Source organism: Toxotes jaculatrix, chromosome 7, assembly GCF_017976425.1.
Source record: "Toxotes jaculatrix isolate fToxJac2 chromosome 7, fToxJac2.pri, whole genome shotgun sequence".
NCBI classification, from domain to species: Eukaryota; Metazoa; Chordata; class Actinopteri; family Toxotidae; genus Toxotes; species Toxotes jaculatrix.
This window is the reverse complement of record NC_054400.1, coordinates 25,294,629-25,366,717: the sequence shown is the minus strand read 5'-3', so window position 1 is coordinate 25,366,717 and position 72,089 is coordinate 25,294,629. Positions and strand designations below refer to the sequence as shown.

General features: G+C 40.2%; 3 protein-coding genes across 8 annotated transcripts in view; all 3 read left to right on the top strand.

The window, feature by feature from the left end:
- hdr (hematopoietic death receptor) overlaps positions 1-4,959 on the top strand; it is a 9,197-nt gene extending 4,238 nt beyond the window's left edge. The window contains exons 7-11 of one of the 5 annotated variants that reach the window (XM_041042676.1): positions 606-644; positions 1,551-1,591; positions 1,735-1,791; positions 2,780-2,813; positions 3,211-4,959. In XM_041042676.1, the coding sequence (XP_040898610.1) occupies positions 606-644; positions 1,551-1,591; positions 1,735-1,791; positions 2,780-2,813; positions 3,211-3,500 (461 nt within the window). In that variant the 3' untranslated portion in view covers positions 3,501-4,959. Of the gene's footprint in view, positions 1-605; positions 645-1,550; positions 1,592-1,734; positions 1,954-2,779; positions 2,814-3,210 lie in introns of all 5 variants that reach the window. The other 4 variants (XM_041042675.1, XM_041042677.1, XM_041042678.1 and 1 more) reach the window with 4 other exon arrangements.
- A 10,028-nt stretch (positions 4,960-14,987) lies between these two features.
- On the top strand, positions 14,988-21,632 carry LOC121185086 (cytochrome b ascorbate-dependent protein 3). Of its 2 annotated transcripts, XM_041043071.1 has the most exons (7): positions 14,988-15,105; positions 15,685-15,829; positions 16,587-16,791; positions 18,930-19,138; positions 19,266-19,420; positions 19,508-19,676; positions 19,774-21,629. In XM_041043071.1, the coding sequence occupies exons 1-7, from the start codon at positions 15,101-15,103 to the stop codon at positions 19,798-19,800; spliced, it is 915 nt and encodes a 304-aa protein (XP_040899005.1). In that variant the 5' UTR covers positions 14,988-15,100; the 3' UTR covers positions 19,801-21,629. The 2 variants fall into 2 exon arrangements, with proteins under 2 accessions (XP_040899005.1, XP_040899006.1); XM_041043072.1 differs by lacking the exons at positions 14,988-15,105; positions 15,685-15,829 and adding an exon at positions 15,839-15,957 and having other exon boundaries at positions 19,774-21,632.
- Positions 21,633-25,460: 3,828 nt separating this feature from the next.
- loxl2b (lysyl oxidase-like 2b) lies at positions 25,461-64,105 on the top strand. Its single transcript, XM_041042815.1, has 15 exons — positions 25,461-25,504; positions 25,958-26,282; positions 28,747-29,106; positions 29,535-29,710; positions 42,964-43,175; positions 47,447-47,663; positions 50,695-50,878; positions 52,968-53,119; positions 53,222-53,389; positions 56,413-56,578; positions 57,123-57,363; positions 58,342-58,457; positions 59,393-59,529; positions 59,655-59,766; positions 60,558-64,105. Exons 3-15 carry the CDS (start codon positions 28,758-28,760, stop codon positions 60,626-60,628), a joined length of 2,301 nt encoding a protein of 766 aa, XP_040898749.1. The 5' UTR covers positions 25,461-25,504; positions 25,958-26,282; positions 28,747-28,757; the 3' UTR covers positions 60,629-64,105.
- Positions 64,106-72,089: the final 7,984 nt, after the last annotated feature.

Here is a 72,089-nt window from a genome sequence, read left to right as displayed (position 1 = left end):
TTTTGTTAATAGATAAAAAGCATGAGGAGAAAGTGTTGTTTCTGTTGGTTAAATATTTTTTTAGGTTTTAAAAACTTTTGAAATAAATAATCATTTAAAGATTTATATATCTTTAAGAATAGGCTGTAGCTGACTTTCTGCCCTGGCATATCAGCAGACACTGAGTCAAACAGTGACAACATCAAAAGATGCAGACAGGAAACGAAGACCTGCCACAATTTCTTCCTTTGAATAAAGGAAGTGATAGATTGCACTATGATGCAGCACGTTTTCATTTCCGACAGTCCACACAGAGTTGTTTGACTTGCTAAAGATTTCAGAAACTTATGTTCCTTTATAGGGAGAAATTAATGTGTCATTATGAAGCCTTATCTTGAACTAAAATGGTATTCTTAAAGTGTAAAATCTAAAGACACTGGGATATACAGGTACATCTTTCTGAGTTCTCAGAGAAGCCTCAGGACACTTCAGAGATTTAAACCTCAGGAAACAAATGATTGACATCTGATTCTTGTTAAAATAAAACTGAATTTCATAAGACAGGAAACTAAAATGTTTTTCATTTCTTTAAACGTCAAATCATGTTGCTTATGTTTTCTGTCCAGAAACAAATACTCTGCACACAAGCCATTATTTGTGCTTTGGTAAGTTTAATAGGTCTAAACCTGCAACTGACAGTTATATACATCATTTACTGACCAGTAGAGAAATGTCATCAAACTGCTTGTTTTCCCCAAACAACAGCCCAAAAGCCAGTTTACTTTGCTAGATTACTCCAGTGATCGATGCACTCAGGTGATATTGTTGCAAATCACTCAGGTTTGTTTTATGTAGCTGTTGTTTCCAGAGACAAAACAGTAAGGTAAGGATTTGGTTGAACAATTAGATCTATCTGTGTGCTCATTGGTTCAGATTTTAAAGTGATGAAGGCTGACTTTGCCTGACAGGCTGTGGCTTTGACTCACATGGGCTGTGGTCCAGGCGTGTTGGCACAGAAACCAGCTTAACTGGTCTGCATGTGGTAATGTGTGATGACGATAGCTGGTGATCTCACAGCAGCATGTGGCACAGCAGATGTGTTAATGCTTCTCGTTGACGTTGTTGGAATAAGGTGTAGTGGGCTAAAATGTAAATAACATAAACCACTGGGTCTATGTCATCATCATTCAGACTGAATGTAAACCAGACTGCTCTCAGTTGTTGGCAAGTCGAGTAAAATGCCTCTCCATTTCATTTCACCCATGGTAAGCCATGTGAGGATGTTCCTCCCAGTCTCTGCTGTTTACCATGCTGTTGGTAAACTGTAGCCAATCCAGTACAAATGTGCACTGTATCTGCCAGGTCAGCTCTGACACCACTGGCTGTTGTGGCCAGAGGTGCTGCAGTTGATGTTAAACCCCCTCAGAGAGCAGTGCAGCGGCACATTTCTGCCCTGTGTTATTCAGTGTTGATTTACCCATTAAGGTAAATTCAGATCACACATAAGTCAAACAACTTTGTGTTTGGTTGAATTCCTTAAACTAACTCATCTCTGCACGTTCTTTCTTCAGACTGTTTGAGAAATCTGCTCAGTGGCCAGAAATCTGAACAGGTGAGTCCAAGTTTCCTCAGATTTAATGGATGGATTTTATTCAGAGATTAAAGAGGACTGCAGCGGCTTGTGCATAGTGCGGCCTGGGCCAAATAAAGCTCTGTTAAAATGATTTGTTTGAACATGTTCCTCACCCTGTCCAGCATGAGGAAAGGAGAAGCGAACAAACCCAGTGGCCAAGCTGCTCAAATATACAACGGGTGAGAACCATATCCTCATCCGGTACGGAGGATGAGCGTAGAGAGCTGTGTGAAAGCCTCAACAGCTCAGCCAGTAACTCACAGCACAGTCTAACCGGCCTGCCCTCCTCTGCCTCCGCTGCATTCGCTCCCCAAGTGGTCCCCATCCAGCCCAACAGGAGGGTGAGAGCAACAGCTCATCTCCATCCTTGCTTTCATGCTTGCTTCTTCCCTTCTCACCTGCTGACTCTTTGTTTGTTTCTAATGAGTAATGCTTTGCCATCTTAACTCAGCTGTCTCGTTTGACTGGTCTGTCCTGCTCTTCTTTCCCACTTTGATACATAATGACATGACATACTGTGTTCAGCATCTCATATGATATTCACTCCAGCAATGAGATTATCTTCAAACTCCAATTGAATTGATTGAAAAAAAATTTTTTTCCACAGAACTGCACCATACGTTTTATTATCTTTATTACTTTCTGCACTATGGCCAGTTTGAGATTCACAGAGGGAGTCTTTTTCCGGTCTGTGACAGACAACCTTAGAGAGAAAAAACTACCTGACAATTGACTTTAGTGTATTTAGTATTGTGAAACATCATCTTCCGGTGCATTGCTCATCTGACATGGCCGTGGTCATAGTTTTGTTCTGTGTTGTTTGTATAGTTTGAGACAGAAGTGGATGAGTCACTTGCTCTGACTGTTTCTCCTGTTAAAGATTAACATCAATAGAGAATGTCTTTGCATTCAGCACTCGCATGAGAAAATCTATCTGGCCAAAACACACACACACACACACACACACACACACACACACACACACACACACACACACACACACACACATATATATATATATATATATATATATATATATATATATATATATATATATATATAAGCTGCCTGTTCAGCACAAGCATGTGGCTTTTGAACATGTGAAGTGACTGAATTAAAGAGTTGTATTCTCCAAGATTAATGAATGTTTTATCTTTTGTCATACAGGAAGAGGAGTTTGTCAGACTTGTTCCTGTGAATGGTAACGTGTTTTTATTTTCATTGCTTCTCTTTAAAATTCACACCTCTCTTTATGATACTGAGTGGGACACTTTTGTTAAAAATGACAGAAGATATTCAAGATTCTTTACTTGTTCCTCAAGGGGCAACTTGAGGTAGCAATTGTCAAACAAAACACACATGGACAACTCACCTGCACACACACACAAAAAAAAAAACAATACAAAAATTAGAAAGTGGCTGTTGCAGCCTTACTTTGTGGTTCAGTCCAGATAGTGGTTTAAATCAGGTGATTAAGTCAGATGTACTTACTTATGTATGTAAGTTTCAGTAGTTCATAAAACAGCTTCTTACAGTGATGAGTGCATGCCAGATTGTGGTCCAGGTGCTTGAATGAAGGTCTTTATCTTTGTTTGCAGGTGAAGAGTCTCTGAAAAGATGCTTTCATTATTTTGAAGACATAGACATCAGTCACTACAAGAGATTCTTCCGTCACCTTGGGATTAACGACAATGAGATCAGAAGCAGACCCATGGATTCCTATGAGGACAATATCCATGACTTGCTGAATATTTGGGTGGAGAGAGAGGGCAGAGAAGCTAGCTTAAATGACCTGCTAAAAGCATTACTTGATTTGAATCAGAGGCGAACAGCTGAGACTATCATGGAGAAAGCTGTTCAAGATGGTCATTACGTCCGTGAGAGTTAGAGAGAGGTGAACTTCTTTTATAAAACACTTCTGAAAATATCTAGCCTTGAGACTTGTGAGATCCTTGTTGCTGAAAGCCTATGTGCCATCAAGTACTGGTTGGAGTAGCATTACAACAAGGCTGCCGTCCATGGTGGTGTTTCTGCGAGTAGTAAATCTGTTCTGCAAAAAAAAGTTCCCTCTCCAAAGAAAGTATGAGTTATACAGGCTCATGAATGTCACTTATGGTGAGTCAAAGTTATAGCTCAGTGTAAGAACTGAGTAATTATTTGATTTAATAAAAGGCGGTGAGAAGCCGACAGGTCTTCAGCCTTGGATTATAAGAAGTGAGAGTTGCAGCAGACCTGCAGTTCTCTGGGAGTTTGAGATATGTGAAGCATAAAAACTGAATGCTAACGAGAAAGCATAAGTTATCTCATGAACCTCATGAATATCATTTATGGTGTGAGGTCCTTGGTGCTTCTTGTCCAGTGCTGTCCAGTGGAGCAGCAGTGCACTGGGATACCAGCGGTAGTGGTGTTTCCTTTAGAAGTAAATCTGTTCCACCCCAAATAAATAATAAATAATAGTAATAATAAAGTCATGCACGCCTAAAATGTGCGTATTTTATTGACAGGGCTGGTTATGCCATTTCAATAAAGGCAAGTTAGTATGCAAGTTACACCCTGATGGGGGATTGCAGGATCTGAAACCTGGCTGAAATATAAGCCTGTTTGATATGGAGATAGATAATAAGTTATTTAACCTCTAAAAGTATTTATCTGGAGACAGGTTGATTGTTTCTCCTTTTGTTGTACAGGAGAAGGAATTTCTCAAACTTGTTCCTGTGAATTTTGTACTTGTATATTTATTCAGATCTTTGCGATCGTCCTGGTTGATGCATATTTAATGAGCAAAGCAGTTATTATTATTATTTTTATTATTTATTTACGTTGTCATCTCCCAGGCTTGTTACGCTTTTGTGATAAAACTAATCACAACAGCAACATCAAAACCACAAAAGGTTCTTCTGCATACTAAACATGCTATATCATCAAGAACCTTGGCCAAAAAGCACCTGGTTAAGCCTGCGAGAGAATGTACTTCCTGACATTTATGTGCTCTTTAGGAATTGCATTCCTCGATTACATTCTTACATGCAGGTGCTGTGTCACACATCTGTATGGCTGTCAGGGAAGTCATGTATATACTTGTCTGCTTTATAGAAGGGTAATCACAGTGTTACATAATACTTATGTTTACATGTTTCGCCTGTTGCTTCCTGTCATATCCTGTTGTTTTTGTCATTTCTTTCATTCTGCTATTTTCATTTTATTTAAGTTGACTTTTATATCTTTTGCTGACCTACTCATAGGTTTTCTTTTACAAAATAATCGCAGCTTGAAAAGCTCTGAAATATCAGATTCAAAATTCAAGCTTCTAAAAACTGAAAAGAATAAAAACTGTGAGTTGGCTGTGACTTTTTTGATGGAAATTATGTGTTTTTATGTTACAAGTATCCTCTTCAGAGGGATCCAGGTTCAAACCCCGGTCTGGGTTCTTCTTGCATGTTCTCCCTGTGCCTTCGTGGGTTCTCTCCAGGTACTCCGGCTTCCTCCCACAATCCCAAAAACACAGTACATACATACATTAGGTTAGACTCAACACCAATTCCTCACATATTTTTTATGTGGGGAATTTACTGTGCACTGATACAAAGTCCCACAGTTGATTCCAATGTGGTTTAAATTAGCTGTCATACTGTACACTCATAACTGAGTAATTGAGTTGAGCCAGTGTGCTAGTCACAGACCTGTGGATGGGGGTATTATCATCCTGTTTCTCTGCTCAGTTTTCACATCTTCCCTTTAATGTGTCACCCATCTGTAGATAACTGGACCTCACCCTTGTTAGTGGAGTAGGAACCGGATGTTTACGTCTGTGACAGTTCACTTAAGATAACTGAGCAAAACAGGGGATGAAGAACAGATGCTCAACAGTATTGTGATGACATACGGTTTAAAAACAATTATGAGTTTATCTGATTACTGATCAGCTGCCTTTATCTCTGTGGAGAATATGACAAAGTGTCATGGCACATACAGATACGCAGAGTATGTGTTATTGAAAAGACGTAGTTAGCGTATTGAACATCACTACCACCGTAGCTCATGCAAAGTATTTGAAACAAATCTGTGCCAGGTGCTTTCCCACAAGATTAGCAATGGTGATACTGAAAAAATCGTGGCTTGGGGTTACCCAGAAAAGCTCAATTTCTTTACCTTAAATGAAGGCTCTGTGTCATTTAACAATCCCAGTGAGCCATGACAGTGCACCAGCATGCACTGTGCCACATCATGCTGGTAAAATTAAATAGAGCGTAGCCCCAGCTGGTGTTATTAATTACACCTGTGGTTTTTCCTGCAATGACATCAAAATGTCTGCACTAATAAAAGCCTGTGGTCCAGGGTTGAGCTGCAACTTAGGATGATTATTTTCTAGATCAAACAATGAATTATTGGTCTATAAAATGTAAGAAAATTGTCAGTTTCCAGAGGCCAAGGTGAAGTTTTATAAATGTTTTGTCCAACCAACAGTCCAAACCCCAAAATACTCTGTTTACCAAGAAAATATTTACATGAGTAGCTAAAATCAGTAACCATTTTTTTCTTGAAAAATGACTTTAATGATTTTTATCAAAGCTGTTGCAGATTAATTTTCTTTGATGAGCCAATCAACAAATCATTACAGCTGTAATCCAGAGATACTGATGAATAAAAGTGTCAATGCAGGACATGGCAGAAGTTGACAAAATGATCTGACCTGATTTTGGATCACAGACTTGGCTTGGGGTCATGGAATTGTTGATGATAACAGTTTCTAGCACTGCTTGACCAGTTAAAACTAAAACTGGACAAAAATTAGAACAATACCAAAGTGGAAGTGATATCTCTCCTTACATCTCAGATCAGCTATCTGCCACACAAAGTGGTCAGATAGCTGTTGTCTATTTGCATCAATCCTGTAATTTACTGCCCTTTTGTGGCCTCTGGTCTCCAGAAACTCGGTTGACTAGCGGCCATTGAATCTATCATTTCTGTGGGCGTGGTCGCTTCCTGTTGAACAAGGCCTGGGCTTGTCAAGGGAGGTGGGGGGGGCTATAGCTAGTTACAGATAAGTGTTGCTTGCCAAGCTGCCCTTGACTCGAGCTCGAAAATTCTCCCCTAAGAAACAACCCTGTGTCATCTGTTCAAACAGCTTTTGATGAGTCATAGTTCTGTATTATTGTTAGGCAAGAGCAAAAAAATCCACATAGGGAGGGGCTGCTATTTGTTTCCTGTGTGAAACCAACAGTTACCATAACAGTTTGTCCATGACAATTCCACAACCTTAACCACAAGCTCCTATATGATGTTAATGAAGTAAACAGCTTAAGCGTTCAGATGGGGGTTGGGTGGGGTGGGGGTGGGGGGTTGGTTGTGGTATTCTTAACCTGGAAAACATCTGTTTCCTCGTCTGCTGATGAAGGTCAAGTGTTCTGAGAAAAAAGACAAATGCTGCATTTACAGTACATCATGTTTATAGGAACTCAAGGAGGTTGTGTTATAGAATAGGTTTCATAAGAGTTTAAAATACTCTGCACTGAGAACATAAGACCATATACATTCAGATTTATTACATTTAAATAAATTGAGTGGTAGACTTTGGCTGACTGACATGTTTGGCTTGCAGGCACGTCTGTATTGTGAAGATCCAACTCAAACTGGTTTGGATTTTTAAAATTTGAAAAGTCTTGAGTTTCTGCGTAGAAACACAGTAGAATAGAGTTCAACTAAAACAAGCTTCAGGTGAGATTTTATCATATATAGCACGTTCTTCATCGCTCTGACTCCTGCTGTCCTCTAGTTGTGTGCCTGAGTTTATCTCATGGTGACCACAGTGTCATTTACCAGCAGGAGCTCAGTAGGCCATAAGATCACTACAGAGCAATACTCTGTGTGCTGCAACAAAAGAAACCTCTGTTCAGTACTGTGCACCTCTGGCCCTGATAGCAGCTGCGACATGTTGTGACAGTGACTCAGCAGGGGACACGCAGCGTCCTGCTGAGCTCGCAGACATTAGCACTTCTGCTACTCGCCAAGGTTGATGGGTGGATGCTCCTTTCTCTGTGTTTGAGTTCACCCCAGAGGTGCTGTGAGGGATTGTTATCAGAGGATCCTCATTAAATCTTTCACTGGCATCCATTTCTTAGCTCTCATCAGTTCTGTAGCTAGTTAAAGCGACACACATAAGTTTTACATCCACATATTAATCTGTGTCCACGAGTTACACAGACTTCCCTTCACTCGCCAGTCATTTCTGCAATTTGCTGCCTCATTTTTTCCTCCATTCCTCTTTCAGAGAGTTGAATGGCTTTCACTGTTCATTGGCTCTTATCACAAGGGTGTTTTTCTTACATTACCATTATGAATGTTGATGGGATTACTGTGTCTGTCAATTCAGATACTACCCCTGCTGTGTGTACTCAAAGCCAGAGCGGTTAATAGAGGTGTCACGGAAACATTCAGCTAAATGATACCTCTGCTGTAACAAATCAGCTTTCTGACTCTCATGCATCAAACTAATGCTTGCTGAGAACATTCTGTCGCAGCCGTGTAGTGTACCGGCCAAATTACCACTCAGGAGAAGTGATGTGAGGAACAGATCTATTAAAGATCTGAGAGCGTGGCTGCTCAGTGGCCGTATTATACTTTGTTACATGAAATACAAATGTGTTTGACTTTGAAAATTGAAATCACTCTTTTGCTGTAACAGAGCTCTGCCTTTGTCATCCAAAGTTTTATTTTCAAGCACAAAATAGATCTGTATCCAAAAAGAAATCTATACACCACCTTATCACCAAATATAAATATTACTGGAACAGAATTTAGTGTGACTTTTTTAAAAATGTAAGTCTATTACCACAGTCAGGAAACATACAGTATTTTTGCAAGTTCTGTTCACACTGAGTGGTCATGTACGGTGGCCTACAAGGGCAAACATGCTGCCCAAAACATTTCCAGACATTGGCTGCAAAATTCAGAAACTATGCCAACTCAAAAACACATACAAATGGAAACGTGCAGCAATTTAAAACAATGTGGTGCTGGAAGCCAAAACAAATTAACAGTAAACATGCTGCAAATAAAGAATGCATTTTGAATCTTTGATTTAATCAGTATTTTCATATTACCAATGGCTGAAAAGACTGTAAGGAAGAGGTCGCTGGTTATGACAAAGCCACACAGACTTATCACCCGACTCTGCAGTTTCTACAGCTTGAAAATGTGGTTTTATCAAGACTTCAACAGGAGTCTGACTCTAACTTCCTAAAAAAAAACGCTGCAACTTTTGACTCCTTTAGCATCTTTTTTTTTCTATTTTACAAATTTGACCGCAGTTTCCTGTGATTATTGGTAAGACCCCCAAAAAGCCCAGCTGCCTCTCTAGAGAATTCATTCCCATTTTGCGATAACAGCTCCAATGGCTCTCCACAGCTGCCAAGGACTTCATGGAGCTGAAGGCAGAGACCCAAAACCTCTAGTGTGTGTGATCATTAACCAAAAGGCCTCTGGGATCACATTGACATCCAGTGGCAAAATTACAATTGGTTCCCTTTGATGAAAGCACTCGCGGGTCGTTCCCCATTGCCGCAGCACAATACCTATAATACAGCAGTGTTCTGTTAGCATCCCTTCAATTTGAAATCACATTTTCACCACTATTGTACCTACATATATGCAAGAATAATAAATTAGATTTCCTCCAAAAATGTCTTACACAATTGCCCTGTAAGTGCTGTTCCAAAAGGATGCTGGGTACTTCTTATGTGCAATTTTGAGTGAATAGTGACTGATTTTGATGAAGGCAATGCTGATCACTTCATTCAGGCCAAGTGAGAAGGAGATAAAACAGCTTGCCAGTCTTCATACCAAGGACTCTGTTAATCAGTGTTGAGAAGGAGATAAAAAGGCATTCAGTCTTACTTTTTTGGCGGTTGGGACTATACTCCGTATGACTTAAAGGACAATAGGAGTGAAATTCTGCTCTAAAATATGAAGCTATATGGGAAAGTGTCAGATTTATTACCTCCTTTGCTGGAAACAAGAGGAGATTTGCCCTGTCCCTTAATCTGAATTTGTTACACTGATGTAAAACTCTGCTGAGAATAAATTGCAAAAGGTAGAAAAGGTCATTGTGACAGAATTCAGGATTACTCTCTCAGAATAAAGGGAGGTAATTTCTGATTCACAAAGTCAGCCTGCTATTCACTGCCAACAGAGTGGCTCCACACTGTAGATCAGTATGACATCACAGATTTGAGTCTTCAATTCGCTCCAGGACAAGATCGTTCATTCCACTTATTCTGCAGCTTAATAACCCAAATGTCAGTTCCAGTGGGATTCCCAGCGGGGATCGTATTTCCTGCACGTTCTTTATGAGGACAGTGAGCTTTCTGACCTGAACTGCTGCAGAATCAGACAGTCTTAACAGAAGGCTGCCAGCGTGCAAGTCAGCGGTTCACATAGGATAGGACAAAACAGCTAAATCTGAGGAGGCGTCAACAAAGGAGCTGAAGAGAACTGGAAACAAGTCATGACAGACAATAAAGCTCAGACATTCGAAGATTTCCATTCCATTTTCCAGTTAACCTTTGCTAATATAAAATGTTCATGTTCAGTCCTTCACAGTATGGAGCAGATGATTTCTTACTTGGCCTCAGGATCTCCAAATGTGTAGTAAGTCACTTGAACAAACGGATGATTAACTGACGATGGCTGATTGATGTGTCAGAGAACAGGGCTTGTATTCCTCCAGTTTTGGATCACTCGTTTTTAGAATAAAAACCTTCTTGACCACACTGCACTCAATGCAAATTGTTTTAGGCAAGTGTTGCTTCCACTGTAGCTTGTGTGGCTGCTAAATTATATTTTGTAATATTGTTACCATGCTGATACGAATGGAGTGGACAGTGAACCTTTGAAACAAACAAACATTGTGGTTGTGACAGTGGCAGGAAAATCTGAAGGTGTTACTCTGCAATTGTATTTTTCTAGTCTCATGACCCTCTATATTTTGTATGGGTGTCTTTGCAGGTGCCACAACAGTGACAAGGCACTCTGTAAGCTATGTTCCTTATGCCCACCATTTGATGATACCTGTTTTTCTCACTCACTGTTGGGAAATTCCCCTATCACTCATCACAGTGCTTATATGCAGATGAGATTTCTTGGCGGTATGCAGCAACTTTCTGAGGTTTCCAGGGGTTAACTGTCAGTGATACTGCAAAAATGATTCATAAGTGAATAGAGTCCCGTCATATCGGGAGTAATGAAAGGTGTAATTTCAACTTGTTCTTTTACAATATAAACAATGTATAATGTTAATTGGTGAGCTTTATAGTTGCTGTGCAGGTGAATTTTCTTACGTCTGGGCAGAGCCATGTGAGCTGTTTTTCCTGTTCTCCAAGCTAAGCTAACCTGTTGTTCCAGCTTCATATTGAAGAGACTGATATATGAAGGGTGGCATTTTTCATTAAAAAAAAAAAAAAAGTCAGAAGGGTGTTTTTCCTGCTCTAAAATGTAGAAATGGGTCAGATTTGACTGGAAGAGTGTGTGGGTGCGGGGTGGGGGTGAAAGTGCTTTCCATTACTGTTTTTACCCATGCTTGCATAATGGCAATGTCAATCTGTCAGTCAGTTGATACAGAGCTTTAGTCCCAATTTATGTATCTCAACAACTACTAGATAGATTGGCACAAAACTTTGGACAGATATTAACGGTCTCCAGGGGATGAACTCTGTCTGGTATGAAAATCAGCCTCCTCTGTAGTGCCACCAGGAGGTTGACAATTTGTGGTTTTGAGTGAAATGTCTCAATGACTATTGACTTTGGTTGGTGACTTTCTTAAATAAATGGTATTCCCTTTAGCATCAGCTGCACTCTCTGTTTAGTGTTACGTAGGAAGTGTTAGTATACTAACCAAACTGTGATGTGAACATGTAAATGTTACTTGTTCAACATGAGCATGTTAGCATTGTTATTGTGAGCACCAAAACACCACTGTGCCGAGGTACAGCTGCTGTTTGTAATCTCTTAGTCTTGTTTTATCTTTTTTTTTTTTTTTTTTTTTTTTTTTGTGACTCATATGAGCTGTTTGAAAAGCTGTCCAGAGACTGGAGACTTCACACCAAGCCTGTGCTCCAGTTTTGCATCTGTGGCTTCAAAAACCATGAAACCACCACACGAATGTAAGGATGAGACAAAGTCCATGCCATGCCTGAATCCAAGGAGAAGTAAAGGAAATATGGAACATTAATTGCTTGCTTTTAAGATGTCCCCTATAAGCCCGAAGCTGTTTCACTTAGTCCACCAGCAAACTGTGCCTGCTCTACACAGGTATCGTCATCCTCAACACTGTGCTGCTGAGGCCAGTCACACTGAGGAGGGACCGGGAGGATCATCTCAAAACATCCCTTCAAGGAGTCTGTCAGAGGACATGAAAGACTTTGATAATACTCTATGAGGCAGGGACTTTCACCCACACCTTTTTTTCTGAAACTCACACCTTTTGTTTCTGAGAAATACTGCATGAAGTTTCCACACCACACAATTAGACATTCAGCCCAATTCAACCTGGTCATGTGATTATGGTTGAAACCAAACTATCATTGATGTTAGGAAAAAACAAAACAAAACAATGCACTCCCTTGCACTCCTTTGCAGCACACTGCGGGAAGATTTGGGGAAAGCTTGCTTTTATTTGAAATTATATAGCTATTTTTATTGGGTCAATACATGGTGTGTGTGTGTGTGTGTGTGTGTGTGTGTGTGTGTGTGTGTTATTTTGTAACTGTAAAGCAGTTTGAACTAAGTATATGTGTAGAAAGTAACAGGAATTCCCCTGTATGCTGACTTTTAACATCACGGTCCCACGGATCAATGATGTCAGCACTGGTGCAGATAAAATCTGAGAAATGGGCCCACATTATTCTTTGGGAGGGGATAAATGCAAAAAAAACAACTTACTTGCTTGTAGATGAAAAGAGAAATGTTTGTAGTGTCCTGCAGTGTAGTGGTTAAAATATACACCAAAAAATGGCCATATCCCCAGTTTGATTCCAGCTCAGGACTTTTGCGACTGTCATCCACCTCTCCCTGAGTTTCCTCTCTCTCTCTCTCTCTCTCTCTCTCTCTCCAAAAATGCCTGCTACAAAAAATAAATGGGACTCCAGTCAGGGAGTACCGACCAAAAAGACCCTCAATATTTAGATTCTCGATTTTTTTTCTTATGTTGTTAAGAATAAATCTCTGTGGTCAAGATTTTGTCCAACAAGGACATGAGGTCCATAAAGTACCCAGCACAGGGAGCCATTTGCTGAAGAGGGCCATAATGGAGGGCTGTAAGCTCCAGAAAAAGCTAGTAGGTGAACCTTGAGTTCATAATGTGTCTGACTGTGCTGTGCGCCTTGCTGCTGCCTGCTGTCACCTATCACTATCTTGCTATCTCCAGTTTGTCCTCATGTACCTGTATGCATGTCTTTTATTGTGGCCTTGCTTTTACTGTGTCTCAGTGAAGTATGTATTTTATGTACTGTATGTGTATGTATGTGTTTTTTATATCTGTGTGCTAAATGCATCATGTTTTAAATAGTACCTGACAATGCAGGATACTGTCATCCTGTATGATGCTTTCACTAACATTAACATTAACATTCTCTTCTTTTATCATTAGTGCTCTGGACGCTTATAAATAACCTCAATAGCTTTGTCATTTTAATCTTATGTTCTTTTTTTAGAGTAACATCTCTTCAGGAACTAAAGATGAGCGATAGCCTCTTGGCTAACTCTGGTGTATTTACAGCAATGTTTATTAATGTGCACTGTCCCCGTTAAATACACCAGTAAATAAAACAAAAAGAACATTTTATCATTAGATATTGTTAATGCAATTTGAAAATGAATGAATGATTCATTTGGAAATAGTTCATGTTATCATCATTGCCAGCTTAACAGTGGGCAAGGGTTCCTGATGGCTCCAAATTCAGTGTGGCAATTAGTTTATTTCAGTTTGATTAACTGCAGTTTGTTTAGTAATACTGTTTGTGCCACTACAGCAAAATATATACTGAAATGACAGCGTCTTTAATGTCACATCTACATTTCTACATAATCTTGAGGGCCCTTCTTGTGGAGGAGTTCAAATCTCGTTTAAATGACTTTATTATTTCACTTTATATTATCCTTAAAAGGTGTATTTTACCACATAGATTTGGCACACATGTAAACACACAATGCACAAATAGTGGTGGCTCACAGCTGATTGCTTCCCTGGGGGCTCCTCAGAGGGTTAATCTGGCTCTGGCTGAGTATACAAGAGCAAATCAACAAAGTTGTAAATAATGCGTGACAAAATAAATAGGCTCTTCATGTTGCAAATAAATAACACTAAGGGGAGCAAGACATCCTTATCAACAGCTGATTAATGTGATGTGTTTAAGTAAAGCAATTATTTGGCTTTTTATCTGAAAACCTTTTGCCATAATTTTCCTTTTTGCATTGGCTTTAGTTTTCCTGCATTATCCATATTCATAAGGTGTCCGCCCGCCATGTGCTGAGAAGATGACAGCTAAAAAAAAGATTTCCATCAAAAGATTATACATTCTGTGCTTAACAACATTACACAAACTAATCTGATTTATGCCATCTGAGTTTTTTCATTCAGCTTTCTGATCCTGCAGTACAGACTACCTCTGTCACTTGTTTTCTAAAGTAGAATTAAATATACAAATTTGTGACAGAGTACATTTTTAATTAGCAAAAATCACTTGGATGTACGAGTTTAGAGCTTCCAGTTTGGCAGGAGCCAGTGAAAGCAGAAGAAAAACACCACTCTAACACATGAGACGGATCACTCTACACAGTGGAGCAAATAAGTTACTGACTAAAACTGCCTCCAGGTGGAGCTGAAAGACAAGTGATCTCTACAGGCCTGCTTTCCTGCAGAGGCACCACTCTTCTTTGGTACTCCAGACAGGAAGGACACTTTCTCCAGACAGATTTGTTTACTGGTCACAGTTCATAGCTTTATTGTTTAGTCATTATATATTTATTTAGTCATTCCCTTTGTTTTTATGGTTTGTTTTAATGTTTGTTTAATCTCATTCCCCCTGCTGAGTCTTATTGCTCTGTGTGTTGCGAAGACCCCTCTTCTCCAAGCAGATCATCAGTAATCTTATTTAATCAATGGAGGCTGATGTTGTTCAGAGCTGAAGAAGATGGCATCAGAAGAACTGGAGGGCATAGATTCAAATTACACAGCGCACGACTTTGGATTACTCTGTTAAATTGTATAATTGTAGAGTCACGATTAGATGTTGGTGATTGTACAGTGCCTAGTGCTGAGGGACACGCAGGTAATGAATAAAACCACATTTCCCACAAGGCCTTGCGCTACCAACGAGGAAATGGGTTAGGTAAATACCTCTGACCGATATGAAAGTGTCCTTCCTGTAAACACAACAATGAATGTAGACATTTTAAGAGTCGCCAGTCGTCTTTATAGATGTGGGATGTTTGAAAATGAGGTACAGCTCTATATGGTTTTCGATCACGTGACATTTCTGACTTAATATGTATGCTCGCATGTGAATTGTCCCTAGCATAACTGAGGACGACACGTTTACGAGACTTCGTTTGAAAAAACATGCAAATTTAAGCTTACGTTGCTCACAGAGAAGACACGCATGGGCCGTAACATGACTAATGACGTTTAAGGAAATTAAAAATGACACTCTTTTATTCGGGATACTTAAAATGGTTTAGGTTTGAAGAGAAATTGTCGAGTAATTGTAAAAGTTGAAACAGTAACCGAGGGCGTCAAAGTTACATGAATGTTTAACTGAAGGTGTTGCCTGCCTGTTCAGAGTAATGAGAGGTGTCAGGTTTTATGACATTAACTTGGTAACTTTATCACATTTGGAAAGAGTATTTAAAAGCTTTGAGTTCACACTCAGCTTTGAGTCCACTTAAATCACTATAAAATCACTATAAAACCTGATATTGTTCTGTACAGGTTGGACAGGAGAACATCATGTTTTTGGTTTCCTAGATTCTTCTAATTACTCTAAACCAAAACTGGTCACTGATTTCCATCTTATTTATAGTCAACAGATGCAGAGGGGTGGCCCTTCATCTCCCAGCTGTTCCTCCACCTCTGACCGCTTCCCTCTGAGCCACCTCAACACAGCTGAATGTGGAAGTGAGACCTCAGCTGAACCGGAGAAACACGAAGTGAGAGCAAATAACGCTGTGAGTATCTGTCAAAGATTGACTGGGGGAAAATCATGAGATAAAGCAATAACTCCTACATGGTATGGAGCTAAGTTCAATGTTGTAGAGTAGGAAGTGCTTTCAGTTTTACAGCAGCTGTGGACAAGGTAAGGTATCCAACACGGGTGCACCTTCCTGACAAATGTAAAGCTTATGATAAAATGGAAGAAATAAGTGGTGGTAGTTCAAGGTTAACAGAAGTTGAACCACTTCTGTAGCAATTTAGTACTTTTTTCAAAGGACAGTTTGTGATTGCTTAAAGGAATTTAGTTAACTTTCACATGTTTCCTGTTTTTATCCTTTCTAGTATGAATTTGATTTAGTAAATGTTCAGTTTTGGTAGTTGGCTGCTGCCTTTACCCGTTGCAGCTGACGAACGGTGAACAAGAAGAGGTTCAGCACTGATATAGTGAATTGGCCCAGGTTAAAACCAGGCTAATAGGGCTAGATTTGGTCTGTTTAGACACCCAGGAGCCATTCAGCCTTTGTTTCAATTCAATGTTGTCATTGAATGGTTGTCGAAACGATAAATGTGTGTAAATGTGTGGCTCTGATGTATACTTTCTAAATTAGCGACATTTAGACTTCTTTTGACTTGCAAATGACCAGATCGGTGCTCACCGGGCAGAGACTAACTCATGTTGGGACTGAATCAGCAACACGACACTCTGTCTTTGCAACCACTGCACTGCCCTGCCGTCCTTTCATTCTGATGTTATGCCTTTTATCTCTTTAGCCTACAGATCTCTCCAGGATGAAGTCCATCATTATGTTCTACGTATGCTACCTGCTGTGCCTATGCCTGGGCCTGGCCTGCGTGGTGTGTGTGTGTTTGTGGAACAGCCGGTGGCGTGGCGGGTTCGCCTGGGACGGCTCGACGTTGCAGTTCAACTGGCACCCCGTCCTGATGGTCACAGGACTGGTGGTGGTGTACGGCATCGGTGAGTGACTTCTCAAATCTGGATGACAGGATTCCATTTCTGTTTCTCACTTCTGTTCTTGCTTCTGACAGCCAGACGGTATTAAGGTAATAACACACTGCAGGTTTCATCGCGACCTAGCGTATAATTTGCTGCATCATTTCAGCAACATAAACGGGAGGTAATGTTTCGAATTAAGTACCACACCTCAGTGACTGCAGTCGCAGTTTTTTTCAGGTGTAAAGCAAAATTTGATGAAATGAAGAAGTTGCCTCTCAGCAAAGAACTATAATGTGTTTCCATCATAGTGCAATGGACTTTATACTGTACTGATGGCTACTGTAAACACCATTCAATACATACAGTAGCAGGAACCTCACACTTCTCCTAAATTCCATCTAGAAGTAGATAATCGTGTTTATTTTTGGAGCAGTTTGCTTCCTAATTTGCAAATGAATAAGTGAAACCTGAGTAAAAAAGTCATTAATGCACCAATGAGCTTAGTTCCTCGCCTCATTAGGTGTTTATGCACCTAATGTGTAAAATGTTTGTAAGTAAGTGAAAAGGAGGCTACAGTGATTTAAAAAAAAAAAAAGCACATTGTACTGTAACATATACTGTACTTCCTCATGTCACAACTTTGCACACGTGATCAACATTCATGAAAGTTTGTGTCCAACAGAGTCATTTGAGGGTTTCATGTTTCATGTTTGTTTTTTTCTTTACAATTTTCTCTGCAAATATAAGATTTGACTTTGATTCTAATTATAAATAACTAACAGAAACACCATTTAGTATTTTCCATTTACACCGTGACATACTGACTTTATCTTTATCACTTAATGAGAGGTGTTATTATTGATTAGACATGAAGTCATTGTTCCTCATTAACCTCTATTAGATTTTTTATTAGCTGTGGTTCTCAGACTGGGGGTCAGGACCTCCACAGAGGGCTGCAGGATGAATCTTACACTGTGTCTTACACAGGCTGTGTAGTGAAAGCAGCACGTTAGCAGAGCAGCAGCAGCAGTAGTTTCACTGCCCCATCTGTGTCTACAGAGGATACATTCAGATACAGTACTGAGTGTAGGTAAAACCGCCCAGCTCAGAGCATAACTAACAATCACTGCAGTTATGCACACACTCAGAAGAAAATAGATTTTAAGCCTGTGTAGACAGCCGGATGGATTAAAATCAAAGCATACCTCCTCTGTCAAAATACAGAAGATTGGGTTTTTCTTTTATTCACATTTTTCTAATGAAAGGCTGCATAGTTTTACCTCCTCTGAAAATTATTCAAACGTAGCAGTCGTAGAAAATCACAGTTCATTTAAAGTCCTCACAAATCACAGACATGCAAATGACCAGGTGTCACGACAGACACTGGTTCATACAATATAAACAACAGAGCAGAGGTTAAACCACTGGTCTAATGTCTGTTTAGCATGTTTCAAATTGTGTATATTTGTGTTTTTACTGTGTTCACACTCATATTGATAACACTCAGAATAATAACACTCAGGCTTTTTTACAAAGTATGTGAAACAGCCATATTCACCTCATTTAGATGGTTAGGTGTTGTTAATATTGAAGTTATATTTGCCATTCTGATCATAAAATATACAGCTGAAATGAAATGTAGTGCCTCTAGTTTCTTAGTTTCTTCAGGACTGGGATATAAAAGCAGAGAGAAACTAGAGTCCATCTTCTGATGGGATCACAGCAGCCACGACAGCCTTCAGCATGCTGGAAATAATGTTTGGAACTTGATGGATAAAAAAATCAGGCATGTTTGTGGTTGAGATCTGAGACTTTGTACAGTTTGGTGCAGATCCTCATAATAATAGAGTTTAATAATAAAGAACAGAGCTGCTTCCTTTTTCCTTTTATTTATCTATTTATCTAGCTTGGCCTTGCTGGTGGTATGTGCTCTACTGACAGTCATTCTAGTTACATGCATGCTCACTACTCATGGGTCGGACAACACCCATCTCTGAGCTTTCGTGACTGTATCTGGCACATTTGTGGCACTGTCACCGTGACAAAATGTCCACACACACACAAATACAGACAGACGAACACCTGACAAAGTGCTCTGAAACGTAATGAAACATCATTTAAAAAGTAGCGTCTTTTCCATTGGTGCCTCTCCCCCGCAGGGGCTGTGTTGTACCGCATCCCCCTGACCTGGGGTCAGAATAAACTCCCCTGGAAGCTCCTTCATGCGTTACTGATGCTCATCGCCTTGGTCCTGTCAATTGTGGGACTTTGTGCTGTGTTTGACTTCCACAATGCCAAAAGCACCCCCAACCTCTACTCCTTGCACAGCTGGATTGGAATTGCTGCTACGGCTCTTTTCGCCATGCAGGTACACGAGTTTAAATGTAGAAACAGAATCACTTTATTAGTCATATGCAGTAAAGTGAGCATCATTGTTGTGCCTTCTCACATTGCCTTTCTGTTGACTGTGGATGTCCTTTCATTTGTCCACCTAGTGGGTGGTAGGAGTGGCTGGCTTCCTCCTGCCCTGCTCCCCTACATCACTACGTAAACTCCTGAAACCTGTTCATGTGTGGCTGGGAGGTAGCATACTGTTGCTTAGTATCGCTGCCTGCATCTCCGGAATCAATGAGAAGCTCTTCTTTGTTCTGTAAGTGCCATTTTCTGTGTTCCTTTTTAATGAATTCTTTTATTTCAGATAAAATTGTAGAAACTCTCCAACTTATTTTTTCCACAGTAAAGGAAACGCTAGTGGTACAGAGCCGTACGGCAGCCTTCCACCTGAGGCTTTGTTGGGGAATTCATTAGGAGTTTTGATTGTAGCCTTTGGTTTGGTCGTCCTAAAGATTTTGTCCAACCATAAATGGCAGCGACCGGACTCTCGGCCTGAGGACTTGGCTTACACGGTACGGCTATCAGTGCAGTTGATATGGAGTAAAAGAGATTAGAGGATTTGATTTAATAAAGTATTTAGTGATAATCCTCATCTGCTCTCTTCCACAGCCGTTGCTTCAAGAAGAAAATGAATGAATGGAGGAAATTTCAAACTTGCTGACCACGTCAAACCCAGCCATGCAAAGTTAGCCACAAGAGGCAGGGAAATGGAAATTTCTTCTCTGAATGTAAAAGCAGCTGCCTGGAGTGCGAATTATCTGTCTGTAAATATTTATTTGAAATTGTATTTAAGATGTGTGACTTTGCTCAAAGAATTAAATTTCCTCTCTTGCCATAGTCGTTTGTGACAGTATACTTTGGTTGGCACAGTTTGTCGATAGCCGGACCATAAAACTCCTTTATCATCTAAAATCTCCAACATCGACTTCAATGTGACAAGGCTTTTCTGTGAAAATGAAAGGTCTTGTAAATTAAAATGTAATGAACGGAGCACTAACAGTGAAAAGAGCATTACAAATTTTTTGGTTTTTGGTTCTGACCGAATATTGTCTACTGCAGAACACACCTGGTGAACAGGTACATGTTAGAATGAACTCTTGCACTGCATCAGCTCTAAGTTTATGTTCATGTTCCATGGATGTGGAGATACATAGCCTTGAATGTTATTGTCTCAGGTGTTGTAATTCTTTTTAGCCATGCTAATGGTGTGGCTCTGAGAATGTCGGCCCATTGCTTTATCCAGACTGGACCCATTCATGGTTCCCTGGCATGTCCCATGCTTTCTAATGATTTTGTTGAGCCCCTGACCTTTACTCGAGTACCACCAGCAGTTTGTCGTTTCTGGTTCAGAATGAAATACCTGGCAAACTACTGGATGGATTACCATATAATTTAGTACAGACAATTATGATCCCCAGAGGATGAACTGTAAAAATGTTGAAACCCTGACCTTTAATCTTGCACCGTCATCAGGTCAACTTTGCCATGACTAAATACCTGCAGCCATTCTCATGAGCCTCAGCTGCATTTGTGTTTAGTGCTAATTAGCAAATGTTAGCACATCAGCATTAAACTTTGCTAAGATGGGAAACATTATACTCTACCTTCTAAACATGAACATGCTAGCATTGTAATAGGCATGTTAGCATGCTGATGTGAACAAGCACTTTTGGATTCATTCTGACACCATCATGAATCAGTAGTAAACCAATATGTGTTGTTGTTATTGGTCTGGTTTGAATTTGCAATTGGACTTAAATGTTAAATGTTACACAGATTTAGAAACTCTAAATTGAGGTTTCCTCACATAATTCTGTATTCTACAAATCGCCCTGTGTTGAACGAACAGCCGCTGAAAAATTCTTACCGTCTTCTTTTCAAAAGGACTCAGGTTATATTTGCACTTTGATTAATAAATCATCTGATGTCCACATAGAAGAATCTGTCAAAATGCCTCTCATCAGATTTGGGGACATCTGCTGAAAGTCAGCTTTTATCTTCTAACTATAATGAAAGCAAATAATCTGATCTCAAAAGCCAACAATCCTGTTTCACTTACTGAGCGCTGTGTGTGAAATGGCTTTTTTACTTTGACATACTATGGAAGGATTTTCAGTTTAAAGCTTTAATGTTTGCTGCAGGCTTCTGTTGACAACTCAAACTATGATACAGCTGATATCCACTCAAGACTCCTTGTAATGTTTCCCTCATCTATGAGAGGTAATCTAGCTCTAAACTCAAAAAATAACAATGCAGAATGTGAACCGAGAGTGTGGCCACAGGTGTGACTGACTGATTCCCTTCTAAGATACTTCTTGGTCCAACGCAGACAGACTGTCCAGCTGTTACATTTGACCATAACAACAAATTATTGCTGAAGTACTTTGTTTGCCAAAACCACAAAACACAGAAGTATAGAAAAACCTAGAGGAAGTCTGCAGTGAAAGCGTACACAGCAGGGCTCAGCATAGCATTGTGAGGGTGAAACCACTGAAACACATCAGATGTCTCACAGGTAGAAGTTGCAGACAGCAGAGGTGTGGACTCGAGTCACATGACTTGGACTCGAGTCAGACTCGAGTCATGAATTTGATGACTTTAGACTCGACTTGACAAAATGTAAAGAGACTTGCAACTCGACTTGGACTTTAACATCAATGACTTGTGACTTCACTTGGACTTGAGCCTTTTGACTCGACAAGACTTGCTACTTTCCTCAAAAACCCAAAGATTAAAAAGGATGTTATTAAGGAACGCTCTGTATCTTTCTTTGTATGTGTGCGTCTGTGTATGTGCTGTCGGCACAACATCCAATCAAATTAGATCAACGTTGTTTTGATCCGACAGCATCCATCCAATCAAATTGCAGGACAACCAATGAAGACGGACTGTCAAACAGCGCGCTAGCTGGAAAAAATGATACCAAAGATAGTTTCGTTCGGGTATAAAAACTACGAGGTGGTCAATAAAAAACGAATTGCAGTATGCAAAACATGTGGCTCGAAGATTACAGATGGAGACGCAACAACTTCGAACTTCGTTCGACATCTGAAGTTGCACAAAGAAAGGTAAGTTCTGAATGAAAGCTTGCATTTATTGGCTAAGTAGCTAATTTTTCTTTGCTGTGTAGCTAAATCATTGCAAACACGGTAATTTGTTGCGTCTACTGCGAGTTCACTCCCTTATTCATACCTTTGTTAAGTATTTTTTTAACAGGGCTATGGTTGAGGTACTTATACATAACATTAGTCAAGGTATCACACAGTAGACGGCGGTTAGCAGCAACGCATATTTTAGCCACCTACAAAGAGGCAAACCTAATAAAATCAAGGTCACTTTAAATGTGCGCTATATTAAGAATATGTGTACCGTTTTAGCTTTCTGTCAGACGGATTTTTCCGACAGGAAAACAAAGTTATACTGCTCGTTGTTCTTACTCTCCAGCAGTCCATTGACGAAAAAACAAGTTAGCTTGCACACGTGAGTTGCTGGTCTACGTGCTGCAACGTAACACACTAAAATACAAAATATATTATCACACAATGTTAAGATTGATATTAATAATATGAGTAATTAAGAGTAGTTTCAATACAGTTCATGTGTGGCTATAAGGGATGTTCTGACATCTGTTTAATATGCTTTCCTCTTACATAATATATTATTGCTGTGTGGTTAAAAGGACTCGAAAGGACTTGCAACTCAAAGTGTAGGACTTTGGACTTGACTTGAGACTTGTCAATCTTGACTTTGGACTTGACTCGGGACTTGCCTGTCTTGACTTGGGACTTGACTCGGGACTTGAGGGCCAAGACTTGAGACTTACTTGGGACTTGCAAAACAATGACTTGGTCCCACCTCTGGCAGACAGACACCAGGGAGGTGTGATTATAGCTCGACATAGGACAGGAGTGTAAATTGCAATTGGACTCGATTAAGGGTCTGAATACTTTTGTCATTGAGTTCAGGTTCAGTTTTTGATTTTTAATTGTAAAAATTTCTAAAAAGAAAAAAACGTTTCACTTTGTCATCATGGCTTACTGAGTGACTTACTTGAGTCAAGACTAAAGACTGTCTGGTGGTTTTATGGAGGGTAACATGCCAGACTACATCATTTTTGGGTTCAGTGACTTGCTGGACTTTTGTTGTCATTGTGAAGTTGCCCAGAAACTAGTGGAGACTTAAGCTCCTGGCCAACAAATAGTTTGGCACATAATCCCTTTCATAACACCACACCTTGGTGTTTTTGTAATGTTTTTTTTTTTTTTTTTGTTTCTTTGTATTTTAAACAAATGAAACGCAACACGTCTCATTTGTGAGCTTTAGATGTAATGCTGGATTTTATTTACATTTGGACAGAGCCAGGCTAGGTGTTTCCCCCTGTTCTCAGTATTTATGCTGAGCTAAACCATTTCCTAGCCATAGGTTCATATTTACCATACAGACACGACAGCGGTATCAATCTTTTCATCTACTTTTGGCAAAAAATATCCCCAAAATTTTATCGAAATGTCTATTTCCTGTGAACCGTGAGAATTATTCTAATGAATGTGATACTTTTTTTTCCCCTCGTTCACACCATGTTTCCTTTCTGAAAGTTCTCCTTGACTGAAACTGTGACAACCAAGGTTGAAAATCTGTCGCTGTTGTGCAGAACATGAAAGAGGGGAAGATCGTGATCGGTCGCTTCTTGATGTATGATCTTTTTCTGAAATTGAAGTCTCCAGTAATGCTTCAATGACTGAGAGTGAAAGCGGTGGAACACATGATCATAAGTTGCCACAGACATCTCAATGAAAGCCGTATATGGCAAGAGACCTGTATTATGAAAGTCAAGTGATGTAACACAATAGAAGCAGCAAAGCAAACCAGACTCCCCTGAATTTCACGTATTTCTCTCTGAAACTTTCATATGAGTGATATGACTTTAAGCCACTTCACTCATGAGTGTTCTGGAAACCAAAAGATCTCAGACAACCACAGCTGTCCTCACAAAACACACACTGCTTTCCTCCTGTTCACAAAAAAAAAAAAAACAATAACGCCCAACGCACACTGCCAAGTCTGCACCACAGTCACTAATGAGCTGTCTGGTTTATGTTGTGAGTAAAAACTCTGGGAAGAAAAGGTAACCAAACACATCTAAGACCTAAACACATGAATTTTAAAACCAACTGCAACATCAGTACTTGTACTTAGCCAAATTATTGAAAGAATAACTGCCCTGTCCTGTTGTACACAAGGTGGCAGCAGAGTCGAGTTCAGTCCAGTGAAGGTTTTTAACACTTAGAGCAGGGCTGCTTATGCTGCACTCATGTCATAGGTCACATACAAATTTGACTGCTAAATGAAGAGGAGCTTGGCAGGCAAACATCCTCCCACCCATGACAGTTCGGAGTTACCTTCATGCACTTTCAGAAATATAACTGAGGACAAAGTAAAGTCAGGAGAGTGTGGAAAGAATGGTGAAAGAAGTGTTGTTAATGTTTACAGTTCTATGCTGCACCACATATAATTCACCGTAAGTTAATTAAAATATCAATTAATTCCACGCCTGATGGACATTTGTTCCACCTCATTTTTGAAACAGAGAGCAGCTCTGTGCCTCTCATTCCTAAAATGAGGCAGAAACCAAAATAAGAACTCACTCCATTTAGCATAATCATCATCTTCCAGCTAATAGCACTTAAAAATGCAACAGAATAGGTTCAGTAAGTCTTACAGTTAATGAGTTCTGAGGGAGTGAAGCTAAATTTTAAGGATTAAGGTTTTCTTTGCATGTTACTCATCACTGTAGACTGATGAAATCTAAATCTATAGTACCTTACCATTAGTACTGCCAAACTGCATTTAATACTAAAGACAGTATGGAAATGTGTATGATTTTTGAGCTAAATGTCCCTGGTGCATCTTCCCATACACACCTCCTACGCAGTCTTTTTGATGTATTTTCAATGAGTGAAAGATATGAATACTAGGTTATAATCTGTGGAAAAACTAAGAGATGATGTCCGTGTCAGTGGAAGGACAGGAGATGGACACCATAAACCGTACTTACAGCAACTGAACTGCTAACTACATTTAGCAGCCTGATTGAAATGAAAGAACAAATGAATAAACCATAATTTATTCATTGCCTATTCTTTTCTATGTAAAAATGCTTGAAGAATTAATATTTTGTTTTTCTGTTTTACTTGAGGCCTAAAGCCTGTCACGCTAAACTCCATCAAACTACCTTCTAATTTTTTTTATTGTTTGAGCTGACAAAGTTTTCGGCAAAGAGCTAATCTTTACACACCCTGCAGACATGGATCAAGATTTGGCCATTTATGATTAATCCTCAGTAAGTCCAATACTTACTCTCCTTTCAGCTCCCCTTTGGTCTCCACCAATTCCTGAGAAAATTTTCTGGCTCTTTAGCTGCTAAATTCATCACTATAATCCCCAGGTAGTCTCTAACTGTTTGTTTGTTTGTTTGTTTTTTGTTTGTTTTTTTGCTGTTTCCTGCTTCAGCAAAAACACTATGCGAACAGTGAGACTGAGCCAAAACAGTGACGTTTTGGGCCCAAGACTAAAAATAATTATCATAAAGATGCTTTACAGCTGTTTTAAAATAACTTAATAAGACTGTATTTTACTCAAATGAGAAACCATCAGAAAAAAATGCACTTGATTAGATTGTACACTGTCACTAGTTCCATTATAAAGTTGTAGACTGGCTTAAAATGAGTGCTGGCAGGATTATTCCTGGAGACATTTGCTTAGTTGTCCGCTTCTTCTTTTTTTTTCTCCCCAGTTTTTCCGACACTCTTTGAAAGCAGCATAGCAGAATTCACATCACTGTGAGCGCTGTGTTCAGGTCGGATCCGCTGTTTCCACATCCCGGGCCATCTCCGGTGAGGTCATCGCAAAAGGTGGGCGGCAGTGGGCGGGGCCACCGCAGCTCGGGTCCAAAGCCTGGCTCCGATTTGCATGAGAGGGAGTGAAAGTTTAGAGAGAAGGAGAAGAAACAGCTGACTTTGGGCTTTGGTCTGAACACGCTGGGCTGCATACAGCTTGTTACTGCAGCCTGCAGGAGCTCTCGGTTTCACAGAGGACTGTCCTGAGCAGCGACAAGAAAAGTAAGTTCAACTAGAGCCTGAAAATATGCGACAGTTACATCAGGAGTTTAACAATCAAAGCTATAACCTTGTTTTATTTTCTAGTGAAACTGTAGAGAAACTGTGTGTGTGTGTGTTGCGCTGTAATGATGTTTTTAATGTGCTGTGATGTCTTAAGCTTTAGTGGCTGCATCATGGTATAAGATACGAGATGGTGTCTTTTTTAATATCTGTTGTAGGATTAGGAAGTTTGTTAGGATTTACAGAAAGTTTGCTACACGGTTCACACCATTTAAACATGTCTGTTGTATTACCACAGTACTAGCATTACATTAAGAGCTTAAACACTTACTTGATTCATCTATTAGTCAATCATCAGAGGATCAATCCTCAGCAGCTTTGATAATTGATTGTCATTTAACAAGCCAAAATGCAAAACATGCTGCTTTTCTTTGTTTTATAGCACTGTAAATAAAACACATGTAGGTTTTGAATTGTTGGTCAGACAAAATAACCCATGTGACAATGTCACCTTGGCCAAGTTTTTTTTTCCCAGGATTTTGTGCAGTGTTATTGAGATGAAGGTGAATAAATTAATCTGAAGAATAATGAAGAGATTAACCGATAATGAAAATAGCCAATAGTTTCAGTCCTCGATGCATTTTCAGAAAAAAAACCATCAGTTGCAGGAAAATAGAATAGAGAAAGTGTCAGTCTAAACTAAATTTCATTCTCAGCCTGTTTTCTGTGAGTACATGCAGTGAAGCAGTGCTGTGAGGGTCTCAGAAAAGAGCAGTTGAGATTCTTATAAACTGACATTTTGACCTTCTCAGCCCAATGCATAGATCCCCTCCAGCAGCAGGTGGGACACATGTCTGACTTCCATGAAGGTGAAAGGAGGATTATATATATAGGCCACAAAAGGCCTCTTCCAACCTTTTTTTTTTAAAGCACAACATGGCTGACATTAAGATGCAGAGTTTAAACAGCCATTCATGTAAATGCTGTAGCTTTCATTTTAAAATATCTTCAAGAACACGATTTTCTTTTGTCCAATAACATCTGTCAGTGTTTCTGAGGCTAAAGGCAGCACATGGTTCAGATTTCAAGGTTTCTGGTTCAGTAACGTTCTTGACATTTTGTTTGGTTCTTAAATGAAAAGGAGCATCCTGTATATGCTGTTCTGATGAATTAGACGTCAGATGCCAGAGAAATCATGAAAGAGAGCGTTTGTTTTCTGAGCTTTACGTGGAAAACGTTCAAGAATGAGCTTCTCTCACTTGTATGAGCAATACCTTAGTTGAACTAGAGTTTTTATGTCCATGCTGACAGTGTTGTTCACTATTTGGACTAACACATTGAACACAGACCCAGAGGCTGTGGGCTTCATTCCATCTGTTCATTCTGTAATGCGTGTGTTGTTTCTAGCTTGTGTAACCACTGCCACGTTACAATGAGGAAAGTAGAAACCCTGCAGTTGAAGGATCATCTGCCAGATGTTTTTTTACACAAAAGCAGAAGGTTTTGAGCTTTTAGCATTTGATTGGTTTGTGGAAACAAAGCTGTTGACGAGTCAGTGGCTGATTTTGGCTGTAAGCATATTTTTGAGTCGTGGTTTGTCCGATCATTAACTCTCGGGTATATCAGTCTTTGACTTGGAATTGTGATGTATTCTTTGTCTTTAAAGGTAGGAAGCAGCGGTGGAATAGCCATATGTGAGTGTTTTTCTGTAGGAGTTTGGCATTACATCACCCGGCAGGTGTCTGTTTCAGGCTTGAGTCCAGCTTTTCTTGGACTCATGACGTGAACAAAACTCAGAGTGAACATTTGATGATCACCTCTCAACTCAGTGATTTGAAAATCTTGGCAACTGTTTCATATAAATGAATGTTTAGCTACTTTATATCATCTATTGATATATCACAGTAATAACTGCTGTAATAACTCCATAGCAAATGGAGACATTACTAATGAAAACATTTTTAATGGCTGTTTGAAATTGCAGGGTCGGGTATTAATTCTCATGTGGTTTCTCACTATGAGCAAACCCTTTCACATCACGTGTCATCCATCCAAAAAAAAAAAAAAAAGTTCCAAAGAAGCTCAAGCACAGATTTGTTGACTTTTAGTCCCTTGTATGGGTCAAGTTCCAAAACACTGAATCCTTTTCCCATTATGCAGCTTGATATTTTATCTATCATAGACCTCCTTGTCTGGTAAATGCCCATTCCCAAATGCCATGTCCTCGTTCTGTAACACAGACTTTCTGTTACACATTCCAAGCCAAAATCAAGACGACATCAATAGGAATCATTTTCTCACACTGTAAAATGACCTCTGTGAAAAATCAATGAAGTAAATTTCCCCCCCTTTTCTTGTTCTTCAGTCTGGTTCATCTGTGATAAACAGAAAGTACCATTGTGAACAACTACCTCACACAGCTGCCAAGGAATTTTAATGACCACTTTTTTCATCTTTTCAACAGTACCAACCAAAATGCTGGCCACCCAGTATCTGCCCTGCTGCACTGTCATTCTGTTACTGCTATTAAAGCAGACCCTTGCCCAGTATGAGCACCTTGGCTACCCACCGGGCTACCCAGACCCAGAGCAGGAACAATACACCCCCCCACAGCTGACACCTGACACGCCCAGGATTCAGCTCCGATTGGCAGGAGATAAGAGGAAACACAACGAGGGCCGCGTCGAGGTTTTCTACAACGGCGAGTGGGGAACTGTCTGTGATGACGACTTCACTATCCACGCCGCTCAGGTGGTGTGTCGGGAGCTGGGCTACCTGGAAGCCATCTCATGGTTTCCATCCTCGAAATATGGGAAAGGACAAGGTACTTTTACCTCCATATTGTTCCTCTTGTCAGGATGGAAACACAGAAACATTCAATATAACAAATATTCACTCAAACATCATCATATTCCTCACAATAAAATATTACATCTGATTTTTACTATTTTTACTACTCCTCTTACTTCCAGTTAAACTGCTACAGCTACTTCTACCACTAATTTTACTAGTACTTTCACTATTACTACTACTGTTACTGGCCAGTACTGATTGAACATGTTATATGCCCCCCTATGTTTGAGGTTTCACTTTATAACTTATTTGCTATATATGTAATTTGAAAATGTTCCTCAGGTTTTGGAGAAACCAGCCTCGGCTTCAACAGAAATGTACTTTTCCTTTGTTTCCACTACTGAAGGGAAAAATTCCTCCCCATGGAAGCACTGATCAATCGCTTTTCTGTCTCGTCAGGACCCATCTGGTTCGACAATCTCCACTGCACCGGCAAAGAAAAGACCTTGGCGCTGTGTCCGTCCAACGGGATTGGTGTTTCAGACTGCAAACACACTGAAGACGTAGGCGTGGTGTGCAGCGACAAGAGGATACCAGGATTTAAATTTGTCAACACCCTGCCCAACCATGTAGAGGTAAACTCTCAGTTCCTGAAATCTTGCACGCTTCAGCCCAAAAGCTTTGCACACCTTTTGTTTTCCATGGCATCTTTTTTACTATGTGCCACAGAGGACATTTGTTTGCCGACACCTTGTCAGCTCGCATGGTGACAGCTGGGCTTTATGATCTGTTTTGCCTTTAGTTATTCTGTGCAAACACAACTTAAGTCTCAAAAGCCCTGCTCAGACAGAGGAATCTGCTCCATTCGTTTCCGTATCTGATTGCAGGCTGTTGGAGGACTCTGCTGTCATCAACATCAGACTTATATGAACATCAGTTAAAAACTCAAATGAACTGAAACAAATTCATCATTTTTAATTAGTTCATCCATTCATCCATATAACGCCAATAATCCAAGTCACACTGAGTTAATATCATTAGGAATTATTCTTATATGCTGCTGGGAAGACAAAAATGAGTTATAATGATAGATCATTCTTGGCCGTATCGTCTCTACTTTCATACTTTGGCCAGTAGGACCATGAACCATGAACATTAAAATTCAATTAAAAGTCATTAAAAGTAAATTTAACTTGGTGAACCCTGTGTCAGTAACGTGAGGGGAAGGAACGATCGCTTCCTCTTCTCACACTGAATGTGCTAAAGATTAGATTAAACAATTATTCTACTTCGATTATTACTCTACTACTGGGACTCTCATTTCATTCCTATTTGCTAGCATTCAGTATGTAAAGTATTTGTTGGATGTTCATGGTGTCATCAATGCAGCTGGTGTCAAAAATATAGGGAGGGACTGTGGATGTGATTATTATTGTGGTTGTAAGGGGTAGTTTTATTTTACCTCTCTTTCCTCGTGGCTTTATGAGTGGAAAACACACAGAAGTGACTCTGGCACCTATTCAGACATGAGACTGAACGACTGAGACTTTAACACTGGTATCACATGGGCTTAAAGAGGTGCATGTCTGAAAAGGTGCATTAGTGTAGGTAATGAGTTAATAATTGATGTTTAAAGGGGTACTCTAGAAATTTAGTGTTGCACCTCTATGAAGCTGGGGTGCTGTGAAAGACAGATTAAAGAAAGAATGGGTGAAATTGAAGTAACAGAGGCCGAGATATGCTGACTTGTAGTCTCCTGGTACAGGTCAAGTTCACCTGGATACTACATTTCCCATGATACAGCTTAATAGCATCTCTTTGTTGGACCCTCCCTGCATTATGAATGCCCATGTCTTTCATACTTCACAGCCCCAATTTTAACACAGACTTTCTAGAAAACATTTGTTCACTGCAAGCTGAAGCGGAGATAACCCTGATGACATCAGACTTGTCAGAGCTCCTCCAGAATCACAGAGCACATCATCCAGTTGTTTCCACAGGCTTAGTTGAACTCAGAGTATCCTTTTAGATAATAAATCTCTCCTGGTCGTTGGCTGGAAACAGCTCTGTACACTTAAAGTCAATAACCCGCCCCAACTCTGTGTTTTAATAATGCTCCTTTTTAAATAGCCTGCAGTAAAAGTGTGTCAGCGAAAGTGAAAGTTAAACCGGTAATTATTAGGTGTTGCACTCGTAACTGTCGAGTCGTCTGGAGCTGGTGGACCTTTAAGAGCCACCAAAAGCAGAATGTTATCTTTCTGCTCACTGTGCAGGCCTCATGAATCCACATTCCAACGTTATGAGCAAACTGCACACCAGAGCTAGCTCTCTGTGCCGCTGTCTGTCTGTCTCTCTCACTGACCAACTCCTCTGCAGAGTTTCAAAACTAAATGAGCATTTTTCATAATGTCAGAGCATGCATGGACAGCTCACAACAGCTTTTTTTTTTTTTTTTTTTTCCAAAAGCAACTTGTATGTTTTAGGGGGTTGCTACGGTTAGCTTAAAATTGAAAAACTATCCACCGAGTCCCTGAGCTTGTCAGATGTACTCCCTCCAACTGTCGAGTTTGTTAAAGTGGCTGTAATTGATATTTTTATGATAATAATATATCAAATGACAAAGTGAAAAAAACTAAATTGTTTCCATCCACAGCTGTTATTAGGAATATTAAGACTCGGTTGGTTGAAATAAACAACTGGTGACGCTAATTCTCCAGTCAGGAGCCATTAAACCATTGCAGATGAAAAGGCTGCGTGAAGATGAGGCAGTTAAAAGCGCACCAGTCAAACCTCAAACAGTGAAGAACAATGTAGAAAACATGATGGAAGGTTACGCTTCCACACAGGTACGATGTTTTTGTCTGCAGCTATTTTTCATCTCCACAGTGTAGAAGCTTGATTAATGATTAAGTGAGCAAGATCTGTTTTCATTGCACTGTGTTGCATTACAGTTTCATCAGTTCACTAACTCTTCCACCTCTGGACCTCTACACCAAGTGTAGAATCTTCTTTTCCAATATTTCAAGAGTCTTTTTTAAAATTTTGCTCTTTTCATTTAGGTTTTCTTTTTATTCACAAATTGAATCTGCACGTGAATGGAAACCCACCTAATGTGAAAGGTGTTGCTCTCAGTGATGAACCTGCAGAGAATGATGGATCTGCAGCTGGGTGGCTTTACAGAGTGTTACAGATGAGTTTCAGTATATTGTTTAGCTGTCCAGCCCAAAACTTTACAGTTCTGGTGCACGCTCTCTGCTCTCTCAGCATTGCTTTCATCTGCAGCATGCAGGTGAACATAGTGGAACATTTAAAAGCTAAAGAGAGATATTTCCCTCAGGAGTTGGTAGAGACCAAAAACAGAACGAAAAGAGAGAAAATACTGGACTTATATTTACTATGATTTCCAGAAACATGGCTCAGAATGAATGCTGATGTTGCTCTGTAACTGCTGGATAAACTTCGTTTTGATAACGAATTCACAATATCAGCTTAAAAGGTAATGATATGTCCATGTAGTCATTACTCACAATCTAACTTCACTGACTGTCAGGTTGGAGTTTGGGGTGTGTTATGCTTGTTGCAGCTAATGTAGCCTCGAGCCTCAAGCAGAGATGAGGAGTGGGCTGCAGAGGTCCAGTAACATCACTGCTTTTCTCCACACCCCCAGATTTTTTTTTTTTTTTTCATTTTCAAAGACGAGAAGTCAAAGAAGTCTTTCTATCCAGAAAACTTTTTCACATATGCAGAAGTACTTTCCAACACATGTAAACAGACTTTGATGTGCAGGACTGGTGGAGTTTCCCTTTTAAAGCTGCATTGTGGGAGCGGATACATTTAGCTGACTTCCTCTTTGGAGGTTTACAGAGACAAAAGGTAAAGATTATGATACTCCAGAGAGCGCGTCTGGAGAGGTCTAGACGTCTGGAGTCAAGCTGGGATAGATGCTGAAAAAAAAGAAAAGAAAATCAGACTCAGCTTTTCCATTCACTAAAAGAAATCACGTGGGCTCCGTGCATGTAAAACGCAGCCAGTCGGTCCCTGCTGCCACACAGCCCAGCCTGGCCTTATCATCTGGAAGTGGTAATCTGGTGACTCACACAAGCACACTTTGGTGAGAAATGGCAGCCATGACGACATGTCGCAGGAGGTTTTTGCGGTGTGGGATGATTAGTAGGCTTTCAGAGTGCTAAGGAGCTTGCATGTAGTGGCACCACTGCCTTCTCAGGTGATGGTAACCTCAGTACAATGGCCGGCAAGTCAACTGCAAAGGAAATACCCAGAGAGTGAGCTAGGAGGGAGGTGAAACGTGAACCCTTGCATGCATGTGTCGCTGACCTTTGACATGAGTGCTCAGGTTCCTCTCTGTGTGTGCGTTGCCTTCTGACATTGTTGAAATTAAAGAAGAGGTGTTGCATTTTGAGCATTGCTAGTTTTTTTTTTTTTTTGACCAACTTGTAAACTTGAGGATAATAAACATCTTGTTCCCCGAATTTGTTCTTATGTGGTCAGGAAAGTTCATGGTTTCGCATGAATTACAGTGACTGCATATTTAGCACTGTGTCTCAGTCAGCTGGACAGTAAACAATGCAGGTTGACACCCAGTGTACAGTTCTGCGTCTCTAGAATATTTAACGTGGCATCTCTCCAGTGTTTATTTATATATTCCTGCCGTGCTTTGAGGAAGTTTGCTCCTCGCCTCAGCATTTCAGTTTATGCAGAATTGACTGCAGAGAATTTCGGAGGTCTGACCTGTGATCACATGCACATGCATTACATTCCATTTTAAACCAGTTTCAACATAAAAAAAAATGCTGGGGTTTATGAAATGTGATGTTTGGCAGAACCCATTTCCACAATGGCCCAACAGGCTGCCTCATTTATCCAAATTATATGAACAGTGATGCAGTCAGGTTTCTCAACCTGATTTATCCAAGTTGGTACACAAACAGCAGTTAGAAACATCTGAGGAGCAGCCTGTGAAAGGGGAATATTCTTAACCATTTGACTGTATGGAGAAATGGGAACTCATGTGGAGACTGGCTACACAAAGGAGCATTATAGAAATGTCTGTCAGCAGTGCAGGGAGTCTGGTGAGATGTAATTAGGGCTGAGTATCGTAATCGTTTTAGCCATTTCTGGTGAAAACATCCTCCAGTTATATAAGTCATCAAAAGCTTTTGAAAAGGCAGAGAAAATGATGGGTGATCATGTTGAATGTTTTCTACATTTTCTCACAGTCCGGTGTGGCCTATGCTACAAAGACATCTGCACACTGAAATATATTCATTTCCACTTTGGAACGTGTCCCAGTCACTTTTGACTGCTTTCTCTAAACAGTGTCATCTTATTGTCCGACTGCTTATTGTCCTGCTGCCGGATGAGTTGATTAATAGATTAGCTATTAGTCAATTTTGCAGTATATTATCTAGTTTCAGCATCTCAGTTGTGAGAATGTGTTTTTTGGCCTTCAGTCACAGTATACTGAGAATATCTATTGGTTCTGAAGTATTGATGGTACAAAACAATCCAATGTGATATCACTGTGGGCTGGAGGAAATTGTGATGAGCATTTTTCATCATTTTGCGGCATTTTATAGTTGAAACGATTCATTGATTAATTTAGAAAATAATCAGCAGATTCATCGATGATGAAAATAATCTTAAAGAAATTTAGATGAGACAAAGCATGAGACAGAAAAACATCAGGTGTTACTGCTAAGTTTTGTTAGCAGCAGCCAGGGCTGACTTTATTTGCCCTGTGTTTTACCTCTCAGGCTACGCAAAGGCTGTTCTGACCTGTGACTCCTCTGTGTTATTTTATCGACAAGAGATAAGATGTTAAAACTGCACGTTAATATTTCAATATGAACAAAGATTTAGAGATCTATTTAAAAAGGGCTGCTCATCGTCATTCATTGTTTTCTGTCCCGCAACTTTACTGTTTTGATTCAGCGTCACTGCTCTCTTCGTCCTTGTTCCCAGAAGCAGCAGAAAAAAACAAAGCTCTGATACAAACAGCTTTGATACACCCACTGTAAACTACATATACAGCATCAAACGACAAACGGACAAAGTTAGTAACTATCTGCTGAACACAGTGGAGCATGAGAGCATGAAGAAGAGACCAAAATGGAGCTAAAAGGAGAGTGAATAATGGCCACGTCAACTTTATAAGGTGATATTATGTCAGTACTGTGTTTACTGATTGTTCAGATGTCCCTCAGTGGCCAGAAAGAATCACTTATTGCAGGTTTAATTATTCAGTACTTTCATTTGGAGGTGACATTTTCAGTCCTGCATGCTTATTTTATGTAACTCCACAATTTGTGATTACAGTACAGTGTTATTTGAATCTCAGTTTTCTGAATGCATTTCTGTACTTTCAAGATTGACATTAGTGTATGTAAATAAATAGAGACAGTACCACTGTACCTTTAAAACAAAACCTCTAATAAAACCTTCTTGGTATTGGTAAATTAAAGGAATTTGTTCACTGAAAGTCAGGACAACATGTGATCACAGCTCATGGTGAAAAATGTGGGCAGTGGAAGAAGATCGTGGTGATAACAGACGCCTACAGGTCACATCCCATGCTGCTTTGCTCAGTTTGTCTCTGATAGTGTGCTCTCCTGTTCTGACACATCTTCTGAGGGTGCTATGTTAGAACAGGTATGGATGAAATCTGACCGCGGGGATTAACAGAACCAAAGCTCTCCTCTTTGTTTCTTCTCTTCATTAACTGCAGCTTTTCTTTTCTTCTCTATTCCCTCCTTCCTGTCTTTCTCCACTGCTCCCTCACAAGAAATAGTATCCCCCCGGCAGAGTTTACAACTCCCATTTTCCGCTCTTTAGTCATTTTTTCCCCTCTGAGGCCTTCAGGTCAAATCTTCCACTTTCCTCACCGTAAACCTCCAGCCATGTTGCGGCAGGGCGCCATAAATGACCGTGTTTGTACTGTGAGGTTGGATTGATACATGGCTGCCCTTTGTGTCACAATCTTAAAATGATTTTAACTGTTTAATTATATTTCACATAGCTGGCAGATGTTTTTGTAGCTGCGTAAAAGTTTTCACCCAGAGGCATCACATTCCCACCGCACAATGCAGGCGGATGTTTAGCCTCTGGAGAATTTAAAATGAAGTGCTCCATCTGACATCAGTGTTAATGGAGGATCTCACACAGGCCAGAGTTCGGGTTTTTTTTTTTTTCAAGAATGGATTTCAATGTCTTAATTGTGTTGAGACAGACAAGTTATCTCTTTATATGACTGTTTTTGTGTTTTACTAGACATGTGCAGAACAGATTTGTCACATTTAATCAGCCGTGTTGTTAAATGATGCCTCTTCACAGAAAAGTACACAAGTAATCAGACCTGAGGTAAGGCTTTGTCACATTTTCAGATACACATTTTAAATCTTATTTAAAATGAAGCATTGGACTAATTAAGTTGGGAAAGTTTTGTCCAACCACTATTTCCTGGCTGGTTAGAGGACTTTGAGTTTTTAGCTGCTTGTGTGATGCTAGGACTGATAATGTCAGTCATGTCTGACTTTGGTCCAGACTGAAATATCTCAACAGCTATGAAATTTCATACAGACATTTATATCCTGTTCAGGAAGAATTTTAATAACTTTGGTGATCCCCTGACTTTTTCTATTTGCGCCAACTCCTGGTCAAACTTTTAATTTGTCCAGTACTTTGCTTTATGACCGGACACCTGACATTCCTGTCAGCCTCAGCCGTACTTGACATTTTTGTTTTCGAGCGAAATGTCCTATGAACTTTTGGATGGACTGCAGTGAAATTTGGTGCACATACCCAGTGTTGCCCAGAGGCTAAATCATAATGACTTTGGTGATCCCCCCTGACATTTCATCAAGTGATAGCAGCAGCAGCTCAGCTCCTCTCATCACTTACTTTGTGAAACACTTTGGCACAAAACTTTGTGGAGGCATTACTGCTTCCCAGATGATATATTCCAGCTACTTTGGTGATGTCCTGATTTTTCATCTCGCGCCATCGTCAGGTCAGCAGTTTAATTTGTCCAGTGCTTTGGTTTATGACTAAACACCTGCAACACTAATGACATTCCCATCAGCCGCAGCTGTACTTTGTGTTTATTGCTGGTTGGAAAATGTTAGCATGCTTACATGCTAAACTAAAGCTCACGGAGCACGGCTGAAGACCTGTCTCGTTTTAAAATATCACAGCTGTCCGTGCTTGTGGGTTAGTTGTGCTCTCAGGAGATCACAATTTATGTTGAGATTTTGGAATATACACTTCCCTGGATATGACTAAAAAAATGAATGTATGAGCCATCTTTCCCAAACACGTCATGCGATTCACATTTGAAAGGACAAATACTGTACAACCACAGAGGCACAGTGCTCTTTGTGTTGCACTGCAGGGTTTTTTATTTAGTATTTTTAGTTGAAGGTATGTTTTCATACCTTGGTAACAGCTACAGTATGTGTGCACAAAGCTTTTGTGTTTGGGCAGCGCCTCACGGTACATGCAGTGCAGAGGAGCATGGGAAAAACACAACAGCTGTGTAGATTTATTTCAGAATATTGGTACATCAGTTTAAACAGCTGTTGTGTATTTAGTTGGTGTGACACACTTCAAACTTTTGTCAGCTTAAACATTCATGATTTACTTTGCTATCGACGGATAACAATATTTTTTTTTTTGCTTTGAAACTCAAAATGAGACCAGCCATACCACCACCCAGATCTTTGTACCCTACAGTCACTCCCAAGCGTGTCTTTATTTTCCACGTGTTTTTAGATCACTTCAGCTTTAATGTCATATAAAAGCAGTTCATTTCCATTCAGTCATTGTCTTCATAAGTTACGCTTCAGCTCAGGGTTTGTCATGACTTTGCGAAACATCTGTTTCCAGTTTGTTAACAAAGCCTCTTTTAATCAACTCTAAAGGAGGAAATGCACACTGCCACACAACATTCTCTGCATTCTGTAAACACTGTGCGAAAACACATAGTCCTCAATTTGTATCGCAGCTGGTGGAGTAATCAGCTCTTGAGAAAGACTGGATATTAATTAGACATGTCTTTCAGGTCCAGATAGGGACTTGTAAAAAAAAAAAAAAGAAAAACGAGAATCACAGCCATCGCTGAAAATGACTGTAGGCTCACTAAAATTCTCAGAAAGAAGATTGCAACTAAATACCACACTGCATATGAACCCTGCGTCTCATTGCTGCAGATGTGAGGTGATTTCTGCTGGCAGAGTTGTTGAAGACCTCTATTGGAACCATATGTTGCTAAGCTCCATGCATTTTATTTTTGCTGGCAAGTGTAGTCTTTACTGTGGACTGTTGAGAACTTCTGTGCTGTAGTTACTAAAATCTATGGAATGCTCTGGGTCAGCTCGTCTTCTAACAGTCATGAGTGTAACTGTAGGCGAGCTGAAGTATCTGAAACAATAGCTCATGTTTCCCAAGTGACTTGTGAGGAGCAGCAAAGAAATGAGTAGGACTTTTGATTGTTGATGAGTCTTTGGTGTTTGGCCGTCCCCCCTTTTTTTTCAGAGACTTCTCTTCCTCGGGTAGTTAGAGGGATCCTGTTCTTCAGGGCTGCCATTTTGGAACCTTTTCCAGAACATCAGCATGAGAGCAATGGAAAAAGGTTTCTTTAGTGGGGTAAAACAGTTTTCTGATCTGAACATGTTATTATTCCATCTGAGAGAAGTAGAATTTATTGGTTGAGTTGAATATTTTTTTAATAAACTGTTACTTTTGACAGTAAACCTGGGGCAATAAGATTCTTTCCATCTGACAAACTAAAAGATAAATGGTTTCTTGCTTCATTTTGGACCAAACTTTGGAAGATATTCTCTAGATTTGGGGTTTGGTTAATGCAGGCTGCTGGAGCCATTTTATCCCTCGTCTCTTGTTGTGCTACAAAGGCCTCATATGGCCAGTTTGGAGAAGAGGAATGAAAAAAAGAAAAAAAAAACACTCCCTTGATCAGTTCAATACACTTAGGGGTTTTGCTGCTACAACCTTACCTGGTCTGGTGTGACCAGCAGCTTATGGGGGGCTATAACAAACTCACTCTACTGACTTAATGACTTTTCTGTTGTTGTTCTACTGTTACACCACAACTTTATTATTTCAAGGAGGAAAAAACCCACAGGTTTTATTACAAAGTAAAACAAAAAAATCAAGCCATACCTCACCAGTACACATGCTTGTTGTATCAAGCCTCTTGTCCCATTTTACTCATTCTTGTTGTGGTCACCTAATGATGATGTCATTAAAACAACTTACTTAAGAGAATCATGGGAAATGTAGGGAAATTCATTAAGCTGTTATCCTGTAATGTGGCTGCACGTTCTGTACACAGTGACCAGTGCTCAGCAGAAGCTCAATCGGCTCATTGGTAACATGTTTTGAAGGTGCATCTTAAAGCTTAAAGCTATAATCAGTCATGGTACAAACAGCTCTGCTTTTAATAAAAACTTAATATAAAGGGTGGTTTACATTAAAGTGTATATTTGCACTGAGTGAATAAGGGAAGGATTATTGTGTAGGTTTGTTAATTATGCAGTATGTGACTGATTCATTAAGCTGTTTTACTCTTTAATCAAGGATTATTTCAACTCAAGCGTTAGAAATAGTGGCGTTTCTGCTGCTTTGATGTGATTCACAGCTTGTTCCCCAGCTGTAGTTTTCTTTATATTTATGTCCTGTGGTCCTTAGACAAGCTGGCATTAAATCACTGCAGTACGTCCCTGTTACAGCCATAAGTCATGGCAGCATGTTTTCGTCAACAAAGTCTAAATGCTAAATTACATTACAGCAAAATAGCCTCATCTGGTTCCAATAAATCTCTTCTTTATCTGTGAATTTAGCATTCACAGATAAAGATTATGTCTTTCTCTTTAATGTGAGCATTGCACACAGTGGCAAGACACAGGAAACAGTCTCTCAGCTCTGCAGTTCCCCTCAGCTCTGTGGACGGTTTAGCCTTTTTTGGCTACTTGAAATGTTGCTTTGATCAGTAATGAGCATTTTAGAATTTTTCAGCTCATTGTTTTGGTTTTACAGCTCACAAAGTCATCAGCCTCCTTAACAGCCACCCATAATCCATCACTGTTTGCTGCCTGCCCATCACCACACAACAGACAGACAAAATTAGCAACAAGCTGGTGTAGAAGGTCAAACATGTCGCAGGTCAAGAGCCAGATATTTTTCTCAGAAGCTGGTGGAGACCAACATAGAGCTAAAAGGACAATGAATGTTTCTTTTGTTCATCAGATGGACAGAAGCATGAATGATGCGTCCACCAGACGTGCAATCCACATCTGGTGGATTTGTAAATTTACATATTAGACAACTGCTTTATAGGCTAAGTTATACTAATGTGTTCGGGTTGTTGTTTTATCCTCAAAGAATTAATCAATGCAACTTAAACTTACATTGTACCTACACAGTGCTAACACTACTTTAGTCATTTAATCCAAATTTGATTTCAGTAGAAGCACTGTTTCCATTTCTAGTTTGATGCGACATGACAGCTGCAGTGTTTTAGGAAAGAGTGGTTTGCTGCTTCTACTTGTGACTTCCTTCCTACATAAAGAAGTTCAGTATTTAGTGTTTAGTGAAAGAGATTGAAAAATTGAGAAATTATGGTTTGAAGCAGCAAATAGAAATAGAAAATGAACAGGACAACCTCGAAGTAGCCCCTGTGAATCAGAGCTGAGTTGCAACAGATTGAGGCCCCTTCACCTCTCCTGTACCACTCATCCCTCTAATGGCTTTTCCATCCGTGCCACTTCTCCTCCTGGACAAGCAAAGATTCAGGAAAGCCCTCCCCACCCCTCCCCAGAGTATGCCAAAACAAGGCACACATGTTAGAAATCTCTTCTTTTCAGCAGTCAAATGGATGTTTTTTTTTGTCTGCACACAGAAACGTGAGGACCGTATGAACACTAAGCAGGAAATGAATTAAGAGAAATTAAATGGAGAGGAACAAGGAGGGGGAGGTGGGAAGTTGACATGTGAATTAACCGGGGAGCTAGTTGTGTCTCTCATGTGCCAACTTTGAAACACATAAGTGTAGCTTTGTAAGATTTTTATATAAGCTTTCCTGTATGCAATTTTGAGTGAATCTGTTAGTGGGAAAGCGTTATGCAGTATGTTTTTCTGTGTTTATCTGACATTGAATCTTGATATTTGAGCACAGGCATGTTCATAGCAATCTGTCGGTGCCTGAGTGTCCTGTTTGGTTGAATGCTCAGTCAGTCTGTGTTTACTTGCTCATCTGACTCAAAGCGTTTGGCTCCAACTTGTTTTTTTGCATGTTGGCCACCAAGTCATGTACAGTATATCCAGTAATCCCAGACAAGGTCACCGTCTCCACATTTCCAGTCATTATCATGTTCCATGATTTCAGCCTGTATACAGTTTTATATTCTCCGCAGTCCAGACCTCTTTGCCTCTGACCAGAATGATTAATGTGGTTATCTTTGGGAGAAAATAGCAGAGGTTAAGACTGATGATTTGTAGTTTTCACTCTGGTAGCATCTGCCATTCCCCTGAGGCAAATGCCAATTTAGGAAACCCTCCTTTCTCATTATTTGATGTCTAGGTTCCTCTTGGCTGTATATGTGAGGAGTCTGTACCAGCCCATCTGTTGAGCAAAGCGATGTATCCCCCCCCAGCCAGACTCAATTCCCTCCCCTCAGCCTGCACTGTCACGTAGCACAAGTATGTGGGTTAGGTCTATGGGAGAGGAAAATGTTTATTTAATCCCTGCAAAAAGTCTGAAATGAAACTCTCTGAGCTTTTTTTTTTGACTGAGTTTTGCTTAAATGCTCTTTTCTATGTTTATTAATAAATCATTCATTCTTGATTGGCCTGTTGAAGTTGCAAACTAAGATGGTGGTGGGTGGCATGGCTTGTGACCAGTGAGTGTGCAGAGACTCGTGCAGTTTAGAGGGTTAAAGAGTAACCCAAGTTATTTTCTGTAGCTGCAAATTACAAATGTTCCCTAAACGCCTCACCTGCAGGCTATTGGTAGATGCTATCGGGGTGACTATGGACACTATGAGTAGCCTCTAGTCCCCACACTTCACTTTTGAACTTAAACCTATCTTGTCACATGTAATGTGGTGGGTGATAGAAGACTTTGAACAATTAAAGTAGCATCAGTTTAATTTTTATTGACCACTCAGCAGCAGCAGTTAGTGGTGGAACCATCCAAAGCTTGTACTGCACAAGTCTGTGACGATGTAGACCTGAGTCGTTTGGGAAAAAAAAAAAAAAGGGAAACTTCTTAATTATCGCCTACTGCATATGTGCTCACAGTGCTGTGCTCGTGCATTCTTTTCTTTATTGACTGTTTTCCAGCAAGACACCTAAATGTGTTGCACATATTACCATGGAAACCCTTTGATACCTTTGGCTTTTAAAGCCAGAAACAGTTGCAGAGCAGCCGGTCACAGTGTTTAGCATTAATAAGGTGATTCACTGTAAAAATGTTTGAGCAATCTGGAGAAGATTTACAAGCAGCAGCACAGAGCTGAGCAGCTGTGGTTACAGTGTGGACGTGATGCTCTTTGATTGCATATTATGTAACACAGGAAGTCCTTGGCAGATGTGATGTACAGCATGCTTACATCACATTAGATTTCAGAGGAATGTCTGAACCAGGAAATGAAGGTTCTTTATGCTATACAAAACTAACATATTTCTCAAATGAACACGTACACAAAATGTTTGGAACTGAATTTCACAGAAATACAAAGACTTTACATTACAAAGCATAATTTCTGCTAGAAAACAAATGGCTTTACGTTTTTACTTCTGTGATTATAGCAAGTCTCTTGACCTATGTGCACACGTCTCTATATATCGTCCACAGAACCTCGATATTCAGGTGGAGGATGCGCGCATACGACCCATCCTGTCATCATACCGTAAGCGGATCCCTGTAACAGAGGGCTATGTGGAGGTCAAGGATGGTGGTAAATGGAAGCAGATCTGTAACACTGAGTGGACCCAGTTTAACAGCAGAGTCATCTGTGGCATGTTTGGCTTCCCCGGGGAGAGGAAGTACAACACCAGAGTCTACAAGTGAGTATTCCACTACAGTACAGTATGTGTGGTCCTGGGTAACTCAGAGAGGAGAGTAGGACTTAGGGTTTCATTCACTAGTGGTCACTTATACAGAAATCCATGGTTTTATAAGGTATTGTGGAACAAATTGGCCAAATTGGGGTGTTTAGTTGAATAGTGACAAAATCTGGCTCTGGGCAGATGATCAACTCTGACCTGTTTCTTTACCACACCCACAAATTGGTAATTGCATGTTAACCAGTCCCCCTCAGCCTAACATGCACACAAAAACATGAATGCACATGTAGTCTGGATCTGGTTTCAGTGCAAACGAGATGACAGACACTCACACATCTCCACAGCAAAGTGGACCAAAACATTCATTGTTGACATTGATGAAACTGTTGGTGGTTCCAAAGATGCCATTTACTCTCTACACCACCTTAACCAGAGGCTGTGAACACAGAGGGAACCTCATTATTTCAGTGTCACAGGATCTTAACTTTATATTTTGCTTTTTCAGCTTAGTCAACAACAGCCCAGCACACTGACTTCTACATCTTATGTTGAGGTCAAATCTGTCCATCACTGATGCTGTCTCATTAGGTTTCCTGTTTACCCCCCGACCCCCAAACTTACTTTGTGTGTCTTTCTGCTGCTCTGTTGACTTTGTAACTGTATTCTGTATATCTAAAAATAATACATGCTTGCTAGTCGTGACATTCTCAGCATGTTACTGAAAAGGGAACCCTAAAGACTGCTGTCTGTTCTTACTGATTTGTTGCTTAAGAGACCCTTTTGTAAAATACAATTGTGTTTCAGTTCATAGTAAAATATATACCTAAACCCTTAAAATGTTTCATGTTTAAAATACATTGAAATATCCCTGAATCATGGATCTTTCAGTGTGTGGGTTACATGTTTGACATCACAAGCCCTTACATACTGAAACCCAACCTGGCTCCTGTATATCCAACATCAGTGCATTCCACAAAGCTGTGGTAATGTGTGAGTGACTGAGGAGGGACCTAAATTTTGCTTATACAAAGAAGTTTGCAGCCGAGCGGCCACAGGTTAATCGCGGCGTACCATAAAAACTCCAGCACTCAAGTTAACCTTGAATTTACTGTCTGCCTGGGCTGGAAGTTTCCTCTGCTTTAGGTAACCACAGCAGAGCGCGACGGCTCCTTAACTTTCCATCTACGTGTCAGCCTGCTCCTGCTTCAGCCCCATGAAACGTGCGGTGTGTTTTTACAGGCTGCCATCTGAAACGACGATGACACGGAGCCAAGAGCTGCCACTGTTTCATAATCCTGAGTCTGTCTTGATTCTGGCTCTCCTGTGTAGCTTCCAGTTTAGCTTTAACCAGAGTCAGTCTGAGGAGAGGCCAGATTTAAATGAAATGCATTTATGAAATATGGAAGTGAAGAATTCAAGGTTTTCTATGTTTTCTAAGTTGGAGATTTTTTGTTTCATTCCACAAAACACATTACAATTATTCAATATTTTAACCCAGAAAAAAATAAAATTATATATAAATATATATATATATATATATATATATATCCCTCAAATATGCATATATGAACTTCCATCTTGTTGTTGTCTTGGGAAAGGTAGATTTTTTTTAAAAAAAAGGGAAAGAATATAATCAAGTATTTATCAACTATTACTCTTGAAACATGTAATAGAAATATATAGAGAGAGTGAAATCTTGACATTCGGGCTAACCTCTGATTTCCTAGCTTCTGTAAGGCCTAAATTATACTCCCTTGCACTTGGAATCTGCACACCAACGGCACATGTCCTTGTAGCATAGTATCATAAGTTGGTGGGAACACAGACGTCCACACAGCCTTGCGTACACTCTCTGATGACTATATTTACGTCTTGCGAATGCAGAAAGTATAACACTAGTAATCTCTCAGTCAGTATTTTTTTCATTGGTCTTTCTGCAAAAAAATACAAAAATAATTAGTGTGCTCCTGAAGTTTACTTAGCATTTTCTTAGACAAATCATCACCCACTACATCACATACATTTTATATTATATTTTATATATTTTATATTTTTATATCGCTGTACTTTAACTTTCAGAATCTTAATACGTACTCCAGAGTTGGTCAGCACACAGTACTCCTCCTGCACTGCAGATGTATAACTTTGTTAGCTAATGTAATGCTTGCCTCTTGGTCTCCTTCTGGAGATGCTTCTCCTTCCAGCTTCTGTCATCAGTGTAATCACTGTTAGCCAGTTTTTACCTGTTTAGTTGTGTGAACTATGGGTTATGGAACATCAGTAGGCAAGACATCTGTTCCTTGTGTTTGTCGTTAACGCAGCTCTCCCTCCGCAGGCAGATTTAACAGGGTCCTTATGTTGCCGGTGGGGAGGCACAGCCCTAAAGACTAAAGTCAGGGAACAAAAGTCTCCTGTTCGCAGTAAATACCACAGATTATTGTACATGAAAAACTACAACATGATTGTCTGTGAAATGTGCACTGATGCATATCTGTAGCTATTTTTCGGTAAAGATATATCCCCCCTGCACAGAGGTGGGCATCGGCTGTATACCTGCATACACATACCATTACCCCTCTGATGTCAAGGACTGAGACAAAATGAATCAAACCCTCCCATCTGTCTCCCAGAAACAGCTGACCCCCAAAATCTCGGAGGATTCCAGGAATGAGTGAGGGAATCTCTCACTGTAATCCTTTACATTACTCATCACTGAAAGCAATGTACTTTACTGCTCTATGGTGTCCTCCGTTAAACTTTTCCTGCCTGGTAAATATCCCAGTCTGTTAAACTCCATGACCACAGTTAAATTTGCAGTCTCCAAGCCCAAACTGAGATGTCTCCAGTAATGTCACTTCAGTTATGTTGTCTTGACTTGACAAAGCTCCTTCGGAGCCACAGAGACATTATACACCTGTTTTCAAAGGCTGTGTTGAAGTAACCGTGGTTAATACATAAATCGACTCTGACGTGTAAAATCGATGTTCCCTTTTATTTAAAGGCCCACACTGGTGTGCATTATCATTATTATTCTGAAGTAAAAAGTTAGTAGTGTAGAGTAACATTCAAGTTGATCAAAGCTACGTTAAGAGGTTTTAGTGAGAAGCCAACACTCAGAGCCTCAGGACCTCCAGTTTATTCAGTCATCCCTCCATTAGAACACAGTCCTGATATGCATCATGTCTGTGTTCAGATTGCAGAGGAGATAGCAGAGCCAGTCCTCAGGCTGCGGCTTAGAACATTAGCCTTGGATAGCTTCCAGTCTGCAGCTTCCTACTCGCCAGCTCCCAAATGAAAAGCAAATGCTGCCTGTCCTGTTTTAATCCCTTTTATCACATATAAGAGATTAGCATCCCAGCAGACCTGAAAGAGTGTCATTAACCCCAGTTTGTTCAAGTTCATGTGGAAGACAATGAACTCTCCAGCTGTTAGCTAACCTTTTTTCTTGTGGTATTAATTACACAATATGCTAATGTAATTAACTTTAGGTTTAGGTTCATGGTGTCAAGATATAGCATTCTGATATTAGTCTAATAATTTCAGCTCGAGCCTTGGTGAATGTATTCATTATAAGATGATACACTGGCTTTTCGTGAGTTTTTTTGAACAGTAGACCTAGAGATCCAGCTGCACGTTCAGTCCCTTTGCCTCGAGCAACTTAATGAAATCCTATTTTCCCATCCACTCATAAATTTCAGGGTCCTTTCCTGAAATGAAAAAGTGTAGTAAAATAAATTGAGAAAAGAGTGCAGACATAATTATACACTAACCACGGTGTGTTTAAAACAGCATTCATTTTGTGTGTGTATTTTCCACATTCAGCAGACATTCACTTTGATTTGGATTCATATATCTGGTGAAAAGATATATTTTTTTTTTTTGCTCTGTCCTCATCTGTCTTTACTGATTGGTGCTGGGCAGGTAGCATACATCAGGTTAATCAGAGCTTTTCTGTCAAAGACTGCTGCCTGCTGCAGCTGGAAGCAGGGATGAGATGGATTAGACTGAACCCAGCATTAAATCTGCAGGCATTATAATCAAATCAATTAGATGGAAGACGCTAAAAGCCTCTGTAGAGCTGTGGAGAATGACAGAGTCAGGTGTTAACTCTCTGTGGATTCATCACTCCTAGCGATATACATTACCCAGAGTCCAGTGGTCTTTGGCTGATGTTGAACAACACCTACTTGTTTGTTGGAAGCTGAAAATGAATGACTTCTCGTCCTCCAAACAGTTTATTAAACTGCTTTCTCTCTCCTCCATCTGTCCAGAATGTTTGCTCGCAGGAGAAAGCCCACATATTGGGACTTCTCTGTCAACTGCACAGGCAATGAAGCCCATTTGTCCAGCTGTAAACTTGGCCAGGCTACATCACTGAAGTCCAACGGCACCTGTGTTGAAGGTTTGCCCGTGGTGGTGAGCTGCGTGCCTGGCAGAGCCTTCGCCCCGACGCCCATGGCTGGATTCAGGAAGGCCTTCAGACAAGAGGTTTGTACCTTAGTGTGTGTTAGACAACTGACAAAAAATATATTTTCAGAAACAGACTTTTTTTTAATTATTATTATAATATTATTATTAATTCTTTTGTCTGTCATCATCATTTAGACTATTTTGAGTTTTTTCAAGTCTTAAACAGATGTGAACAGAATGAAGGAATTAAACTCTGAATTCAGGTTTTAGAAATAGGAAATAATATTGTCTTACTATAATGATTCACTGTACACAATAATTGGGTACTTTTACACATTCTTTAGTGTGTAAAGGTCTTCTGTGTCCATGAACAGTGTCAGTAAACTCTCATGGTAAACAAAGCTGATGTAGGAAATGACTGCACTGGTTCAGCTCAGTTCACTGGCTCTAATGTAGAGGGCGGGTGTTTAAATGTTTTGGTCAGACATCCAGCCAACACTGACATTCAGAACTCAGTGTCACTCTGTGAACTGCAGCTGTAGCTGCTTTGGACATTTCTCATCAAAATGAATTATCATTGTCTCAGGGTTTCAGAGATGACATGATGTAGTAAAAGTCTTGGGACAGGCAAAGGAAAAACATGTATCTCCAGAAAGCATTGCCAATGTCAGCTAACTTTTCTTCTCCTCAGACGTCCTCAAGCATGAAACCAGGATCCAGAGTCAGTAAAACTGCATCATTAGGGCAGATTTTACACATTTTGCACTTGCTTGAAGAACTGCATACTAAATCATTCTTAAGCATTGTGCAGTTGAGAGATGATTGCTCAGATTGTGTACTTTAATTGTAAAAGGACCAGTTCACATGCACTGATTGCTCTGTTTTCTACAGGCCTGGTTCTAAAGGTTCTGCTTAGACCTGAGAAACTGTTCTCTCTTGCTTTGCTTTGTGGAGATACCTTTGTTAGAGAGCCTGTGTTTTGGCCATTGACCTTTGTCATCCATCATCATCCATCACCTTTGGGATGAAGTTGAACACACAGCTGCAGGACCAGGATATTTCACCAAACGTCAGCGTCCAGCTTCACTGAAATGTTCTCGTGGCTGAATGGGAGCAAATCCTTACTGCCAGGGAAAACATGTTCAACAGTCACATGTGGGTGTAAAGCTTGGGTGTCCACATACATTTGGTCATGCACTGTGTGCGTGCAAGATGATGTCATTTACATATGCATCACTGTGTCAGGCAGGAAGAGACTTTACTGTCTGACCAAAAGACTTTAGTGTGATGATTTTATTTGCACAAACCTTTAGTAAGTCTTCACTTGTTTCACTTAAAGCTCCTGTTCTGTTGCTGAATCGTGACCTCTGACCTCAGCTGTGTAGAGTAGAAGACACCCACAGCAGATTAAAAAAGGTCATGGAACTTAGTCTGTAAACAACCAGCTCAGCTTTTAAGAAAAAAAAAGAAAACTTTTTTTTTTTTTTTTAATGACAGCACCATGAAGCTGACATGAACTTCTCTGTGTGTGACTCTATTCACACTGTGGTGTGAGGGAAGAGCCTGCCTGCTCTCTGTCACGTTCCACAGCTGAGTGCCGGCCTGGGAGGGCCGTGCCTAACTTCACATCTCAAACCTTCCACCCAACTCACAGTCTGACTCAAAGGAATTTTATCCTGAAACCAGATGTTTACCATTAGGAAAAAAAAAAAAAAGAAAAGCTGACATCCCTGTGAGGAAACTACCTGCTGACTGATGTTACTACACACACTGGAGGCTTTGACTTACTCACTGATACATATTACATACAACATATGTGTCAGATCCTATTCGCTTATTATTTTCTCTTGATATTTCTCATATTTACCATGTTTATATTTATATATGTCTGTTTTCTTTTCATATCCATTTGGTTTATTTACATTAAGGTGGCAGCTAATGATTATTTTCAGTCCGTTTTTCTTTTTTTTTTTTTGTCAATTAATTGTTAAGTCTATAAAGTAATTAAATGAGTAAAACATTATTTGCAAGTTTTGAAAGTGCTTCCTAACAAATGAAATAATATAAGCACAAAGTTTCACGTTCAAATTTGTAACATGCAAGCTGCGTAAGGCTTAGTCCTAAACAGAAATCCATAACAGGAGGCCAGTGGTGTAGCAAACCCAGCACCAGGGTCCTGTGGGAACTCTGCAGAGTTAGTTCCTTAGTTTAAGTCAAGATGAGAGACACAAGAAGAGATGATTTGTTTTAACTGTAAGATGAGAAAGGCTGTAGGTTTCCACTGTTTCTTAAATAGAAACTGAATAACTAACTTTCTCAAAGTTCAGCTGGGAACCAAAGGAGACTTTAAGGTTTCTGGGAGTTGGTTGCCAGGAAATTCACAAATTTATTATTAATATCATGAAGTAGTGAAATAAGCTCCTCACAAAGGCAGTGTCCTGAAATCACTTGTTTCATCCAACCAACAACCCAAACCATTATAATACATTCAGTACTATAATAATATGACCCAAAAAGCAGAAAGTGCCAGAACCAGCTTGTTTCTTGATTTTAATAAAAGCTCTAATAATTAATACAGCATCAAAATTGTTGATTAACTGATTCATCCACTCACTGTTTCAGCATGTGATGTATTGACAAACGAATATCAGTCATTTCAGCGATGAGTTTCAATGTGTCCCATTTTTTTGATGATGAATATTTGAAGTTTTTAATGTTAATACCACTGAAAGGAGGAGGTGTGCAGTGAGGATGTGTTCCAGAGCCCACACGTTAAGACGTCTGGGTTTTACTTTGTGAATACAAATAGCAGTAAGTCAGATTTAACTGTGCTGCTAATGTGTTTACTTATAAAATTAAACATTTCCAGTTTGTCTAAACAGTTAATGGGAGAACCGCATTAATAGCATGTTCTATAAACATGGAGCCACCCAGACTGCTGCCTCAGCTTTCTCATCACAGAGAAGGAAAAGTCCACGTTCCAAACTTTCAGCTGAGTCTGTTGTTTTTGAATGAACCAGAATAACCTAAATATGTGGTTTTAGAATTTTTGAACATTTCAGCTTTTACCATTGGTGTCTATAACAATGTCTCTGTTTTATCTCTACAGCAACCGTTGGTTCGTCTGCGTGGTGGGGCCATCGTAGGCGAGGGCCGAGTGGAGGTGTTGAAAAATGGAGAGTGGGGCACCATATGTGATGATAACTGGAACCTGCTGTCTGCCACCGTGGTGTGTCGAGAGCTGGGCTTCGGTACGGCCAAGGAGGCCCTGTCTGGAGGTCGCCTGGGACAAGGTATACTGGTTTTATATTTTCTTTTTTTTTTTTGTGCAGGAAAAGTCGACTGACTCCTTTTCCAGCCTCTCCCACCTGCACATTCAGAACAGTGGGCTTCCTGTCTGGGATAACTCTTACGAAAGGAACATTTTAAGGATCTATAAGAATTTAATGCATAAAACAAGCCTGCAGTCTAAGCTAGTGCTGCTGCCCCCCCGCCCCCCGTCTCAGCCACCGCAGCCTCCTCTTCTGTGATAATCAGCTGTGTAATGCAGCCACTGGGAAAAGCATAAAGACATGAAATATGAGCAGCACACTCGTGTACAGACAACACAGCCAGGACTAAGTTAAGCTGTTCTTGTTGAATTATATTATTGTCTATGCTTGTGCGACTGTCTCTTTGTCCCATGCCAATGAGCTCAGAATGACAGTCTTTATTGTTTGAGCAACTGTCCGTGTATATTGCCTACATGGCATGTGATGGAAGGTTATGACTGTGACGCAAAAACCACATATCCCAAACATTTCAGGCAGTAATTCTATCCTTTAAGCTTTCCTCCTCATATCACCCCTCTGTGCCACCGAGCAGAGTATCATGAACTCACAGACCTGATGCTGAAAGTGATTTAACTTGGTGGAACAGGATTAGTTACATAGTGCGGGTATGGTGAGGGTGGGAATCCATTCCTGAGCTGGGATGAGCGCAGATATCTCTCTGCAAGGATAAACGAAAATTCCCGTGCATTGAATTTCAAAGTTACGATGTGCACTGCATGAGGGAAAAAACAGAAGGAAAAAACAAGAGGGAAAAGAGAGAACAAGAGAGGAAAAAAACAGACGAGACAAGGTTAGCTCATCTGGACGTTGGACAGAGTCTGTGGAGAACCGTGTTTGTAGTGACACTTAAACCTCTGACCCATTCTTGTCTGTTCAGAGGCCTGCTGGTTGGACTGAACTGATCACTGTCTATACACAGAGGAAGTTTTTATTCTGCATTAAAGCAGCTCTCTTTTTTGTCCACGTGGGTGTGTGCAGTATAGTGACAGTAGACTTGACTAGCTATGTGTACCACTGGGTCCAGCAGGAGGCCCTGAGTAACTCTGTGACTGGGAGCTGGATAGGGGCCCAGGTGAGAACAGACGGTGTTGAATGGCGGAACATCAGCAGTTTCTTTAGTTTGTACAGCGTTATCATAACTGATTATTACGAGTTCAGAACTAAGACTCAAGCTGTAATGAACCAGAATTATCCTTGTTTGCCAGTCTAGGTTTCACTTTTCGGAATGGGCAGGTATGAGAAGGACCCAGAAGAAGACATCCACTTTTTATTGACTAGTTATTTTCTAATGGAGGCCTTCAGTCTGAGCAGTCTCACTTTATGGTCTCCTCTAAAGACTTACTTCCCAGACTGCACCAGCAGACTTATATCACTGGCTGTATGGAGACGTTTATACCCCCCCCCTCCCCCCCAACTGACTAAAACGTGATACGGACCCACTTCTAAATTACACACTCAGCAGGTTACCCAAGGATATCCAGTTTTTAAAAATCCTAGCTAACCGGTTTGCAGGATAAAAAAAAAAGTTACCTTTAAGGGTGCACTGATAACTGGCAAAATGAATTTTAGACAGCATAATACCTGTGAAAAGAGTTTCCCTCTTCATAAACAAGCACATGCGGGACATTGCTGCTCATTCCAGTCATATTAGACACGGAAAATGTTGAAACAACGGGAACGTTCTTTCTCCACAATCATTTTCCATCTTGATTTCTCATCAGTGGCTCTCCGTAACCTCATGGAGAAAAACAAAACCCAGATGGAAATAATAAAACAAAAAAACTCAGATGGTGGTAGTACAGCATAACAGAGAGGGAAAAGATCACTACAGATGAAGGCAGGGTATATTAGTGCATAGCAGACATTTTAGAGTTTTCCGTGATTGATTACTCTCAAAATCTTGAATCACTTTTGATTATAATTTCCTCTGACACTGCTGTGATTTATGATTTGATACCAGAGCTGAAAGACACATCACAGACATCTATCGGATGTTATTATCATTTGTTTTCACTTCTCGGTTTCAGTTCCTCGTGTCTGTGTTTTTCAGGCATGGGCCCAGTGCACATGAACGAGGTGGAGTGCTCAGGATTTGAGAAGTCCATTACAGAGTGCTTCTTCAACAAGGAGGCTCTGGGTTGCAGCCATGAGGAGGATGCCGCCGTCAGGTGTAACGTCCCTGCTATGGGCTTCCAGGAGAGGGTCAGTCTCTTTGTTTTCATCAGAAAATACAAGAACATTCTCATGAGGACACAGACCGGTCTCCAGTGGACTTAGTCTTGAAATTACTGCCTCTGCCCATAGCTGCGTCTGAGTGGAGGTCGTAACCCCTACGAGGGCCGTGTGGAGGTGCTGGTGGAGAGGAACGGCTCTCTGGTGTGGGGGACGGTGTGCAGTGAAGGCTGGGGAACCATGGAGGCCATGGTGGTCTGCAGACAGCTGGGCCTGGGCTTCGCCAGCAACGCTTTCCAGGTACGAGTCACAGCAGCCAGGTTGGGTGGAAATCAGCCTGCTTGTGTCTGTTCTGAATGTAACAAGATTTTTTTTGTCCAAAGTTTACAACCTTTTAATACATTTCTGAATTTTGCTGTGTTAAATGTCCTTCCAGACTATCAGACTTAGACTATACAAATCTGAACACTTTAAGTTTTTTTCAGGAAAAGCTCTGATTTTTCACTGCACTGCACCTTACAGAATTTTTTTTATTTGCTACATCTACAGCTACAAAGACCAGTTGGTTGGATTATGCAGTAACACTCCAGTTTACAAGACCACAACTAATTACTGAGAGGATTTGTCCTGCAAATAACTAACAATAGATCAATTAATAATTGTTAGTAATTGATCTATTGGCACAAATGGAATATTATATTCATAATTATGTTTTTATCAGTATATAATCACCTGAAACAAAGAATTGTTGTGTTTTTGTTAGCTTAGAATGAGACTTTCATATCTACATACAGAGCAGGTTTGTACAGAAGCCCAGAGCGGACAAACCACACACTGGCTCTAGAGAAGGCCTTTTGTGTTTGTTCGCAAACAATAAGGAACAATAAAACCTGATTCTGTTCAGACTGGACTGAAGAGGTCCTTTGGCCACTGTGGAGCCAGTTAAGACAGAAGACTGTAAAGTGAGAGCTTTCCTCTGTCCTGACTCTGCATCCAGAGGATCACCACTATCTGCCAGCCGCACTGAAATGCCCTTGAGCTGGCCAAGAAAAACTCTTACTCCTCCAAGTTCCTAAATACACTGTGTATGGTGCAGCAGTGAAAGTGGTGTAAAAATAAACCTGCCACATCCCCACCTTAATCTCAGAGAGTCTTCTCCTGATGTGATCTAGAATGGTTTGTCCTTAGGCTCTCTCTTCTCCTCTTCTCTCCTTCCTTGGTCAAACTCAGCTTCCATTTCTTCCTTCCCTCCCACTTCAGTTGCGCGTCTCCTGTCTCATCAGTTAGTAGCCTGTTTTAATTAGCAGCCAGCGAGGTGGGATCTTTGATTATGGCCTTCTCTAAGAGGTTTAAGCACAGGTTTTACTGACACACAACCAGCGTCATATACTGCAGCCCCAGCTTCACACTAAGGCACAAGTTAAGTCTGAGCTTATGTTTTTTTTTGTTTTTTTGGTGTCCAAGTGGCCAAACACAGGTGTTTGCAATCCGTCTCCTGTGTACTTTAGGATTTTCCATCCAGAAGCAAAGTGAGAACCTTGAAAATTTTTCATCAAAGCTCATTTGACTTGGAAATGAAATACTACAGCCAACAGATTTTTAGTCTCTGCAGTCCTGTCTGTAAAAGTAGTGAATGGAACATTGATTTCACTGCATAGAAACTAAGTAGAATATTAATGAGACTGTACATTCACAGTTTCAGTGCAAATCTTAGCAGCTGAAAAAAAATTTTAGCAGGAAAAAAAAAAGGTCAAATCCATCAGCAAGAAATTTTAGTAAACCATTAAATCTTCATAAGTGAATAAGATTAAGTTAATATACAGTACTGTACAGGAATCAGCCTTAGTGCCACTGATGGTTGTTCCATTTATCCTTTTTCTGAGTAATGTAGGGCAGGTTTTCCACTGTGGAAATACTGAGAATTAAAATGATAAATGAGATAATTAAAATTTGAAAATATTAATTTCATTTTCACGTGTGAAAATGTGGAATTAACTATAAACAGAGTTTTTATTTCACAAACTGAAATAAAAACTCTCTGTACACTTTAATATTTCATTTAATATTGGCAGCCATAAACCTCCATACATCCCCACTGAGGACCACTGTCCTGTGTTTCTATGTGAGTAACAAACAGCCCTCTGTTGTTAAAAACTGTTAACCGTGTGAACTGTTGACCCCTGTGGGGACATTAAGATAAAGACCCTTCTTTCCTTAACGACGGGGAAATTGAGCGTTGTAACCACAGTTTAAAGTGCAGCATGATAACAGTAACAGCAGGTGAGGAGGGGGCTGTGATGATAGGATGGCAAGACTGAGAAGGACTGTCTGTTGTAATCGAAGTGCATTTATGATGTTACAGTTCTTATTATATGACAGCTCCATTACACATTCACATATTATAGACATGGGTACACATGCTGGCACTTCAGTATATATATATGTATGTATGTATATGTATATATGTGTATGTGTATTTATTTATTTATTTATTTATTTATTTTTACAATGAGGTCATCTCTGATATTTTGGTTGGAATTTCAACACCACATCCTTGATACAATATTACCCTGTGTATGATGCTGTGGAAGGACGGGGTGCGCCGTCTGGTGGTCACTGTGGAGAATCACCTTTACTCATAACAATTCATGGGGTTACTTGAAAATTTTCACGATCTCCTCAAAAAAGAGCCCAATGTTAGCTTAGTATCATCACAATAAGAAATTATACAAGTTTATATTATTTAGAAATATAGTTACTTATTACTTAACAGATTTTCATCAGTTGCCATCAACAACATATCATCACCTATGTGTAATCTAATATGATGCCTTTTTCAGATGAAACTGTACAGTAGTTGACAGTGTAACATTAATGCCTTAGTAATAATAATCCAGTTATATAATAATAATAATAATAAAAAGAAGAACAACAACAACAACTATATATCATATATACATAATTATTAATTAATTATCATTCAACTTATGTAGTATTTTGTATAGAGATAGTACCACTTAAGTAAAAGTCCTGTGATAGTTCTTCTTACACGGCTAGAGAAATAAAAAATGACAAAAAATAAATAGTAAGAAGAAAAGACCATGGTACTTGAATTAGGTTTCACTTCAGGCTTTGTAAACTGTTTAGTGAAATCCTCCCACATTTCAAAATAAAACTAAATCTCGGCCAGCTCTGATCAGTGAAGCATCTTTATCATATCAGAAATGAATGTAAGCAGTCACAGTGCATTATATCAGAGATGGATGATGTGTGGATGTTACCCTGATGTCAGCTGTGAACCGAGGGTCATGTTTTCTTGACAGGAGACATGGTATTGGGCTGGTGAGGTGAGCGCAGACGGTGTGGTGATGAGTGGAGTTCGCTGCTCTGGTACTGAGATGTCTCTGTCCCACTGCCTGCACCACGGGGCCCACCTCAGCTGCCCGAAAGGAGGGGGACGCAATGCTGCTGGAGTCTCCTGCTCTGAGAGTAAGATATTCAGCTTCAATCAGATTCATATGTTGTGTTGTGTTTTGACATGAGGTGAAGGCTGTTAGATGTATTTTTCAGAAAATGTGTTAAGAAGCTGTGCAGTGTTACATCAGGAAGGTTTGTCTGCTGCCTCTTTTCGATCCTGAACGCCGTATGGTCATGAGTGAATGAATAAAGAAAAGAAGTCATTGACATTTTCGGTTTTAATTACACCTTGACTAAGAGCCTTGGGCATTTAATTTGGCAATAAGCTAACATTCAAACTGAAAAGCTTTCACTCTTACTCTGTTTTAATTCAACAAATGAAATTTTTTCTGCCACTGGAGAATCTCTCCCTCAGAAAAATGTTTGCATAACCCAAAGTCCAATATCCCTACTCAGTCCTAAGAGTTTCACAGCAGTTTGAAGCAGAAACCACTCATTTACTTGCCATATATATATTTTTTTTCGTGGCCATGGAGAGCCATTTCTCTGAGTTTCTAAATATGTTTTGTCTCTATCTTCTTCTCTGTGGCTTTATCTTTGGTCTTCCTGTCCACAGCGGCTCCTGACCTGGTGTTGAACCCTCAGGTGGTGGAGCAGACCACCTACATGGAGGACAGGCCCATGTTCATGCTGCAGTGCGCATACGAGGAGAACTGTCTGGCCACCACCTCCACCCAGGTCCCAGCCAACTCCTACCGCCGCCTGCTACGATTTTCCTCCCAGATCCACAATAACGGCCAGTCTGACTTCAGGCCGAAAGCTAGCAGACACTCCTGGGTGTGGCACGAGTGTCACAGGTCAGAGTCAGAGTTCAAGGACTCTTTAATACAGATGTCGTCATTTGATAATTCCACCCTGGCAGTCTTTTTTCATTTGCCAGACACCAGAGGAACCTGTTTGCTCATACAGGCTGTTAAATTTGTGAAATACTCAACAAATACTTCAACAGTTAGATGAGCTGTGTGCATTCAGTATAGAGGTAGAGCTGTGAGGCGATTGAATACTTGTTGCTAAAGGAAAAATTAAAGATATTTAAGTGTAATATTGGCAGCATAAGTGAGAAAATCCATACTGACATTCAAAAAGCCCAATTCTGTATCCCGTCTTACAGACAACGAGCATGCTGATACACGTGGCATTTAACATACAGACGCTGACGTTTATTTGTGGAAGCACTTATAACCTGTTAAATTCCAGAAGCGTAAATCACGGCTTATTTATAAATCACAAACATAAAGTCCTTTAAAAGATTTTTTTATAAATAAGTCGTTTTTTTATTGTAGGTTTTGAAATTCATGGAGACGATGTTATTCAATAATGTTACCACATAATTGAAGAAGACGTTTGAATAACTCAGAAAACAACATCTGAAGTCAGACGTAGTTCAAGAGAAGAGAGATGACTCAGCCCCCTCCGTGACCTTTATCTGGAGCAGTTTTCTCTTCCATACGTTCTTCTTCCCTGTAATTGACCGTGTGGTGAAAGCTAAAGCTGCTGTACATAGCACTGCAAGAAGTCCCACATTTCTGTGGTTCCTATTTTGGCTGGAGGAATAGTTCAGTGTTGGCAGCTTCACACCAGCTTTACACAAGTCAAACCTTTGGCACCTTTGACTGGCAGAGCTTTACAGAGCAAGGCCTCGATCGCTGGTGCACTTTGTTCATCAGAGACTGGAGCTACAGTAAAAAAAAACCAGTGCCATTCATGATGTGCTTTTGTTTGGTATTTTCACCATGAGTAGGTTTGTAAAACCACATGTCTTTGTGTGTGTGCAGGCATTATCACAGCATGGAGGTGTTTACCCTCTATGACCTGTTTAGCCTCAATGGAACCAAAGTGGCAGAAGGACATAAAGCAAGTTTTTGCCTGGAGGACTCGGAGTGTGATGAAGGTGAGAGCCACGAGAAGATTCCTTCTTCACTTTTCAGAAAGTTATGAAAAAAACTTTTTCGCATACTGAATAATGGGCTTCTGCAGCAATCAGTGGCGCCTCCAGGGATTTTGGGCCCCATGAAAACATTTCACAATGGGCCCCACCCTTTCTCCACCGCAGGCCAAGCCAACTCTGAAAATATAACACTGTATAGACACACATGCAACATTTTCCATACAGTGGAATTCACTGTCATGCAAGTCTCATACCCTGTATAGGAACTACGCTTAAGGCCATCTCTTACAGTTTGAAAGGAAAATTCTGTTAACATTAATGAATAACTTAAAGCATATAACTTTAAATATACATTATTATACATTAATAAATTAACCATTATAATCTATAGAATGATATAACAAATAAAAGAATAAAATCAACAACAGACCAAGTAGAAAACAAGCAGCTGTAAAAGTGGGACGGAGAAAAAAAATGGCAGTGAAAAGGCCTGATGGTAGCACGAGAGAAAAGGTCAACAAATCAATATGTTTTTTCCCACTTGAGGTCTTGACTGTGCACAACAAATCTTACGGCACTCCAGCCGTTACCTTGAGATATATCTTGTTCTCAGCCTGTAGGCATCGTGTGTAGTGATCCAGTATCCATAGCCATGCCATTTAACAGTTATCACTGGCCCTTGCTCAGCCTTAAGCCTCCCCAGCAAATGTAGCTACATATTGCAGCGACGCAAACTGCAACAACTGTGATTGGTCAGCTTGGTAGCAAGTCTGTCAGTCACCAAAGGGGACACACAGTTAGTAACTAGCAGCTGAACATATTGGAGCATTGACTGATTAAAGAGTCAGATATTTTTCACTGAAGTTGGTAGAAACCAACTGGTGGCCAGAAACACTTCATTACCATCTAATCTTTCATTTTGTAATGTCTTATTGCAGGTATTGAAAAAAGGTACGAGTGTGCTAACTTTGGAGAGCAGGGTATCACTGTGGGCTGCTGGGATACCTACAGGCACGATATCGACTGCCAGTGGGTCGACATAACTGACGTCAAACCCGGAGATTACATTTTCCAGGTAACGTTTCCCATCTTCAGTTCTTCTTTTCCTCTGACTAAAGAGTGACATTATCTCCACTCTGCTGCCATCAGTCCTATCCTTTCACACCCATCCCTGACTCAGTCATGTTCTCCCTCTTCCAGATAATAATTAATCCCAACTATGAAGTGCCAGAGTCAGACTACACCAATAACATCATGAAGTGCAGATGTCGATATGATGGCCATCGTGTGTGGATGTACAGCTGCCATAATGGTGAGAGCTTGCAATAATTCAGAGGAATACCTGTAATATCTGACCTTGCAGACTTTTCCACACATAGAGTTTCCTTGAGTGGGTGGGAGTGTATTTGGTGTCCCATTTTACCATTTTTTATTTTGACTCTTCTATCCATCCAAGAGAATGATGCCATCCATGAGTGATTGGAAAACACTGGAATTATCCTTTAACTTTTTACGTTCTAACCCAAAATGAATTACAAGTATGTTCTGATAACGTAACTGTCAGAGGTTGTCAGAAAACCTCAAACTCTCAGCTCAGTGTTACATTAGTTGACCAGACCTAATTCACTGAGCTCATAATCAATCAATGATCAATGAATCAATGAATTCCTCTAAAGATGTTCTGAGCTTCATTATTTCTGCAGTGACAGATGATTTTCATTTACCACATCATTCTGCAGTCAGTCTGGACTGTGCTGCTGCTTTTCTAGTTTCAGAAATATTTGAATTATTATTTATCTTATGGATGTACTAGTCATTTGTTTGTAGTAATAGTTTGACAAAATAACTGTCCACTCAAAGATTAATGGGCTTTCAAACCACATCTCACTGTCTTAATCTGGAGACAGAATAACATGAGGATGGAGCTTTGATCATGATCAGATGGTGTCATATCGGGGTGAAGATTATAATCCCTGCCTCTGCTCAACTTCATTTGCAAATAAGGACATGGTTGGAAGCTCTGGAAAAAGCTGTTTATTATTATTATTGTTATGTGAGACTGGTGTCAGAGGTGGTGACTGTCTGCCTCTGCTGCTCTGCTAGGTGGCTCCTTAAGCACTGAAACAGAACAGACATTCCCAGGCCTCATCAACAACCAGGTGACCCACAGGTAAAGACAAAGCAGAGGACAGGAGTCGACTGGCAGTTGCCTCCAGCAGGGAAGACCGTCTGAAGTCCGACAACCACTACAGAGCTCCATCAGGGGTGGATTCTTCCTGCTAGCCCTGCCCCGGTCAAGCTATCTTTTTATGTTCCTTTCATCCATGTGGCAGCAGCTTTCTTTGACCCTCCTCCCTCCCTTTTCTCTCAGTAGAAAGAATATTTGATTTCCCCTCCTGTCCAAACAGAGGCAGCTGCAGCCTCACCAACACTTCCAAGATCAGGAGGCAACGGCAAAGCTCTCTGTATGCCCTGTGTTCTTTTTTTTTCTTTTTTCTTTTTTTTTTTGAATGGGTGATGAAATAACCCTTCTGGGGGAAGTGGCAGGTACATTACATCATTGGGAAGTGTCATCAAGAATGTGCTTTCTTTTGAAGTGCAGTGCAGCACTTTAAACAGTACCCTGCTGCAGTGTGTTTCTGTTCAGAGCTCAGCCCGGAGAGTTTGGATGTCTATGGACTGCGAGGAGTCATGGATAACAACAGCAGTGGTCTGTGTTTGGAAATAAACGTGGTATTCTTCCACTTTTCAACAGTCTCATAAAGTGCCTGCCTTTTACACACTGAAGTCCACATACACTGAGGTTATGTTACACAGTCAAAATGAACATTGCTTTTGCATGTGAGTTATTTAAGCTGAAGGTGCAGTCTTCACTGAGGAGTTTATGCAAGTGAAGCTGTGCCACAATAACGTCTTCAAAAAGCAAACAGGCTGTTCATCACCTGTAACAAGTGCTACTTGCTTGGTTCAGCTGTAAGGCTATTCTACCATGGCTAGAAATGCTAAACATGCTAAAGTGCCTTAAAGTGCCACAAAGCCTTTTTTTTTTTTTTTTTTTTTTTTTTTTAATTAATAATTGGGGCATTTACTCTCTGATCTGCTCTGCAAACTACATTGACAAGACTGGAGTCTTTATATAAAGTCTGAAGTTCACATTTTAAAGAGCAGATGCATTTGGGTGAGGTGGTGATGAATAGCGATTTGGGAGCAGTTTAAGTTTGTCCAAGAATAAAATCGCGTGAGCAAAGAGGTTTTCTTTTTTTACAAGCACTGTCAGATAGACTTTCAGTTCCTGTAAACAGTGAAAAGCAAAATATTCAGATTCACACTTGGGTCATTTTTTTGCCACTTTCCCATTGGTCACTTGGGGAAAGATCAGCTTACAGACATTGTCTCACTCTTTTGATATATTCACAACTCTTTCCTCTTTATTAAATGTAGCAACATTTTGTTTTTGAAGCTAATATGGGACCTCATGTTTCTTTTGTCCTTGTTCAGTCCTGTTACAAAATGTCCATACTCTGAACTTACCATCCTTTAAGAGCAGCTTAACATCCTCTAAAAAGATATATTTTTTCTTACCTCCAGTGGTTTAACATTTGATCTTGCTGCAGTGGTGTAGAACTGTACTACAGGGTGTATCAGTACACTGTAACGTCACTGTGGGTGTGGTTACTGGTGCAACAGGATGCGTGGCTTACTGTACATGCATGTTAGTGTTTCCACTTCTGGCCCCACATGCATGTTCCCGCTCAGCCCAGAGACTTTACATTGTCATGGCACCACACAAATAAAGCTCACTTTTCTATGCTCTGGGAAACTTTTACAAATAAATTGGAAGAGTGAACACCAACCTTATTTGCAGTTCAGGGTATCTTGCCAACAGTGTCACAGATGTCTCTTTTATAATGGTGGTCTATGGGAAGGCATTTTTTTCGGCTGCAAGGGATTGTTTTTGTTGTAATACCGTGAGTGGACACTGGGGTAAACTTTCAGCGAAACCGAGTGGAGGCACCAGCCACGGACAGAACACACCTCTGACGTCACCCAAACAAATGTTAAACAGACTGAAACTGTCAGCCACAGAGGGCAGTGAAACACTGCTTTTCAACTTACTCTTCAAACATAATCCTTTTAATTAGTCCAGCATTTTTTTTTCTGTGTGGTTTCTTTTAACAAGTCTCATCAGAGCTAGTGCCTTATAATTTCCCAAAATAACTGTGCTTGAATGTCTGACTACATCATTCTCAAATGAGACTCAGAGTAAATGGCAGATTTGTTCTAAAGTATTACTTTGTCCATTTAAAATTAAATTGCATGCTCTGTAGCATCCCTGCCTGTGCCGTTGGTTAAGCATTGGTTTCTGTATATGTAGAATTTCTTCACACATAGCAGTGTAAACTATAATGCCACGGTCACACCAGCGTTTAGAATGGCAGAATTTGGTGGTGATTTTGACACATTCCAATTGAATTATCGTAGCCAATTAGTGGATTTGATCACAGAGTCAAAGTAAATCCATGGGAATTGAACTTTGAACTTTGACCCATGAATATGTGCTGTTGAATAGTAGCAAGCAGTCTTGATGGTGCTGACCTTTGAAGGGGCAGAGAGAGTCCAAAAAGAAGCAAAGTGATCAGCGGTGTGTCACCACTCACTCTTATTTAACAGGCCTTTGTCAGAGCATCAACTGCAGTTATGAGACCGAAACCAATGGTGCAAATGTATTTTTAGAATAAACTGTCAACTTATTGTATCATTAGCGACTGAGCAAAGCTTGAGTAGTCACTACATCACCAAGTTTCTGAAACCAGATGTTTTCGGGCTAATGTTATTTCTGACTAATGTTTTCTTCATACTGTATTAACATGGACCTTAGCTTAGCTGCATGAGCTACCGAGCACCAGGGCAGCCTCTTTCAGGGTAGATAGCAACATAAGACATTGTACAGTTTAAAATCTTACCATCACCACTGATAACAAAATGCTGTCTGTCTTTAGCAAGTTTTTTTTACATTTGTGTCCAAGCCCCTGCCAGCTCAGCTGTCAATCAAACATGGACAGCAGCACGCCCATTCAGAGCATTTCAGATGTTTCTACTAAGAGCCTTCTTTCTTTTAATAATCATAAAAAAGTGATATGTTTAAAAAATCCCTTTGATTGCTTTATGACACTTCAGTCTACATGTTGCTGCTCTGTGTCTTAGTCTTCCACAGCCAGCGGCTCTGTGATGGCTCCACATGTTCACGTAGAACCGTCAGAGAGCTCCACCTGCTTTCAAAGACAGGAAAGGTCTCAGCCATTTCCTCTCTCTGCTTTATATGTTGTCTTTACAAGTATCTGCAATAGCCTTTTTCTCATGTTTAGACAGATTTTATTCTCACTATTTGAAAAAAAACCCAACGCATTGGAGACTTACTGTCATTGAAGTTAGGTTTTTACGGTTTTACTCCTCTGACATTTGTACTATAATGTGTGTGAATCCTATTTTATTGTACATGTTATCATGGTGCTATCAAACTGGCCCTCTGTTTTCTGAGGGCACAGTACATGTTGAACAGCTACATTATGTATACTAACAGTATACTTGAACTGAGCGTAAGAAACAATGTGCTTTGTGTGTTCAACTATAATAAAGGTCAGAGTTACGGAGCAACCAGTCTGTGCCGTTCACTGGTCTGGTCTTTCGGCATCATCTTGTTTTACCCAGTGTTTCTCTTGAATCATAAAATATCTTTGATATTTTGCTCTAACACATATGTAGAAACACCCCTAAAACTGTACGTAGACCATCACATGACACACAAAAAAGGTACAGATACACAATATCAGCATCATTAAAATGCAGTGACTTTTTGCACACTGCCATCAGTTGGTGTGTTTGAAACACAGACCGTGTGCTAAAACATTCTCTTCCTTGTTGCAGTGGATTTCCCAAGAGCCTCTTTTCCCACATATGTTTACCTGAGGCAGGAGAAACAATCAGTCATCCTTGGCAGCATTTACACTGCAACAGATGTGATGTTTTAACCTCTTCTGTGTCATATTTTCCCAGATTCTCTGCACATCAAATTTACTATAAAACAATGGAAGGAGTGTAAATAAACATTCTCCTCCAAACGGTCCTTTTAGATTTCATTACCAAACACAGAAAAAGGAAGAGAACAGCCAAGCCTGTCTGCCAACAGCTTTTTTTCCTTATTTATTTATTTTTGAGAAAAAAACTAATTTAGCTTCAGCCTCTAGAGAACATGTGAGCAGTTTATCATATAAACAACAACATGAGAACACGCAGTTAAAGATCTGCAGGTCTTGAAAAGTCTTAAAAAGCACTGAACTAAGTTTCATGAAAAAGGCCTCAGAAGATGTATTTTCGTTTGCCTGCTGTTTGCAGTAATGTTGTATTTAGTTTATTGTCAGGAGACATTATACACTTGTACAACATATAAATTACAATGCGTGTGCAGGAACTATTTAACTACTTAAAACAGCTACATTCCTCATGAGACATTTTTAAAGTGGTATGAAGGAAGTGTGAACATTTCCTTGTAAATCTTTTTTTAAGTATAAAACTGCAATGTTGTCAGATTCAGAACAGACTGTGGACTCTGGGGACACTCAAGATTATTCATTTAGAAACTCTTAAATCACAGCTGTAAGGAAGAGACATCATTTCATAGAGGCAGATAGGACGTTTCCAAGGAAACCTCCCAAAGGTCAGTAGATGTGATGATGATGATTTGACGGCAAGACAAGTAAACTGTAAACTGCACTTCAGGTCCCCAAATTCCCAGAAAAAAAGAGAAAAATAAAATACAAAAGTCATGACCTGCGTGTTGTCAATAGTAATCCAGGTAGAAGAGTTTCTGTAGAACAATTCAACGGGAGCCTAAAATGGTGCAATGCTGACCTCTTGTGGCCTGAAACACATTTCACTGTTTGTTCCTCTGTGGAAGAAGCTTTAGTAGGATTGTTAATTGTTAAATGCTAATTATGAACTTTCCCTCTATTCACTGAACACTTGTTCTTTTTCAGAGAGTCAGTCACAGTCTTCTGCAGGTATTTAATGATTCTGCTTCACCTAACCTGCATGTTTCTGCACTGTGGAAATAAAACCCAAACGCACAGAGAGAAAATTCAGCTGTGGGCCGAAGCTGCTTCACCTAAACAGTGGGAGTGGTACAACCGCATACCAAACAATCTTCTGTTTCCCCATCTGCCACAGACAGATCTCATTTCAAAGCCCACTGACAGAGGGGAGGGATGTTTACAGTAAAGTCCAATTATTCTTTTTCTGCCAGAGTACATCCAATAAACCATAAAGCCGATGAATTACAGTTGTCATAAGTACAGTCATTTAGAACTAAGGCAGTAAGCTGCCCCAAATCTTTATGCAGTCTTTAAATTACGGTTGCTTTCTGTGGATGTTGGAGAGAAGCCAGACATTCTCTGTTTGGGCAATCTGTTGTGCTGTAGTTTAAACTGAGCTGAATCACACAGCTGGAGGCTCCAACGCTGCTGCTGCTGCTGTTTCCCAGACAGATGTGAAGCCTGTAATGCTTAGACAAATGTATGACAAATGTCTCCTTCAATATCTGCGTTCACATACAAATGCAAGGTCTGATGTTCAACCAACTGTGGTTGGTACATTTCCTTCATCCATCTTTAAATGGATGAAATACATGTAATATGTGTAAAAGCTGCAGTAGAGGTGTGTTTGAGCTGTTGGAGGGCTGCTTGGATTCTGTTATTAATTCTGTTCATGCAAACAATAGGGGTGGTTAATCGGTCCAATTTCCTGATTCGATTCAATTATGATTATTGAGGTCTCGATTTGATTACCAATCGATTATTGAGGGAAAAGCCTGTCACCATGGCAACCATGAGTGAAGCAGCAAGCATAGCTGTCTTTCTCGGTAATAACTCTCTCTTTGTAATCAGAGCTATAACAAAGCTGTTAGACACTCACACAGACTCACACATACACAAACACACACAGTCAATAGTGTAACTATTGTTATTTTCAGTTTTCTTCTTCTTTTGTCTAGGATTTTTGGATTTCATGCTCTAAATATGGGGACAGTGCCCAAAAGGGGACCTTAGCCAAAGATCGTGAATGACAGCCAATAGTAGTTTTTGCTTTTGTTTAGTTATTTGCACTTTTTTTGTTTGCCCTATTGATTTTATTTTTCACAAACAATTGCGTGTAATGCAAGCAAGTTTTTTGTTGTATTTTTATAGTGTTGATAGTTATTTTATTATATTGTTGTATTTATATATTGTTATTGTTCCTGATCAAAAAACTGCACAAAAATCTTAATTTAAATTTCATTTTTCATTTTTTTATTTGCCTAAAATCTTTGTCCTGTGTTTTATTATGATCATAACCATGATCAACTAATCAACTAATTGAAAATTGAAAAATCACAAAATCATTCAATGATCATGAAAATTCAAATTTTCAATTTTCATTCAAGTTTGCATATTGCATTGCATTGCTCCGTCCTACACAACAGTAGATAAGCTGCTTTTCTGAGTAAAAAAAAGTATTGATATTGGTATCTCTATCAGCAGTACTGGCCCTGTATTTACTTGGTATGGGATCATACCAAATTTTGCATGGGGGGACAGCCCTATTGGTTTCTATGTTTTGTTTCGTAATACATGACCTGTGATATTATGGTCTGGCTCAATTATCACTGGCCAATCATTAGCCAATCAGAGATGAGGACCCACCTGGTTGTTAGAGGGGTGGGACTTAAAAGGGGCAGGTGGAGGCCGCGAGCACGCTAGAAACAGGTGGATATGGAGACGCTGGTTGTGAGCTCATTCAAATGTGTGAAATACTGTTGTTCATCAGGTGAAGACCCGGGACTTTGAGTCAAAGTGTAACCTGATAGAACCGGACGCTGAGCCGTGTGTTGGAGCTGGTTTCAGCTCGTAGTTCAGCTAAACCACGGTACCACTGTGACCACCACGCGCTGCACCGAGTCCGCTATTACCGCGCCGGTTTGAGGAGGAGAGGAGAGCGCGTGTGCGCACAAACTTCCACCGAGTTTCTGAGTGAGTATAGAGACAGTGTGAGCACACTGAGGGAAACAGACCAGGTGTATCAGACCAGGTGTATCAGCCTGTGAATCTCTCTGCTTCAGATGCTGCAACAGAGGCCTTTCCACCGCGTGAGCCACAGACGCTACTTTTTGCTCACGCTCGCGCACACAGCCTCAGTGCGCGTGCCTCCATCGCACCGCTCACCTTGGACAGACGGCTTGGAAACGGCTTTCTGGGCTTTGTACGAAAAGTGAGTACACACAATATTTCAGTCCACGATTTCAGACGAGCCCCAATGAGCGCGCCAAGTTTACGGTGCGCTGGTGCCACCTGGGGTTATGTTTTAAGGTGGAGCTCACCTGGTTATGTTGTAAATATTCCTTCAGTTTTGGTGGTTTTTAAATTGTGGACCGTGATATGGATCATGTGGTAATGTAAAAGCTGAATATGAGATAATTAGGCCTCTGCGACCTCCTCAGTTCAGGTTAGTAAACCCTCAGTTCACCTCCCACGTGCTCAGGTTATCAGGGTGTGGAGACAGGCCTGTAAGTCCTCAGAGTTGGACAGAGACACAGTTTTTACCCACATAAACCTTTATTAGTTATATTAGAGTCTAGAGCTGCAGGTCACATGCGCGCGGACTGTGGCTGTCTCCAGCACACCTGCTCCTTTGGCTCACAGGTGCAGCAGCAGCCTGGGTGAAGGTGAACCTGAGGGTGGTGGTTCGCTCTGAGTAATACCATCAGTTTGATCAGTATTGATGTTCTGTTTTACACATTGAGCAGAATTTATTTAATCAATAAACAATATTTAAAGATTGTGAAACGCTGCTCAGTGAAGAGAACATGCTGCCGATCTCTAAACCACCTGCAGTCAGTATGAAGATCCTTCATCTTTCAGCTGCACCACAGTCATCCTCACTCAAACATTAGTCCACCCTGTGTCTTCACAGGTGAACTGGCTCTGACCTGCAGACTCAGACTGAGCTGTTTCTTCTTCTTCTTCTTCTTTCAGGTCCACAAACAGATCAACATGAGAATAAATCAACGAATAGTAAGTGAAGTTTTTATTCTCACCCCGCTGGGGTGTGTTTGATCAGCCGCCATGCCGACTTGTCTCTCTTTGCAACATACACAGACAGACACACGGCCGCCGTGCCGACCTGTCTCTCTCTCAGCCTGTTGTGTTTTGATAGGGGCCCTGTGTTTCAAGATTCAAGAGTCTTTATTGTCATTATGGAAGCATATTGAAATTTTGCAGAGATTCCTGGCTTAAAGGCACACATATAAATAATGCTAAAAGTAAAAAAGAACACTTGTATATAAAAAAATATAAAAAATATGAACACAAAATAAAGTAATAAAGTGCAGCTTAGTGCCAGTCCCAGTGTATGGAATGCTGTGAGTGTTTGATTGTCTTCTGTTTGGTTGTCAGCAGGGATGTGTCTAGGGGTGAGTGTGTGTGTGAAAAGTAGGTCTGTCACGATAACAAATTTAGCTGGGTGATAAATTGTCCCAGGAATTTTTGCGATAAACAATAATATTGACTTTTTGAGACCATTTTCAACTAAGACAAATTTTAAATACAAAATTTAAAAAATAATAAATAAAATAAATAAAAACAATAAATAAAATGTATGAAGTCTCTGTAAAGTGCACCATTTTGCACTTCCCTGTTTGTATTTTGTTTGTTGATTAAATACCCCAGTGATTGTGGACTGTCGGGAAGATGGAGACGGCTCACCTTTTGTAGTTTTTGCATGTGTGAGGGTCCTGTAGGGGGATGGATGTGAGTCTTTCACTGCGTGTAGGCTATTGCTTTTACAGCTCTGTGGAAGAAACTGTCCCTTAGTCTGTTGTTTTAATGTTATTTTACCGCTTTCCTGATGGAAGTGCGTTGTCCGGGTGGGTGGGATCTGTCACAGTGCATCTCGTCCAGATCTCATAGACTACAGTTTTGATGGCCCTTAAACTTGGATTAGCTTTGAGGTGTTTGATCAGCCACTGTGCCACCTGTCTCTCTCTCGTGTGCACACACACACGGCCGCCGTGCCATGATTATTTATGTCCACCTGTCTGTCCGCCAGTCTGTCTATCCCCTCTCTCTCTCGCGCGCTCTCTTGCGCTCCCTCGCGCGCTCTCTTGCGCTCTCTATGTTTGTTGATTTTGACCACCTTCGATCATTTGGAGTGTCTACACAAGGTATGAGACTTTTTTCTTTTATTCTAGATTTGTCTGGCCGCCGTGCCATAACATTTTCTCCTACAGAATTTCTTGCTGCTGTTCATCCGTCCATTTTTATTTTGAGTCATCAAAAGTCCAAGTCAACTTTATTGTCAGAACCATATGTACAGGTCCAACACAGGTTTTAGTGCGTGTTCTCCTGACAAAACAGCTTACACAACAAAAGTAAGATAATAATAATATAATATAAACATAATATACAAAAATCTGTGTCACACGAGAATTTGTGTGAAATTTTAGCTCAAATTATGTAATTTAAGCAGCTACAAGGTATTTGGCATCTTATTTTCTGTCAAGGTCACACACACAGCCTTAACAAAAAACAATCAGGCATTTTGATAAGTCAGACCCTCCTTTTAATTTTCAGTTTGGATAGTTAAGGTTGGGTCAGGGGTCAGGGCATGCATTATATTTTAGTGTGTCCTCACAACGGAAGTAAGACAAGAATGTGTTTGTCATAGGTGTACTGTATATAGAAGTGAATACTGTTGAGATAAAAATGTAGAGCATAAGAAAGGAGGCCATAGACAGCCACCATGTTGGTGTGCTGGTCCTCTCTTAGGCTCTGATGAGCACTGATGCCATTTCCTCCAAGTAGGTGCTGTAATTTAGTTTAATCAGAATCTAAATGTTGGAGTGAACCTTCTTGATGATCGGTTCAGATGGAATTATTCTTATAACATTGCTGTTCTGATCTGATGAATTGGTTGTAAATGTCTTTCTGATGTTGACTTTCTCAAGCAGTTATTTAGCCAATGGATGAATTTTTTATCAATGCGTTTAAAGGGGAGACTGGAGTAGGACCTTTCTGGGTTAAAGTACGTGTGGTGAGGAAAAGTTTTGCGATTCTTATGTTTTTTGGTGTTGGCACAAAGGGAGGCCTCCAAGCAGGGGAATTATTCCCTCGACTGTAAAGCGCTACATACGGTCAATCGCGGACAAGATTCGCTGCAGTATCAAGTGACGTGTGGTTATTTGGGTCAGGTTTAAGTGTAGGTGGGTTCATACTTTTTTTTTTGTTTTTGTTTTTTTTTTTGTTTTTTTAATTGCATGGTGCACAGGGTAAGGGAAGGAAGCCTGGCAGAGAAATGATGATGAACGCAGTGACCACTGTGAAAACCTAATAGATGTGTCAAGTTTACCAGGTTGAACAGTAATGAATCATTTGCTCCTGCTGAGCTATGTGCTATTGACATACTTGAAATGAGACATTGTCATGGGCTGAATTGAAGAGAAGGTCTTAAGCATAACAGGCTTTGTCTTGAAGTAGAACTGCTAATCTTTATAAGCAAATGTGAACAGAGTGACAGCCATGTCACTCTGTTCACTTTGTGCTCTGTAGTGCTTGATCATTTATGGTTTCCTTGTTTTTTGTTTTTTTTTATTTCTTTCTTTACATTTGGACTTATTTTAGTTTGACTTTACATATTTATCTTTTTTATGCTTTTGTTTTCATAATTCTCCTTTTTCTTAAACTTTTTGTTATTATAACTATTTTGTTATTTCTTTAACTTTGTCACTTGGATGAAGAAAACCCTGTGCGCTGTAGTGCTTGATCATTTGTTTTGGGTTTTTTTTTGTTTAATTTCTTTCTTTACATTTGAACTTTTCAGTCTCTGAGCCCAAGACATGGTGCTGTCAACCTGTTGATATGATTAGTCTGCAAAAGGTGTAAAGTGCAGTAGGAGACAATAGTGTCCTCTCAGACTGTCTCCATGTACGTCAGGACATTGGACTTGATGCTGATCCTCTGTAGAAGGGTTTGCAAAGATCACAAGACCACGGCAGAACGTGCTGAAGAGGAGTTTCACAGGCAATACACAACTGGAATGTGATCAAGTTTTCAGTTAATGGACTGATGGATAGATGAGTTCAGAGACTCCCAGCAGACTTTCCACCCTGCAGGGATGGATGCACTGGACTGTTCCACAGCAGTCTGTGAAGGCAGCAGACACCAGAGTCAGGGGACATTAGTTAGAGAAAGTGAGAGAGCAGCAACCAAAGGTAAGATCTGAGGCCATGTTGAAGGTTTGCTTTAGTCTGTTTGCATTTTACTTATTACTAATGATTTTTTTTTTTTTTTTTCAGTTCCAGTCATATGTCCAACGTTAAGGAAGGCTGGAAGGGGAATGTTGTGGCCTGACCTGATCCACCAAGCCCTGGACACCGCCTGCATCTCCAGACCTCACCTCTGAAGGACTGTTGCAGCCCACATCGTACAAGTCTGCAAGCTGCTCTTCAAACTACTGGACACAACCAGGAAGTGACCCAGCTGGATCTGTGATGTTGGCTTTCTAAAGTGGTTTTTCAGCTCATAGATCACGTGTTATGAATGAATTGTC

Bases quoted from the DNA above. Each gene is read 5' to 3' on its own strand.
- LOC121185086 (XM_041043071.1), top strand. The intron at 15,830-16,586 runs GTGAGTATCTGT...TTATCTCTTTAG, and splicing joins AAGTGAGAGCAAATAACGCT to CCTACAGATCTCTCCAGGAT. The intron at 19,139-19,265 runs GTACACGAGTTT...TTGTCCACCTAG, and splicing joins CGGCTCTTTTCGCCATGCAG to TGGGTGGTAGGAGTGGCTGG.
- loxl2b (XM_041042815.1), top strand. From the start codon at position 28,758: ATGCTGGCCACCCAGTATCTGCCCTGCTGCACTGTCATTCTGTTACTG. The intron at 29,107-29,534 runs GTACTTTTACCT...CTGTCTCGTCAG, and splicing joins GAAATATGGGAAAGGACAAG to GACCCATCTGGTTCGACAAT. The intron at 53,390-56,412 runs GTACGAGTCACA...TTTTCTTGACAG, and splicing joins TCGCCAGCAACGCTTTCCAG to GAGACATGGTATTGGGCTGG.